Consider the following 72,089-nt stretch of genomic DNA (forward strand, 5'->3'; position numbering starts at 1 on the left):
AAATGTATATAAAAAACAGACAATTCTACATATATAATAAAGTGCAGATAGTGAGTGCAAAAAGGTGCCAAGAAAGAGAGATAGAACCGATATTAAATGGATGACTTCTAGGTAAGAAACTACTTGAGTTCGAAGTCACCGTTGAGGTCCTTGGGTACAAGGGTCCCCAAACGGTGAATCCATTTCATTTCTGCCCTAGAGAGCCTATCCTCTAAATCCCTATTTCACCATGAGGGTAATATCTGTTGTATTCCTACAAAAAATATTTCAAATGGCATTTATTTGAATTATGGATTCTTTTAAAGTGGGCAGAAACAGTATGAGTTTACAAACCCGTATGTATATTATATACGTGCACCGCCATTCTAACTTTCAAGCACCTAGAAGTTTTCCCCACATAGAATAGACCACAAGCATACTCCAAGATATATTTTATATTCTTGGAGTGGCAAGTGATAAATTCCTTGATCGGAAGGACCAGTTTATTTACAGTAAATTCAACCTGTTTACACTGTTTATCTTTAACTGTTTTGCACATTAGACAGTCTCCACATTTGTGAAAACCCTTGGTTCTGATACTCTGTCTAATTTCAGGTTCTATACTGCTTTTTACAAGATGGTCTTTCAATGCTGATGCCTTTCTATATACAAAAGATGGTTGATCTATTATATGTTGTGCCAGAATTGTATCCAGTTTGAGGATCTTCCAATTCTTTTTAATAATTCATTCTACAGTATGTCTCTGTAACATAAGATATATTGAGTAATGAAAGCCCATTGGGTCCTATCATTGTTAGCTGGATTCACTTTTCTGTTCTCTAATAAATTCTTCCTTTCCATCTGTTCAATTTGATTCCTAACTTTTGTGAGGATATTTGAAGGGTAACTCTTTGCCTCAATACGTTCAGTCAGATCATCTAGTTGTTCTTCACAGATACTAGGTTCTGTACAACTCCTTTTTATCCTAGAGAACTGACCAAAGGGAATCCCATCTAGCCAATGTTTACGATGTTGGCTAGTTCTTTCTATAAAGGTATTGCAATCGTTGGGTTTGTGATAAGTCATTGTATGAAGAGAACCTACTTTAACATAAATACTCAGGTCTAAAAAGCACCCCTTCTCTCTGCTTAGATTAAAAGTTAAATTAATGGACATAGTATTAGAATTTAGACCAGCACAAAAATCATCCAAAGATATTTCATCTCCTCTCCATATAAAAAAGTTGTCATCTATAAAATGAGGCCAGGACACCAGGTTCGCCACCAGAACACCACTGGTCCAGATTGTATGTTCCTCCCAGTAGGCCATAAATAAGTTTGCATAACTGGGGGAGAACCTGGTGCCCATTGCAGTTCCTACCATTTAAAGATAAAAGGAGCCATCATAATAAAAATAATTATTTAATAGAATAAACTTAATACTATCAATGATAAAGTGCTTCAGCGCCTCATTCATGTCACTTTTATCTAAAAAGTAAGCAACAGCAGTAACACCCTTATCTGAATCAATTATAGTGTAGAGTGTTTTAACATCTCCACTACAAAGAAAATTTTTCTCCTTCCAATTAATATCAATTAATTTACGTAACACATCCCCCGTACCTTTTAAATAGGCCCTCGTTGTCCGTACTAGTGGCTGCAAATAAGAATCTATTAGTGCAGACAAATTACTTGTAAGGCTATTGCAGCCCGATATTATGGGCCATCCAGGGAGATTTAAAGGGTCCTTATGCACTTTCGGGAGTATATAAATGGTAGGTATAGATGGGCTTTCAATATTTAAAAACTAATTCTTTCTTTGAAATAAGACCATCATTAAATGCTTTCATTGTTTGTTCCTTCAATGCTTTCTCAATTCTTACAGTGGGATCACCTTTTAGTATTTTGTATGTTTTATCCTCATTTATTAATTTATGGCTTTTTTTCATATATACTTCTTTATTCATTAAAACTACTCCCCTGGCCTTATCCGTTGACTTGATAATTAGGTTTTTATCCTCTTTAAGGGATTTTAGGGCATTAAATTCCTTTTTTGTTAAATTCAGATGCTTGTTCTTCTTAGTTTAATTTTTTTGTATAATTTTTTTCTGTTTCATCAGACACTAGTTTATTGAAGGAGTCAATGCAACTCTCCTTAGCATGTGAGGGATTAAATGTTGAGGGGGGTTTAAATCTTTTTGTTTAAGTAGTTAATTGTGCACATTCTCCCTCCTCTTTTTCCTTTATGAGAAAGAACCTTTTGACTGTTAACTTTCTCACATATTTATGGATATCCAAAAATACATCAAACTAATTGGGCTGGAAAAAAGGGGCATGTTTTAAACCATTTTTTAGAACACTATTTTCATCCTCAGTTAGGACACTATCACTAAGATTAAAAATCTTTACCTCCTGGTTCTCTTTCTCAACATCATTGGGGGAAACTTGACTTACTACATTCAGTGAGTTTTTCGGATTTTTATTTTTATTTGTATTTTGTCCACCCCTCTTCCCTCTCCGCGTTTTCTTGGAGATGGGAATTGGTGGGACTAATATCTGTTCCTTAGTGGAGTCTGCATGTTCCACTCGATTAGAGTGTCTAAAATGTGGCGATGAATTATAATCTCTCTGTGCTTTTGAAGGAAACCTAGAGGTTTTCCATATGTCCACTTGGAATCTATTTCTCTAAAATCTATGTTTAATTTGGTTACCTTGAGGATTGGAGAACTTGTTATGGCCTACATAGGTATGCTCTCTGTTGTTATTCCTCCTACAATTAGGAGTTTACCTACTCATATTATACTTAAAACCAGATTTAATTTTGCCTGTTTCAAAAATGTGGAGTATCTATTTCTCTGTTTGTAGGATCATTTATTGTATCCAAAAGTGGCGGTGGCGCTAAATCTCTTATAAACTTTTTCAGCTTTTTTTCTCTCAAAGACTTTGTGTTTTTAGTCATTTTAGATAGGACATCCTATTCAAGAGCTTTAAAATCTTCCAGCTCTCGGAAAGGATGCACCAAGGATTGAAGAACATTTATTTCATCATTAAGAATTTTTATATTGTGTGTTCTTTCCCTAATAATTAAGGAAATCAGGGATTCAGAACATGTATTGAGAACAGAATCCCAATTCTCTTTAAAAGTAGTATCAGAAGAGGTAAAAGATGAAGGTTTTATGATCTTAAGGCCCTTGGGGACAATTCCAGATGCCTGGTATTGCTCCAAAGTGGCCACCTCCCACCACAATTTGTTCTCCTTTATAATTGCATTTTCCAATTTCTTAAAAATACTATCTAAATAATCATCACAGAGATCTTTCTGATTAGTGACATTAAAAGTTCTTTTAGCTAGATCTTTGCAAGCTACACTGTAGGTGAACATATTTTTGTAGCATTTATTTTACAAATGGATGTGTGAATAGCAGTGATAGAAAGAAACAGAAAACCAGTGCACAATTGAAACAATGGTGTAGCCAAAATATGCATAGTATAGTGTACATGCAGAAACACTAAGACAATAGGCAAAGGAAAGAAATTAGGAAAACATATGGCGCTTGGAGGAAAAAATAGTACACCAGAGAATAATTTCATGCATAAACTCGAAAAACAATAATCACCCCCAAATATTTTCAAAGAAGGAGACTTGATTTTTCTTTTTTCACCGTATTTGTTTATAATCTAAAAGATTTAATGTGACCACCTCCACACAAGATGTGTTTAAGGTTGGACACAAAAAGATACAAAAAAATAGTGCAAATAATCCTTTTTAAAAGGGGATTTTTAATAAATCAATGCACTTACAAACAGACGTTATTATAACAGCATGTCTCATTAGTCCCATACGGCATACAGTTCAGCAACCAACAAGAGACCTCCAGATGAATGTTTAGATCTGGAAGATACAATGTGACTACCTCCACATGATATGTGTTTAAAGTTAGGCACATTAACAGAAAACAATAGTGCAATGAGCCTTTTAAAATACAAGATTTAATACATTGAAGCACTTACAACAAACGTGATTATACCAGCAAAAACAAGTATCCCACAAGGCATACAGCTCAGCAAAACATCAACCACCCTCAGGTCCTATCCAAGATGGAAAGTTAGACAGGTAAGTGATCCCCAAATCCGTATATGGGGGGCCACATCCAGGGAGTAGTTACCGCAAAACCGACAGGTCCTTGTGGAGCAGATACATGGAAGATGAACACTTAACGCATTTCTGACCTACGGTTCTTCGTCAGAAGTGTAAGTCCATCTTCCACTGGAGTCCTATTTATACCTCCTGGTATGAAAAACACCTGTGTGTATTGATGACGCTACCCAGCATTCATGCCGTCCTGCGCTTGCGCTGTTAATCTGGAAATCAGGCATGCATTCCACCACGAATGGAAGTACGTCACTTGCATTCCATTTCACCAGAAGGTACACTCCATGAACAGAGATCGGAATGTTAAAACACAGATTCATTAATGCAGCATTTTATATATAGATATCCAAAAGAAAGGTCCATAATGAAAGTCCATAAAATATGAAATTCAAAAACAACAATAAAGACATATTAAAATGTATATAAAAAAACAGACAATTCTACATATATAATAAAGTGCAGATAGTGAGTGCAAAAAGGTGCCAAAAAAGAGAGATAGAACCAATATTAAATGGATGACTTCTAGGTAAGAAAATACTTGAGTTCGAAGTCACCATTGAGGCCCTTGGGTACTTTATTATATATGTATAATTGTCTGTTTTTTATATACATTTTAATATGTCTTTATTGTTGTTTTTGTATTTCATATTTTATGGACTTTCTTAATGGACCTTTCTTTTGGATATCTATAAATAAAATGCTGCTTAAATAGATCTGTGTTTTAACATTCCGATCTCCGTTCATGGAGTGTACCTTCCGGTGAAATGGAATGCAAGTGACGTACTTCCATTCGAGGTTGGAACGCATCCCCGATATCTGGATTAACGGTGCATGCGCTGGACGGCATGAACGCCAGGCAGCGTCATCAATACACACACACAGGTGTTTTTCATACCAGGAGGTATAAATAGGACTCCAGCGGAAGATGGACTTACACTTCTGATGAAGGACTGTAGGTCAGAAACGCGTTGTGTGTTCATCTTCCATGTATCTGCTCCACAAGGACCTGGCGGTTTTGCGGTAACTACTCCCTGGATGTGGCCCCTTGTATCTGGATTGGGGGATCACTTACCTATCTAACTTTCCATTTTGGATAGGACCTGAGGGTGGTTGCTGTTTTGCCGAGCTGTATGCCTTGTGGGATACTTGTTTGTGCTGCAATAATCACGTTTGTTTGTAAGTGCTTTGATGTATTAAATCTTGTATTTTAAAAGGATCATTGCACTATTGTTTTCTGTTTATGTGCCTAACCTCAAACACATATCCTGTGGAGGTAGTCACATTTTATTTTCCAGATCTAAATCATTCATCTGTTCAAATCTTTCATCTGAAGGTCTCTTGTTGGTTGCTGAGTTGTATGCCGTATGGGGCTAATAAGACATGCTGTTATAATAATGTCTGTTTGTAAGTGCATTGATTTATTAAAAATCCCCTTTTAAAAAGGATTATTTGCACTATTTGTATCTTTTTGTGTCCAACCTTAAACACATCTTGTGTGGAGGTAGTCACATTCTACCTTTTAGATTATAAACAAGGACGGTGAAAAAAGAAAAATCAAGTCTCCCTCTTTGAAAATATTTGGGAGTGATTATTGTTTTTCGAGTTTATGCATGAAATTATTCTCTGGTGTACTAATTTTTTCCTCTGAGCGCCATATGTATGCGTAGTTTCTTTCCTTTGCACACAGGATTTCAATGTAACACAGTGCTGCACAGCTGCACTGAGTGAACACATACCTTGAAATGTATGTGTTCTCAATGAAAATCTGCTGTCCTGTCATCCGGCCGATCCAGTGGCGGTGGGACTGCGGCACATGTGTGGGTGCCTGCATAGGCGCCTCTGCAGTCTCCTTGCGGTCAAGCGGGCTCTGCTAAACAGGACCTGCTTGCCTCTATGTGTGGCCGTAGCCTTATCTCCCTTTTTTCTAAGTTTATTTTTTAATCTTGATATATATTTTTTTTTTGCTGGAACATTTTGCCTAGTGGTGTTACATTAGTATTTAATTATATTGCATAAACATCCATGTTTGTACTGGCAAAAACCTGCAGTCTTTAATTTCCTTTATGAAGCTTTATCTTATTTAAATGGACCATTTATTTATTTATTTTATTGGGGCTTATTGTAGTCACAGGTATATGGGCTGGTGATAGCAAATATTTCTTATCACACCAACAGACATTGTAGATGAATGAATGTCAAAGCTCCATAATAAGAAATCCAGAGGTAGGGAGCAGCATGTGCAAAATATTTGTGGCTGAAACGGTAGGAAGTAATCAGTTGGTAGGATAAGTTGCATTCATTTGTGGGTCAAAGAAGGCAGGTGGGGGTGTGAAGGTAGAGGAGGTCAGATATGTAAATAAGAGTGGAATTAGTGAGGGCTTTATAAGTGGAAAGCTTGAATTGGGTTTTGGAAGGGAAAGGTAGCCCATGTTGGACTTGTAGTAGAGGAAAGTCATACAGTATCTGGTGACTTTTAGCACTGAATATGGTTTGCTGCACAGCATACACAACTACAGTACATCTGCAAAATGGATTTTTTTGTAACTCTATATTTGCCCTAATTTGAGTATTGCAGACACTGTAGATAAAAAGTAACCTAGAAATTGTAGAATATTCTTAATCAGAAACAGTTTGCTTAAAAGGAGACTAGTAATAAACAATTGTGAGAAAAACACTGTTACATTAGATTTGTTTTCATCAGTTGTCTGCAGCATTAGCATTAAATCGCAGCTGCTGCTATTGTACACAAATTTCATAAACACAGGAATATGGAGTGGTAATAAAAATATGCACACTGTTATTTAATTTGTGCAATATACTGAAAGTAATTTATTAGTTTAGCCAATTAGACTAATTCACCAATGCGAATGTAGCTACATCAATAAAACCATTTCTTCTAATCAGATGTTTGAAGAATGTTGGTTCTAACAAAGTGGTTTCATGTTTGCAGTAAAAGATAAAATGGCAAGTCACTTGTAATGAGAAAAATAACAAATGTGATTATTTTATTATATGACTGAATAAAAAATAATACAACCAACACATATATATCAGACTGTGAGTTGAAGACATTGGCACAATTTTGGTAATTTAGCAGCAATAACTTAAAAGACAAAAACAACCTGGTTTTGCCTTTTAAATTGTTGCTTCTTTAAATCTTGCTAAATTAAGAAAATCATGCAGTTTCCTGTGGGATATGTACAAATTAACGGCGGACAGGATGCCGTCTGTCATGATCCTCACAGTGGGATCCCGTCTGCCAGAATGCAGGCAGCGGGGTGAGCACTAGAATGCCCCTGGCAGGTTTGCTGCACTCACAGCACTGCTGGCACAGTGTCTTGCTGTGATCGCCACAGGTTATATTCTCCCTTTATGGGTGTCATGGAAACCCACAGAGGGAGAATAGCCTGTGTCATCAGTATTCCGGCGGCGGCATTTCACTGCTTCCCTTTCCTGCAAATCACAGGGTAGTACATTTAGACCAATGTGTATTTTTGGCTAATAGTGGCATTCATAAATAAACAAATTTGATTGACTTCAACTTAGAATGTTGTTTTTTACGATATACAATGTAATATTTAATAGATATCACGTATCTCTTAATTTATTTGCTGCAATGACATTTAAGTAACCAATTTTTCTAATGTTGTGACCAGTCAGAGTGAAGCCTCTCTGTATTAGGTATAGGGTGACAGGTTGTCATTTGCCACAGGACTCTGTAAGAGCAGGACTGTTTCATCAAAACAGTTTTTTTCCCTGTGGATTTTTGTCATTTAATAAATTGTTGAACTAGGTTGAGAAACTTAATTTAAATGTATTGTATAAGTATTGAGTTTAATAGCAATAAACATCAGTATACATGTAGCAAAATACACTGAAAGGTAATAGTGATATACTATTAGAGTTTCCCCTTAAAATATAAAGAGTTAATAGAATATAATTGATTGTGATAACTGGTTAATAGTTAAGTAGAAAACAACACAAACTAAGATATGTTATGTAATAATAGATACCAATCTAATAAAAGTATGTCATCCAAGGGATATTAAGTCCTCTTTCTATATCAATAGTGTGATAAAAGAGCATGATTCCAAGAAAAAGTATAACACTTATGAGTGATATTAATAAACAGGCAGTTGAACTAATAACTTGAAATAATTTGGCAAGTGAGGGGGGGGGGGTGACAGACACAATAGGGAAGGCACATGAGGAAAGTCACATAATTGTAGATATAAAAAGTAATGGAATTATACCTAAACACCAGGAGCAACTAGAACTAGATAAAGTGGAATATCTAGTTTAGAGACCATCGTAGGAGGGTTGGGTTCTATAAGACATGAATATTTTCTAGATGACAGCTGTCATTATTGTTGGAGATTAACAGTATTGAACTAAGGACTTTATAAAGAGTTAAGAGACAGATGAGTATGACATCAACTAACGTTGTGGTATGTGATCATGTCTAAAGCAAGACCACACAATATAGTTCAGTGATAGTCTAAGTCAAGTATCTAAGTAGAAGCAAAACATATTTAATATAAATGGTCAAGACCTTTGCACATATTCTTGTTCCATCTAGGTTAGAGAACAAAGTAAAGAAATAGCTGTAGCTATGAGTTTTAGTGTTGTCAAATTAGAAAAATTAAGATATTGAGTAGATTGGTCCAACGTTGAGATGTAGACTCCCCATTTTCTCCTAAATTTGTTGATTGTTTCACCATCCTCATACATAAGTGTTCTCTTATCAAATAGCACCAATTGTATTAATCTAGATTTTAGTGTTCCTACATTTGCAACTGATCTACTAATCCAATGAATGAGTGTTAGTTTTTTTGCCAGTGTAAGAGTAATTGTCAAAAAAAGAATCATGGTAGACCTGTGAGGGCCTAAATTTTAATTATGGAAATTAGGACACAGACAGGCTAGGGGATCAGGAGGCAGATGTAAATTCAAGACAGAGTTGATATAATTTAACGCTTTATGCCAGAATTTCAGGACCTTAAAACAGTACAAAAAAGAATGTATTTTGCATCACGCATCTTACATTTGAGGCATTCCCCGAATTCAGTGGTGATCATATATTTTCATTGTGCAGGTGTTACAGAAAGTCTATGAAGAGTCTTGAAATGTACTTCCTGAAGATAGGCTGAGTGTAGTATTTTCATAGTAGAGGTTAAATGAGAATAGAGCATGAAGAAATGATGTATTGCAGGTATATCGGCTTGCCGAGAAAAAATAAGGGAGTTTTGTGGGAGAGGGTCAGTAGGCTAAAGTAGAAGGTTATAGAGGGATTTGGTCTTATGTTTATGAGATCCAAGTTTGTGTAAAAGGATTGAGAGTGAATCTGATGAACCGGGAATAGCCATAGCAGGAGGGATTGAGTTGACATAATGGCGTAGCTGTATGTACATATAAAAATGTTTATTAGAAAGGTTATAATCATCTCTAAGAGATGAGAAGGGGAGTATGTTCCCGCCAGAATCAAATATCTTTGTAGCCAGATTAAGACCAGCATGTCTCCATGTTTGAAACTTGCTATTGTGGATATAGGGATTACCCCAAATTGGGATGTATGGAGAGGAAGTATGGTTATGTTTTATTTTATTAATGCTAGTCCATGCTTCATAAGTGTGTCTAAATAATATGTGATCATAGATGTATGAAGGGATAAGTGTACTTGGAGAATGAAGCAGTGCAGATGGAGAAAATGGGTTAAAAATTGCATTTTCCAGAGTGCGGTCTGCGTATGTAGACTTTTCGAGTAGCCAGTTTGAGATGAATCTAAAGTGGACTGTGAGAAAATATAATGCAAAATCTGGGATACCGATACAATCATTTTACCTGATTCTATGTAATTTGGCAAGACTCCTTCTCGACTGCTTCCCACCCCATAAAAATACTGACTTTGCCTTATTAAGTTTAATCAGATCCAATTATTGTAAGGGACAAGGAAACATCTGGAGAAATTAAAGACTTTTGGAAAGATGATACTTTTTAAAATCGCCTCTCTTCACAGAAACGGTATCAGAAGTTTTTTACAACCATCTAGTTTAGAGTATACTTTGGTATTTTGGTAAGTAAATGAGGAAAGTTGGCCTTGCTTAGAGTAGAAGGAACAGCTGTGATTCTAACCCCTAAATATTTCATTTGAGACAATTGTAGAGCGAATTGTGAAAGTATCAGTGAGGCTTGTATTTTAGAAGCAAGGGGGTGAGTGGAAGGAATTTTGATTTATTTACGTTGACCTTGTAACCAGAGATAGGTCCAAAAGTGGAGATGATATCATTATAATATTGATAGAAAGTACAAGGTTAGAAACAAAAAGTAATAAGTCATCTGCGAAGAGTGCCAGTTTAAAATCCATATCTCCCAATGTGATACTTTGGTATTCTGGTGTAGACCAAAGAACTAGTGTTAGGGGTTCTATGGAGATAATGAACAATAAAGGTGAGAAGGGACATCCCTGATGGGTACCTCACAGGATAGGGAAGGGAGGGGAAAGGAGACCATTACATGATATTTAAGAAAGAGGATTAGTGTATATAGTGTGGAGGAAAGAGATACATTTGGGGGGGATCCAAATCATTTTGTGGTTTCAAATAAATGTGACCAGTGAACCAAATCAAATGCCTTTTCAGCATCAAGTGAGATAAGCACTTTTGTAATTGTTGAAGATTGTTTTGAATTTAAGGCTTGAGTTATCACCAAAACCTTTCTGATATATACTACCAATTGTCGTCCCATAATAAAGCCTGTTTGGTCTCGATGGATTATATGCGGGAGAAGCAGATTCAAAGAAGTGGCTAATATTTTTGTTAAAAGTTTGTAATCACAATTCAAGAGAGATATATTCCCACATGATTCTGGTTTAGAAAGGTCTCTCCCAGGTTTGGGTAGTACTTTAATAATGGGGGAGTTTAAGTATAGCGGCATTGATTCATTAACAAAAATATAATTAAATACAGAGTCCAAGATTACACTAATTTTATCTATAAATAATAGAATTCACCACTGAATCCATCAGTACCAGGGTCTTTGGCTTTCTTATAATGGCTTTCATAACTTCTTGTACAGTAATCGGGTTAGTTTATTGCGAGTGAAATTCAAAACATAGTTTAGGGTAACTGAGATCTGTCCACAAGTTATTCAGTGACAGGGGATAAAGGATAGAAGAAGTCTACATGGGGCAAGAAGAGTGATGTGGTGGTGAGGCGTATATATGTCAGCACAAAAATCATGTATTATTTGCGATATTTGAGCATCAGATGAGGTAAGGGAACCGTTCGGTAGTTTCAGGGGGTGTACTACCATTGAAGACCTGGTACTATTTAATATTGTAGATAACTTATTCATTTTATTTCTGAAGCAGTGAAATTTATAATTGGAGATACATTGGTAGTTATCTGCTTGTGACTGTAGTAACTCATTACAGTGGGCTTTGTCAGCTAGGTATTCATTTTTATTATGAGAGGTGGGGTCTTTATTATACTGGGAATAGGAATCAGTTACAGATATTTATAGGGTTACATATTTTTGCATAAGTTTGATTCAAATTTAAGTATTGCACCTCTAAGCAAAGTTTTTGCAGTAGACCAGTAAAGAGGAGGGTCAGTTGCCAAAAGGTGAGGAAGAGGTTAGATGCGCTGGAAAACCTCAAGTTCAATTATTAGACCTCCCCGAATGGATTTTCAATGTGAACCATACTAAGGCATGGTCCGAAAGGATATTGGGCTCTAACCCAGAATAGAGATGGATGTAAACAGCATATTAGATACCAAAGCATAATCAATTCAGGACTGAGTTTGATGTGCAGCTAATAAACAAGTGTATAATCTGTCAGTTGGATATAACGCTCTCCATTCATCTACTAATTGTAAAGTAGAACTAGTAAAAGGTAATCTCATCCTGTGCAGACTAGAGGTGGATTTACAAATGTTGAACTTATCTAGTAAAGGATGTGAAATGAGATTGAAATCACCACACAAAACTAATGAATAATTACTAAAAGGCAGCAACAAATTGATAATTTTGAGAAAAAATATTTCATGTATATATTCGGGGTGTGTATATTACATAAGGTATATGGAAAAGTGTGAATAGTCACTGTGGCTATTACATACAGTATCTGCCATCTAGATCAGATTGGGTATTTACAACCTCCGTATTTAAAGATTTAGAAGCTAAAATGACCACCCCTCTCGATTTTGAATTGTATGTGGCTAAAGCCATGACCTTCCCATTAAACATTTGTAGTTTATCCGTTTCCGATGACATAAGGTGTGTCTCTTGAAGACATACAATATTCAATTTTGTTTAGTCAGATATAGAAGAACCTTATGTCTTTAGCTTGGTAAGTGTAAGCCTCCAACATTAAAGGATCCAACTTTCTAATCAACCATTTATATAACACAAGAAAAGCACAAATGAGTTCCATGCATATATGAAAAGGCTGTGGCCTTTATGTGATAATGTAGGGGGAAAGAGGAAAAGGGAAGACTGGGGGGATCAGACCATGACAAGACAGAGAAAACAATATACAGAAGAAGGCCAATTAGTATGATCAACATACTAGCTATAAGTTTCAGAGCTGTATATGCTCTAACTTCTGGAAACATATAAATTAAGAGACTAATTAGTTGTGTCACTATAGTAACTGATATCCGAAGCATGGCGTGAGCTCCGTGACCCTTCTGTAATAAACTGGAAGGGACAGGATATCTTTACAGATGGGAGTCTGAGGTATAGATGTAGGTTAAAGGAACAACCGTGATATGAAGAAAGTGAGACATAGAGAGAACTAATGAGCTTAGGAGTAGAATATAAAATTTTAAACCCTTATTCAGTGTAAGGTATGGTAACATGAATAGCAGAGATATGTCATGAAACAAGTGTACCATAATATAAAATAGTGTGAACCTCTATATCTTGCAAGATTAGAGGTTATATAGGATTGTAAACTATGGAATTAGTGAATACAGCTAGCCATCAAATACAAGAGACATTAAGACAAAGCACTCAGAACAAATCTAATTAACAGGATCATATTAAAGCAGCAAAAATGCTGGAGTGAAGCATGAGAGTTCCAAAATCAAGTAGCTGCTGGAGGAGGATCGGAGATGTCAGGATCAATAGCAGACACCTCATCGTGCAGGAAAGCTTTGGCGTTGTCGGTGTTGATGAAATCATAATGGATATCATTATGGAATAGCCGTAGGCATGCTGGCTATATGAGAGCGAATTTCCATTTTTTGGCAACAAGACGTGAACATATGGGAAAAAACACCTTACGTGCCTTTGTCAGTTCAATGGAAAAATCTTGAAATAGGTGCATTCTCTTTCCTTCCCACAAAATGTCTTGTTGCTTATGGGAGAATGCCAATTTATGGAGATAATTCAGGCATTTAAATAACAATACTGGTTTCATTTGGACGTGGAGATGGAACTAAACGATGTACCCTTTCAATTACAAGGTCTTTGCTTTCCTCCTCTATCCCCAAGAGTTTAAGCAGAGTGACATTAACAAGAGCTTCCAATTCACAACCTTTGATTTTTTCTGATAAACCAACAAATTGGATGTTATTTTGTCTTGATCAATTTTCATTGTCATCGATTTTGTTCCACAATTGATCATTCTCTTTACGCAGCCTTGCAATGTCACATTGTGCATTTGATTAATCATGACAAACAGACCCTGTACATTTTTCAGTGTAAGATACTCTTACAGACAAATGCTGTATTTGTTGCATTATGTCTGCTACAGCTTGTGTTAATAATGGGGTCATCATTGCCTTTATTGCCTCCACTATGCCCCATAAGTAGCAGGGGAGTCAGGGTTGCGGCGTACCTGCAGGAGCCCAGTGGAATCCTGTTGCTGCTTTTTTAGAAGCTGGGGTGCTGGGAGCGGAGTCAGTGTCTGGTGCCATGTTGGAGTCAGCGCTGTGCTTTTCCTGCCTGGTCTGCTGCTGATTAGCCGTGGTCCCCGGTTCCAGGAACTTTTCCATTCAAGAGCCCAGAGAGTTTACTGTTCTCAGTCCTGCAGAGGTAGTGGTACGGGGATGGTGGGTCATGGATCAGAGCTACCAGCTCAAGCTACTACCATAATTCAAGTGGAAGCGTAAGTCCAACTTAATTTAAATTGTACATGTATGTGTTTTTTCACAGTACAGATGTGTCCACGATTACCTTTCTGAAAAAAGTGTCATGGCCTGCCATTTATGGCACTAGATAATCTTTCCTCCCAAGAAATACACAGCAGGCCATGTGTAAATCATCTGAAATATAGTGCAGTACCACTTTTCAGACAGCAGGTGGCATTTTCAGAAACTAAGTAAGCAGAAAGTCTGGGTGAAAGATTATAGAGAGGGTAATTCAGACCTGATCGTAGCAGCGATTTTGTTAGCAGATGGGCAAAACCATGTGCAGTGCAGGGGAGGCAGATATAACATGTGCAGAGAGAGTAAGATTTGGATGTGGTGTGTTCAAACTGCAATCTAAATTGCAGTGTAAAAATAAAGCAGCCAGTATTTACCCTGCACAGAAAAAAAATAACCCACCCATATCTAACTCTCTCTGCAGATGTTATATCTGCCTCCCTTGCATTGCACATGGTTTTGCCCATCTGCTTACAGAATTGCTGCTACAATCAGTATGTGCAGGGCAATTTATCCATCAGGCACACAGGAATATCAGCAGTGGCAGCTAATTGTGAAGTATTAATATATCTCCAAAACATCTTTCATACCAACTTCCATACAGGTACCTGGCTCTCTCATCCCAGCAGCCGGGCTACTCTGCAATACTCTATAGCATCAGAGAGCCCTGTGCAGAAATATAGGAAAGCAGAAGCTGGTGCCTCTTCTTTCATCTCTTTCCTTATCAGGGTTTGGTAAAGGCTCTCTATCATTCAATATTTGATGCTGATAGCAGATATTGAACAGCAGAAGAGTTGTTTCCTGTCAATACCTTGATATATATTTTTCTACCTCTTTAATACTCTGTGTTCAAATGCTGCCTCAAAAAAAATGTATTTTTCTCCCGTGCATTTTACAATTCAGAGTGGGCTGCTTTGATGCCGAGGCTATTTGGTTAACTGTATTTTTAGATACTAGAGCAATATATGACACTGCATTGGCTCAATAATTGACACTGCATTTGTATGATCAACAAATATGTCCTGTCATTGTCACACTGGGTGAAAGAAATTTAAGAATATAGGGCCTAATTCAGACCTGATCATAGATGTGCTAAATTAAGCACATTTATGATCAGCTTCTCTGACATGCGGGGGGATGCCCAGCACAGGGCAAGTCCACCCCGCATGTCAGGCCCTACCCCCCCGCACAAGTACAAAAGCATTGCCCAGCAGCAATGCTTTTGTAGTTGAAGAGTAACTCCCTACCAGCGCAGTTCCTGCACGCTGGCAGGGAGCTACACGTTGTATGCCAAGACCATTCTTCCAGCACGGTCCGGGCATGCCTGCATTGCCCGGATCGCACCCCTAAAATGGCAGCCAAATGCCCCTGGCCTGCCCCCTGCCACCCAGCGACTGCCTCGGCCTGTCAATCAGGCAAAGGCAATAGAAGGGCTGAGACGGCCGTCAGTTGTCTGGCATGCGGCGTCGGCACATGCACAGTTCAGACCTGATTGGCTATACAAACTCCACACAGAGATTTTACATGGATAGAGTTTCATAAAAAGCAATAATGAATAAACTCTGACGTTTAAATCAATGCTGCCTATATGTTTGCAAAAATATTTTCCCTTATGATTGATAATGTGCTGATGGAGAGTTCACTCAAACTCCACACAGAAATTTGATCTGGAAATTATGATTCTAATTAAAAGGCACTATTGATACTTGTTATTTTTTGCAATTGTTTGGTGGTTAAGGTGTGAGTATAGAGAGAATTTTTGGTATTTCAATACGGGATATATTTTGCTATGATACATTGGATTACCATATCATAAAGTTTGTGATTACAAATTTTGATTACTGTACCAAAAGTTTCTGATTACAATTTTTACATGTCGCCATGTCGCTTTGTGAGATGATCTATTTTAATTGTGAATATTAAAAGTTATATATTATTAAAAAATTTTGACAAGTGTGCCCCAGGATAAATTAAAGTCTCCTTTTGTCATTACCTCCAAAGATTTTTCATTTATACAGTTTATTGAACTATTTTTTTTCTGGGAGCACCACCAACCAAGTGCCAGGAGATTTTGAGCCTTTATTGCCTGTATGTTTTTTTTTTTAAATTTCTAACTAATCATAGTGTGAACCAAACACAGGTCCTGTGCGGTTTCAAAAACCTCCCTTTTTACCTTTCTAATTAATATGCACGTGACCTAAGCATTGTGTCTCAATAAAGAACACTACAAATACACTAAACTGAGGCTTTGAATTGCTTAAGGTTCACTGTTCATTTCAAATCCCAGCACCCCAGCCACCCCCCACCCAGGATACATGTTAACTCTAACCCCCAAGAAATCTACTTCAAAGGCCTCTCACACTGAGATTTTCACACCTACACAATTAAGAATTGGACTCTAAAGCTGGCCATACATCAGAACAACCTGCATACGATTCAGCACAAATCACTCTGTGTGTATGGACTATAGCGATAGTGATGCACGTCGCTGCACGTCGCTATCGCCCATCTAGATAGTTCAAGCATGCTTGAAAGATCTAGTCATCACCCGTGTTTTCTCTATTGAGAACACGGGCAGTGGCAGATCGCTCAGCACACATCGCTGGTGCAGCGCTGTGTGCTGAGCAATCTTGCTGAGCAATCTGAGTGATCTAGCATCGCTCAGATAGCTGACTGCAGTTGACCCATGTGTAGGCGCCATTGTTTAGCAGCAGAAAAGAAAAGTTTAATATATCCATTGGATTAAAGAGAAGCAATAGGTTATAGCAATACAGTAACTGAGACGATTTAGGCTCTGTTCATGAACCCATAATAATCTTTGGATTACACACTGAATTGGAAAACACAAAAACAAAAACTGCTTTCTCTCCCTCCTTCATCATAAAATGCTGTTCATACTTTAGTAGGTAGGGATGAGTGGGCTCGGATCTTCGAGAACCGAGCCTACCCGAACTTCCCAATTTGAGCCAGGATCCAAGTCCAGCTCAGGTTTTCATGCCAGACATGGATCCCGGAACAAGGCAAAACATCATCCCGCTGTTGGATTCTTGTGAGATCCACACTCCACTCTTTCCACACTTATTCCACACTTCTCAATACCATCATCACTTCAGCATTGGAGAGGGAGCAGGACAGACGTGTCTGTTGTCTGTCTGTGGTAGGGTGGTGGGAAGGGTGCTGGTTCTGGTGTTGGTGTTGTTGTCCTGTGCTGCCACAAATCACTCCAGTGCTTGGGCTGTGCTGCCATAATAAGTCACTGGGTGCTCTGTCTGCCATACAAGTGGGTGCTGCGACTGTCTGCCCCAAATCAGTCCAGTGCTGGGGCTGTGCTTCATAATAAGTCACTGGGTGCTATCTGCCATACAGTCCTGTGGGGTTGCAGCACCAGCACAATAGACGATTAGGTTCTACGTACTACTGGAAGTTGCAGCAGTGATAGGGGGGTGGGTATCTGTAGATTCCATGTGGATGGCATGGAAGACATCCCTTTAAAAATAGCAGCTGCCTTCTAGGACACAGATGCTAGAGGTATTACTAGACCATTACACAGCGCTACCCTGAATGAGCATGTAACCTCTATGGCAATGATCATATAAAACCCCTAAAAATGAGCATATGTAACCCCTGGCAATGAGCATGTAACCCCTGGCAACAAGCATGTTATCGCTTGGCCCCTACACACACAACGATGTGTGCTCATTTTCTAAGCAATCTAGACAAATCTAGTCAGATCACTTAGAAAATGACATAAAATCGCTTTGTGTGTAGGCCCCATTACTCCAGCAAGGATTTAGAGAATGACAACTTGATACCTATGGGACCAGGCCCACATGTCTTTTGTATATTAATGTGCAGGCAAGCAGGGCCGGATTAAGGTTTGCGAGGGGACATGGTACACTTATACGATATCATAATTTCCATATCAAATTTCTGTGTGGAGTTTCTATGAACTCTTTATCAGCCCATCATTAATCAAAATCTCCCATATATTAGCCCAGATCTGTGACTCTGTGACTCATTTCCTAATTCTGGGTGGAGTCACAATGCTGGGCATAGTCAGACTCATAGAGTCACAGATACCACAGACCCAAATATATCGGAGAAGATATATGGCTGGTATCTAGGTCTATTGGGTGTGTCAACCGCACAGGCCAAAGTATTATTGATGAAAAATGTGGCCAGTATCCTGTATTTTTATATATATTTAAATCATGCTTTGCAAGAATTTTTATATATATGAATCCAATAGATATTGGGGGTGCTACTAGAGAGTAAATACAATATACACAAGGAAAGGACAAAAAAGAACGGTACTAGACTCTCTTTTTGAGCACTCAAACTGGTCCCGTATATACTAGATTAAAGTCTATCCAACAGTAATAGTAAAACTTAACTTTAAATCAATTCAATAAAAAAACACATTAAAAATACTCAAAAATTGATTAAAAGGTGAAAATAATTATTACCATCACGAAAGCAATGGAGCTTTTTCAAACATCCATGGGTGGTATATGTTGGGTTAACAAATTATAAAAGTTTTAAAAGATACAATGGTTTCAGTATGCTTATAGAACTGCAAGTGTCAGCATACCCATGGCTGCCAGTTAAAGCTTGAATTTGAAGGCATATGTAGAACCATGAAAAATACAGATGTGTCCATGATTACCATTCTGAAAACAGTGCCACGGCAGTCAATTTGGCAGGACATAATTGTGTTGTTGTACTATGATGTTGTGTCATGACAGTTCATAGTTACACCACTGGGTGGTCAGTGCATCACATAACATAGCTTTCCACCTACATTTGTTGTAGAACAGATATTTTCCAAGTACAGAAAGAAGACAAATAAAGAATGTTTACTAGACACCAAGGAAGTCTAGTGGACTAATGCTTTGATATAGTAAACCAAGTACCCAGGTTCCTACCCCAAGAAAGTAGATTTCTTTTATAGAAATTTGAATTATTAAAAAAAAGTTTAATTAAAAAGCAGACATCATTTTAAAGTTAAACCAGAAGATGTGCGCTAATCGGGAAAATAAAATATGAAATGGTACTTCCCTTACACAACCTCTGTCGTGGGATTTACCGTATTATTCCAATAACATGGATCCATATGTGAAAAAGAAAATTAAAATATATAGTGTAGTATGTTGAAAATACAATTTTTAATACAATACACTAACAATCAACAATAAAATCATTGTACATCAGTTTGCTGCAAGCAAAGGTGGTAGATGGGAAATTACCAGAGGATGGAAATAATTGAGGCTTTAAATAGTGCCTTTAAGTTCTGGTTGGCTAAAAAACATCAGATATCTTGAAATCAAGTGAAGGTGGAGGTTTACCAGATTTATATGAAGTGATTGCGTTTGAGATGTTACCCAGGGGAGATATCGGCTCCGGAACCTAATTCTCCACAATCCTCCGTTCGTCTGGTAAATCTTCCTTCAGCAGTGGATAGTCTCTCATACAGTGCCGACGCATTTCGGGATCTCTCCCTTCATCAAGGCTGCATGACAGACTGTGAACAGAATGAGCTATTTATGCTCTGCATGAGAAACACATCCGGGTCAAAAGGTCACGTCATAATAAAAATGAATTACATCGTATAATCTATGAATAATATCCATAAAACATAGCTATAACTGGGTGATAAATCTCCAAGGACTGATGTATAAAATCTATCTTTAGAAACAGTTAAAAAAACATAATAATAAAGTACCCGGAAGTAGATTTTTAACTGTTTTTTTAATTATTACTTTATTACTACTTCCGGGTACTTTATTATTATGTTTTTTTAACTGTCTGTCATGCAGCCTTGATGAAGGGAGAGATCCCGAAACGCGTCGGCACTGTATGACAGACTAACCACTGCTGAAGGAAGATTTACCAGACGAACGGAGGATTGTGGAGAATTAGGTTCCGGAGCCGATATCTCCCCTGGGTAACATCTCAAACGCAATCACTTCATATAAATCTGGTAAACCTCCACCTTCACTTGATTTCAAGATATCTGATGTTTTTTAGCCAACCAGAACTTAAAGGCACTATTTAAAGCCTCAATTATTTCCATCCTCTGGTAATTTCCCATCTACCACCTTTGCTTGCAGCAAACTGATGTACAATGATTTTATTGTTGATTGTTAGTGTATTGTATTAAAAATTGTATTTTGAACATACTACACTATATATTTTAATTTTCTTTTTCACATATGGATCCATGTTATTGGAATAATACGGTAAATCCCACGACAGAGGTTGTGTAAGGGAAGTACCATTTCATATTTTATTTTCCCGATTAGCGCACATCTTCTGGTTTAACTCTATTGTATACGCTTCCATTTGGGTATTGGGGATACCTCCTTGACCAGTCGATTTGCAGCTTGCATCGGTTGGCGCCACGACTCTTCTCTATTTCATACTATCATTTTAAAGTTAACAAGTATGGTATATTAGAATTTTTTTTCTAGACTAATATTTATAATATAGACATTTTATAAAACTAGAACTGATGTAATATAAATTCAGATATCAGTATATATGAACCATTGATTACTTATCCTGTTACCAGAGTGCATAACCTAAACATATTAAAAATGTATAGGCCCATTTGTAAAATTTTCCAGGACAAAGAAGGCTTGTGAAAAGGTGTTAAGCTGGCCATACATCAGAATGACATTGGTCCCGAATGCATGACTGCGACCGATTGTGTGCACATCATGAGGTGCATTGTCTACCATATGACCTGCATATGATCTGATTGTATGCAGGTCGTTCTGATGTATGGCCAGCTTTAGAGTCCAATTTCTAATTGTGTAGGTGTGAAAATCTCAGTGTGATTTATTAATTGTAACACTAGTTTGGTCATCTACCTATTGGAGTGCCCATGCAAATTGAAGTATGTAGGCAAGACAAAAAGACCTCTGAAACTTAGGATCCAAGAACATGTTCGGAACATCAAGGTCAAAGTAATAACACATGCAGTCTCCAAACATTTCTTATCATACCACCAATCATATCCAGAGGAATTGACCTTTAAAGGCATCAAAATGGTTAGACTGGGACTGAGAGGTGGTGATCTATCGAACCTGCTGTCAAAACGTGAGATGTATTGGATCTATGAACTAAACACGATGCACCCTGATGGCTTCAACGAGAGCTATGATAGCCCCATTTCTCTAACATAACTAAGGTGCCATAGTAACTTTATTCTCCTCAGCCTATCCACTCTATTATGCATAGCGATAGTTCATTTTAAAATTCACACGACATAAAAATGATATATAACTTTGATCTGTTCATAAAGACATATTAAATAGTCTCGGTCCACTATATATGACTGCTCTTATTACTACAACCACACTACACTAGACATGCCCAATCTCGTCCGATCTTGAAAGCAAAGCAGTGTTGGACCGGGCCAGTACCAGGATGGGGGACCACCCAGGAAGACTGGGAGTTGTGGAATATTGATGGGTGTATGTATATATGATCTCAATGTACATATTGGATATAGGGGGTAATTCCGAGTTGATCGCAGCAGCAAAGTTGGTAGCAGTTGGGCAATACCATTTGCACTGCAGGTGTGGCAGATATAACATTTGCAGAGAGAGTTAGATTTGGGTGGGGTGTGTTCAAACTGAAATCTAAATTGCAGTGTAAAAATAAAGCAGCCTTAATTTACCCTGCACAGAAACAAAATAACCCACCCAAATCTAAATCTCTCTGAAAATGTTATATCTGCTACACCTGCAGTGCACATGGGGGGTAATTCCAAGTTGATCGCAGCAGGAATTTTTTTAGCAGTTGGGCAAAACCATGTGCACTGCAGGGGAGGCAGATATAACATGTGCAGAGAGAGTTAGATTTGGGTGGGTTATTTTGTTTCTGTGCAGGCTAAATACTGGTTGCTTTATTTTAACACTGCAATTTAGATTGCAGATTTAACTCACCACACCCAAATCTAACTCTCTCTGCACATGTTATATCTGCCTCCCCTGCAGTGCACATGGTTTTGCCCAACTGCTAAAAAATGTCCTGCTGCGATCAACTTGGAATTACCCCCATGGTTTTACCCAACTGCTAACAAATTTGATGCTGCGATCATCTCTGAATTACCCCCATAATTCATATAAAAAAGACCTAAAGGGATATATGTAAATTGGTCAGATAATTTTGATCACCTTCTGGATGATATTATTAGTCTATTTCTATAGTCTCATATATTTAATATTATATTATATCATTATAAAGATATATAAAGCTTTATTTTTCATAAACAGCTATATATCAGAGATTTATTATAAATACTGCACCTATAGCGAACCCTAAGATGATTCTTTATTACTCTTTCATTTTTATATGCTCTCTGGAGCAAATACAGAATAAAATCTCTGGAGTCTGGACCATAAGAAAATGGTGGATGGAAATTCACATAGTAAAAAATGCTATAATGAAGACAGTCTTCAACAAAATTGCTGCTGCATCTTTTACTAAAGAAATCGAGCAAAGTATTGCCAGAGGTGCACGACCAGAAGTGTGCGTGCGGTCCACCAGGCTAAAACACGAAAGTGAACACATCCATCCAGCAGACGTGCCCAATTCAGCCCCACAGGACACCGGAAGTGGGGCGGTAATTTCGTTTCTGGCACTAACACAGGAAGTCCCAGACCTTTAGATTATATATATACATTTACAAGCTTTATAAATAGAATATTTATATTGTTATAATATATACTATATAAACGCTGTTATGGCTTGACCTGCACTTATGCCTATTACTAAAATAATTAGTTGTGATATCATAACCCCTAGCTTCACCTCTGTACAGGAAGTGATGTCATTCCCTGTTTCCTTAATTGAACAGGGTATAAAAATCAGCCTAGTCCCAGCTCCTCTCTACCCTTTGATAAAGTCCGTTGGACAAGACGTGTTGGGGATCCTGATTACACTTCACCTCTAAAGATAAGCACTTTATTTGATTATTTTATGAGCTCTGTTTACAGCTTATGAAATTTGCATTTTGATTTAATTTTTTAAGTAGACTTTTTTAAATAGTAATTTTTTAAAATTTGTTTGGTTTTATCTTCTACCCGTTTTGACAATTTGAATATTGCTGTCTCTTATCTTAATAAGTATTTGTTATTCTTTTTACATACTATTATAGTTGGTTTATGTATTTCATGACACCGGAGATCACCCGCAATACCTTATCTGTGTTTATTATATATCAATTCCTGCAGACGACTCATCCACAACTTGCTTAAACTTAGGGTTGGAGCAGACAACCCATTATACTTAAGTGGGGTGGTGTCAATTGGGTCCATTGTGTTAACTGGTATACTGGACATACTGTATCTATGGCGCTGAGAAAAATATTTTTATAAATTATATATATATATATATATATATATATATATATATAATACTAGTAGAGGTCCGGCACTCACATAACCATAGGGTAACTTGATCCGGTGCCAGCATAAGCCTTGTAGCTATGTAGATTCCAGAAGATGCGGCACTCGTGATACAGGCAACAGTACAACAATGGCAAATCATCGTTTCAGTTTATTCAACTGTTTTCAAGATATAGCAGAATCATATAAACCACTCACCTAAATACCCATCACCATTACCATGTGTCCAAACAGCTGGAGCTGTTTCTCGATCCGTCCGCTGGGGATGACGTCATGACGCATCCAGCACCTCCTCTCGACGTCATCCGTCGCACACCACGTGACCCCCACCGCATCTGTTACCAAGCAACCAATATCACAAAGACGAATATCATTGCTACTTCCTGTATCATATAAGCACACTATTACAGCGCTAATTATCATATGTAGAGGCTCCATATTAATTACTTCAAAATGTACAATTATGACCCCACAGAGACGGGAGTAGATACTCAATAAACAATACTCTATTTCTATAACTATAGTCCAGCACTAGAGAATTAAATACAAATATTTAAATAAATACAACGATGCATTGCTTACATTAGAAGCCCAGATTAAAGAAAGCATGTCAATGAAACAGATTCATTTAACCCATTTAAACTTTGGCCTTTAATTAATACGGATCCTGAGATTGGTCTAACTGACTCCCAATTGATGCCATGTTACTCAAGGGGGAGGAACCTACGTGACATTTTGGTGAAAAACAATTTTGTCACACCCAGTGATAAGAGTCAGTTTTTGACTGTTAAGAAGCCAGGATGCTTTTGCTGTGGTTGTGTAACATGTGGCTTTATGATCTCTGGTGATACCTTTAATCATCCACAGACGGGTAAGCACATTAAAACAAAACATCATTTGACTTGCAATAGCTGCTTTGTAATTTATCAATTAATATGCCCCTGTGCATTATCCTATGTTGGAAAAACACAAACAAAATTTAAAGAAAGGATGGCAAATCACCGCCATGCTATTAGAGCTGCATTGGTCAAAGGGACTAGCGAACAGCCTGTAGCGAGACATTTCGCTGAGAAAAAAAATCTGCTAACTACCTTAAGATACAGAATGATCGATTTTGTCCCCCTTAATAGTCGTGGTGGAGACCGTAGTAAAAAGCTATTACAAAGGGAAGCCTATAGTATCTCTAAACTTGATGTAATAGCCCCAAAAGGGTTAAATGAATCTGTTTCATTCACTTGCTTTCTTTAATCTGGGCTACTAATGTAAGCAATGCATCGATGTATTCATTTAAATATTTGTATTTCATTCTCTAGTGCTGGACTATAGTTATAGACATAGAGTATTGTTTATTGAGTATCTACTCCCGTCTCTGTGGGGTAATAATTGTGCATTTTGAAGTAATTAATATGGAGCCTCTACATATGATAATTAGCGCTGTAATAGTGTGCTTATATGATACAGGAAGTAGCAATGATATTCGTCTTTGTGATATTGGTTGCTTGGTAACAGATGCGGTGGGGGTCACGTGGTGTGCGACGGATGACGTCGAGAAGAGGCGCTAGATGCGTCATGACGTCATCCCTAGCGGACGGATCGAGAAACAGCTCCAGCTGTTTGGACACATGGTGATGGTGATGGGTATTTAGGTGAATGGTTTATATGATTCTGCTATATCTTGAAAACAGTTGAATAAACTGAAACGTTGATTTGCCGTTGTTGTACGGTTGCCTGTATCACGAGTGCCGCATCTACTGGAATCTACATAGCTACAAGGCTTATGCTGGCACCAGATTAAGTTACCCTATGGTTATGTGAGTGCCGGACCTCTACTAGTGTTGTGTTCTGGGATTAAGTTTGCCTTCCGTGCTGAGGGACCTTGATCTCTGTCAGGGCACCTGACCCCCTCCTCTCTTTTGACGAGTGGTATTATGTGACTATTATACCTTTACCATCAAGGGATTTTTTCAAGATTGACTGTCTATTTTTAATATACACTTTTTGCTGGGAGTATTTAAGCACTTATTGCACTTTTCAAACCGACTGCACCTTTGTATGCTACATGCACCTTACTGCAAAATGTTGCACAGCTTCCATTTAAACATGTCTTTTAATTGAGCATTGGTAATATTCTGATCTTTATTATGGCGGAATTACCTGAGGAGAATTCTGATTTGCTATTTGATCCTGTGAATTACCCTGTGGGAGAGGCTTTCTCTTATTCCAAGACTGAGGCTGATGATATTGTATACAAAGAGGCATTGGATGATGAAATAGAGTCTGGGTCCACTGAAGTTATTTTTCGAGACTGGTTGCGTCTTAAGAAAAAAGAGGTTGATTTTAAATTGCATGGCATTTCACTTAGTGATTATTACAAGTCTAAAAAATCCCTCGTGGATTTCCTGTACGTAATTGTCCTACAATTGGACGATTAGATCCCTCATTTTGTAAGAAGTGGATTGCCATACTTAATAAATGTTCTTACGACCTGATATTGTTGGTAATTGAGCAGACTAAAAAAGAACTGTCTAATCTATCAGAGAAAATTACCAGTTTTGAGAAGATCTCATTACCTACTCTAGAGGCTGATACTGAAACTAATTGGACTGAGAAATTATCTGTGCAATTAAGTGCTTATAAAAAAGACCTTATCAAATTTAAGAATGAGAAATTACGTAAAGTTGAATTAGACTATGAGAAACATCAGGTGTACCGTTGGATTTCAGGGGGTCAGACTGAGTATGGGCGACGTAAGCCTTTTTTCAGACGTAATTATCCCAGAACACAAATAGACACTGATTCCTCATTGGAAAACTCTAGTGAAGGTGAATGTCCTAGATATACAGACAGACGAAAACAATCCGGCCCTTTAGCCGTGACAACCCGGAACAGGGGACATACTATACACGACGGCACACTAGAAGAGGGAGGCAGAACCAGAGGGGCAAGACGTGGAAGGCCCCCCCCCCTCCCACGAAGGAAATAATCTATAATTTGTCATTTTACAAACTGTCTGCTAGTGAAATCAGTGTTTTGCAGAAAGGTCTATCATTTAATCCTTCTAATCCTCATGGTGAATTCCGATGGCAAATCGAGAAATATAAGCTTAATCGCTTATTGAAATTGAAGGAATATTTTCATAAAAACCAGCACTCTCCTAGTGAGAATACCATATCTATACCACCTCAGTTGACTCAGCACTGTGAAAAATCCAGTTCTGACCCTATTTCTAATAACGCCTCTATTGAAACTTTTATTCGGACACTAGACTATCAGGTCAAAAGAGATGTACAAATTGATAAAGAACTATGTCCACAACCGAATTTGACCTCACTTGAGAGACATGCACTTAGCACTTTATCAAACAATGCTTCTTTGGTTATTCGCCCCGCCAACAAGGGCGGTGCAATTGTTTTACAAGATTCTATTGATTATGCTAACGAAATTTATCGTCAATTATTTGATACAACTGTCTATAAGGTATTAAAGGGAGATCCGACGATTCCCTTTAGGAAACAATTGATTGAGATTCTTACTCATGCTATGGATATATCTTTGATTGATGAAAGGATGATGTCAATATTGGTACCATCACACCCTATCACTCCAATTCTATACACGCTCCCTAAAATACATAAAGGGATAACCCCCCCCCCCTCCTGGGAGACCAATTATCTCTGCACGGGGTTCTCTGTTCCAAACAACATCTGTGTGGCTTGTTTCTGTTTTACAACCTCTTGTTCAGAGACATAAACATTTTCTGTTGGATAGCACTATGCTGCTTAATAAACTTACGGCCCTACCTGATTTACCTGATGAATTATGGTTAACTACTGCTGACATATCAAGTTTATACATGGACATTCCCCATAATGAAGGTATCTGTGCAGTGGGTGAGTTTTAAAGGGTGATGGTACCATGAGACAGGACCACATTGAAATTATATTGTTAGCAATGGAGTTGATACTTAAAAGTAATTACTTTATGTTTGATAACAAGTATTATTTACAGCTGACTGGCTGCGCTATGGGGTCTTCTGTGGCCCCGGCGTATGCCAATACATTCATGCTTATGGTTGAAGATTTGTTGTTTTCAGTGATCCAGAAATTATCTCTTATAAATAATTTTATACTCGTTTCATTGATGATTTACTGATTTTGTGGAATGGGCCACAAGATATGTTTATAAAATTGATTGAAGGGCATAACTTATCCACTAGTCCAGTTAAATTTACGTGGACAATGAGCCAAGACACTATTGACTATTTAGATGTACGGATTTTGAAGGAGAATAATGTGTTAACAACTACATTATTCACCAAACCAACAGATAGAAATTCATTACTTGAATACAATAGTTGCCATCCGCGGAGCTTAAAGATGGGGTTACCTTACTCACAAATGCTCCGTGTGCATAGACTCAATAGTGATCTTGAGAGGACTACCATCCAACTTGATATTATGATTGAGAAGTTTGCATCAAGAGGATATCATAGACAACTTTTGTTGGATACTAAAAGGCGGGTATTAGCTATTAACAGAGCCGATTTATTGAAACGTAAAGTAAAAGATGAAGGTAGTAAACATCGGATCCCTTGGGTATCCCAATTTACTACTATGTTATCTAATATACAGAAGAGTTCCAAAAAACTTTGGCCTTTAATTAATACGGATCCTAAGATTGGTCTAACTAACACCCAATTGATGCCATGTCACTCAAGGGGGAGGAACCTACGTGACATTTTGGTGAAAAACAATTTTGTCACACCCAGTGATAAGAGTCAGTTTTTGACTGTTAAGAAGCCAGGATGCTTTCGCTGTGGTTGTGTAACATGTGGCTTTATGATCTCTGGTGATACCTTTAATCATCCACAGACGGGTAATCCCATTAAAATAAAACATCATTTGACTTGCAATAGCTGCTTTGTAATTTATCAATTAATATGCCCCTGTGCATTATCCTATGTTGGAAAAACACAAACAAAATTTAAAGAAAGGATGGCAAATCACCGCCATGCTATCAGAGCTCCATTGGTCAAAGGGACTAGCGAACAGCCTGTAGCAAGACATTTCGCTGAGAAAAAACATCCGCTAACTACCTTAAGATACAGAATGATCGATTTTGTCCCCCTTAATAGTCGTGGTGGAGACCGTAATAAAAAGCTATTACAAAGGGAAGCCTATTGGATCTCTAAACTTGATGTAATAGCCCCAAAAGGGTTAAATGAATCTGTTTCATTCACTTGCTTTCTATAATCTGGGCTACTAATGTAAGCAATGCATCGATGTATTAATTTAAATATTTGTATTTCATTCTCTAGTGCTGGACTATAGTTATAGAAATAGAGTATTGTTTATTGAGTATCTACTCCCGTGTCTGTGGAGTAATAATTGTGCATTTTGAAGTAATTAATATGGAGCCTCTACATATGATAATTAGCGCTGTAATAGTGTGCTTATATGATACAGGAAGCAGGGCCGTTTCTTGGGGCAGGCGAGCAGTGCAACCGCACTGGGCGCCCGCCGCGGCACTAACTGTTGCTCCCTGCTTCCCCCTCCTATTTCTCCCCGAGTAAACCTGCTCGGGGGGCGGAGTTTCACGGAATGACGCGGTTGCGTCGTTACGTCACGACGCAACCACGTCACTCTGCGAAACTCCCCCCCGAGCGGAGTACAGAGGGGGATCCAAGTTAGGAAGAGGGAAAGGCCGGCGCGAGGAGCGACTGGTGAGGCGGGCTGAAGAGCGGTAATCGCCTCTGTAAGTATAGTCTCTCTCAATATGTAAAATGGGGACACCTGCCGTAATGTGTGAAATGTGGACTCTTGCCTGCCATAGTGTGGGGATTTAATGTATCAAGGGCATTGCAGTGTGTGGTATAATATGGTGCAGAGGGCATTACTGTGTGGGGCTTAATATGGTAGAATTTTTTTTTCCTGTGGTGGTCGTGATCTGTTGGAGCAGGGTCAAAAACTGTATTGTGAGGTAGTCTTTTCAGACGAGGCCATGCCCATTTAAATGAGGCCACACCCATTTAGATGAGGCCACGCCCACTTGTCGGGTGCATGCACAAGTTTTTTTTTAATCTAGGTGTGTGGGGGGGGGGCACATTTTTTTAATGTCATGGGAGGGCGCATTTTTAAATCTCGCACTGGGAGCCAAATTGGCTAGAAACAGCCCTGACAGGAAGTAGCAATGATATTCGTCTTTGTGATATTGGTTGCTTGGTAACAGATGCGGTGGGGGTCACGTGGTGTGCGACGGATGACATCGAGAGGAGGCGCTGGATGCATCATGACATCATCCCTAGCGGACGGATCGAGAAACAGCTCCAGCTGTTTGGACACGTGGTGATGGTGATGGGTATTTAGGTGAGTGGTTTAAATGATTCTGCTATATCTTGAAAACAGTTGAATAAACTGAAACGTTGATTTGCCGTTGCTGTACTGTTGCCTGTATCACGAGTGCCGCATCTTCTGGAATCTATATATATATATATATATATATATATAAAATGTTAATTTTTTTTCTTTCCTATCATTATATTTTTCATACATATATTTTTTCTGTATATTTTTTACCTAATATTATGGTATGAAAGCTTATCTATTATCTACTATACAAAGACTATATCCAGATATTAATTCAGTGTCGGGAAATATAACCAATCTGATGATGTCAGCACCCAGTCTCAATACAATACAGTGGGATGGTCTGTCAATGATACAGAGTAAAAAGAATTATGGGCGGAAGTTAAATAAAGCCCATAGTGCAGCACCTGGCTGAAGTAATTTGACTCTAGTAATGTGATGCCGAATGGTCCAGAAGTGATGAAGCCCTAATGAGCAGAAGTGATGCGGCGCTTTGTGCCTGGCAGAAGCATCCTGGCCTGAGTAACGCGATGCCTGGTGGTCTGGAATTGACGTGGCTCAAAGGGGAGGAAGTGATGTGACGCTACCTGGTGAAAGTGACTCAGCAACACCGTTGTTTTGATACTTGGAGAATCCAGGTGAAAGTGACATCAAATGTGGGCAGAAGTGATGCAGATTTTGGGCAAATATAACTCGGCCACCGGGAGCAGGATACAGGAAGCGGAAGTGCTGTGACCATTAACTCCCATGATGCCAGTGGATATGCCTAAGTATATAAAGGTAATCTGGAGAGAGGGTCAGAACATCTCCAACTACCTAATAAAGCCTCTTAGCAGGAGAAACGTGTTGAGGTAGCAAGTGCTGCGGGCCAGGTTTACTCCTCACAAGGTAACCCCACCCGTCCTTTGCCAGCAAAACCTATTGCTATTCACTCGTATACCTAAAGGGAGAAGTCTCCATATTTTCAGAACCTATCCACACAGGATTCTTATTAGGACATACTACTTGGGACTAACTTACCAACTGTATATTCATTCATCCATTGAAGGACATTCGTCATCTTTAGAAAATATTTTTATTTTAGTTTTTTTTCTTTCTTTCTTTCTCTCTTTTCCTCCCTTCTTTTTTCCCACCCCCTTTTTCCCCCCACGTGTGTATACCGGTATTAGCCATATATAGCAATTTTAGAACCTTATTGAGAATGTAATTATCCCTTATTACTGCTATTTTAATTGTACAAATATTATCTATGATAAACACCAGTTTATTTGAATATATTTATTGTCCGTCCATTCTAAATACTGTAAATTGTGCGCTGGGACCCCACATCCATTGCAGGCTTGAGATAGGGCTCCGACGAGTGGATAACAGCTGGGGAGGATGCGATCATAGGAAGATGTGAGCGAGGAGGTTAAATGTAATTCTTACTCATGAAACTATAGAATACTCAGAGGCTCGTCTATGTTCAAATAACATACTTTATATATTTGATGGTGGGAAACAATATATTGCAATGGATGAACAGATTCTACAATAGGTTAAGTATTGAAATGAGAGAGTCTTGTGAACTAGAACTGCTAAAGACAATGCTGAAATGATACTTGAACTGGAACTGCAAAATTCTAAATGCAATAATGAGAGAGCCCTGGAAACTGGAACCTTGACAACTGTGGCTTGAAGATAACGACTGTGAAAACTGGATACTTGGGAAATGTGGCTGAAAGACTTAGACTGTGAAAACTGGATACTTGAAAAACATGGTAGAATGATTTAGACTGTGGAAACTGGATACTGGAGAACTGTGGCTGTGAAGACTGGGAACTTAGTAACTGTGATCTGAATACAATAGCTGTGAAGACTGGGAACTTGATTACTGCTGCTTGAAGACAATAAATATGAATACTGTGAGCTTGAAATGCATCAGCTTGAATAAATGAAATAAGAAATCCTGAAATACTGTGACTTGAAGAAATGAGGTAAGAAATCCTTAAATACTGCGGCTTGAAGAAATGAGGTAAGAAATCCTGAAATACTGCGGCTTAAATAGATGAGATTAGAAATCCTGTAATTCTGTGATTTGAATAAATTAGATTAAAAATCCTGGAATGCTGTGATTTGAAGAAATAAGAATGGAAATCCTGAAATGCTGGATTAGGTGAACCTTGAAAACATGGACTGCTAAAGAGTGAAACAACAAGTGGAACATGGATACTCGAACTGCTGAAAGCTGAAGATGAAACTGGAGATGCTTGAAAACATGAACTGCTGATGACTGAATCTAGGTAAATGTATAGAGAACCAATGAAACCTCCAGTGACATAGGACTCCTGTGGAACCATGCCTGTTGGGTGGATGATGCACAGTGAGTGGCACTGGACCCATGCTCTGGCTTAGATTGCAGCAGAGAGATCAGTGAGGCACTGAAGAAATTAATTAGGAATCTTCAGTGTTTAGCGACCAGGGTGGGGAACAGGATCACCTGCAAGAGCACAGAGCTAAGAGGTTTGTCTATGACTTGTCTATGATTAGCAATATAAAGCACTGGCAGTGTGACCATGGTCTAAACCCCTTTGGATGAATGTGTATGTTTTTGGTTTCCATCATGGCGGTTCCCAGGAATGCAGACACGCAAGGAAGCACTTGCCCGTGCTCATTGTCCCCACTCCCCGAGTTCCAGAACTGCCCATTACAGACACCTTAGTCTCCCTCCCTCTACTTCTGCCAGGAGTGAATACCGGCTGCTGTAGCACCACCAACACCCACACAGGCAGTCCCAGAGATCCTGTGCTGATGGTAAATCCCCAGACCCTGACAATTTGGGGCAGTCTGGAATCTGTAGAGGAAGAAGAATGTGTTGACATACAGTACATGAGTACAACTGGCGCTGATATGGATTGATGATACACACCAACGTAGTCAATGAGCAACCAAGTACTTAACCAGTGGAGTGTTTTTTCAGCAGTAATATAGTATTTACAGCTGTCCTCACAGTTATGCATACACAGATTATTAGCATTGAGCATAGCTGAAGCAGAGCATACAGGTCATCAGATGGTTACTGTATGTGGGTAGTGGTGCAGTATACAAGCAGTATTAGTGCTTTTAGCAGGACAGATCAGTGCTAATAACAGGGTCACTCTGGAGCTAAGTGAAACACATCCATAAACCATTATACTGTAACACAGCTACAAAATAATAATAATAATAATAATAAACTCTGCAATTTAACATCCAGTAAAATTGAAGTTTTTAGCATCAGTTTTGACCAAAAATATGGGCCTATAAATGGAGCCACCCTCATTGAGCGTGGCTGCATTGCAGGCACTCCACTGAGCGTATAGAGATGCTCCCATTCACTTTAAATGGGCGCGTGCACATCTACGATGCATGCGTGTCCCATTCATTCCCGGAGGTGCACCTTGCTGGGCGCAACTAGTCGCAGACTGAGCCACAATTAGCGTGGCCAGGTGACTTCATCCAGATGGGTCCCTAACATTAATAAGGTTCAAGTCCAGAGCTCAGGTTCCCATGGACCAGCACAACCTAACCACCCCATGGCATCACGCTAGTGAGAAGTAGCAGTTTAAGTGTTAAAAAGTGTTCTAATAATAAGAGGTTGCAGCTAAGTGCTAGAAGTGTTATATAGGTGAGAAGTAGTAATAATGGTGTTAAAGTGTCAAATTAGTAAAAAGCAGTTTAGCTGTCAAATAATGTCAAATTAAGTGTTACATTTATGATGCCCTGAAGGAGCCCAGCCACACCAACCCAGGGGGACCCATGCCCTGAACCCATTCATAATTTTGACATATTATATCAATGTATCCAGGAAATCAATTCATAGTGCCTATTCCAATACGTAATATGTAGAATTAAGTTGTGCAGTCCAGCACCCCCCCCCCCCATATATTCTATTTTGTGCACATGTGTGTACACTTGACGGTGGAGATGCTTTCAGATTGAACTACTGTAGCATCCCTCTCCTCTGCCCTTCAGTTTTTTTTTAATTATTATAGGGTCCTTGCATTTGTAGTCTAGATATTGGAACAGGTACTATGAATGGTAAGTACTGGATTCAAGTAAGTACTGGATACATTTATATATGTCAGTACTAGGAATGGGTTCAGGGCATGGGGCCCTTTGGGTTGGTGTGGCCAGGCTGCTTTGGGGCATCATAATTGTAACACTTAATCGAACATTTTTAGCACCTAAACTGCTTTTTACTAATGTAACACTTTTTAACACTCTAATTTCTACTTTTCCCCTATGTAACACTTCTAGCACTTAGCTGCTACTGCTTATTAATGAAGCAACTTTTAAAACTTAAAATGCTACTTCTGTGATGTGTGTAGTGTGATGTCTTGGGATGGTTGGGTTCTGCTTGCCCGGGGGACCTGTGCTCTGGACTTTAACCTTAGGAATGTTAGAGACCCACCTGATGAAGTCACCTGTCTGTGGTAGGTGGGACCATAGTTTTGGCCAAAAATGAATAATAATAATAATAATAATAATAATAATAATAATAATTTTATTTATATAGCACTCTTTCTCCAACAGGACTCAAGGTGCTTTAAAGACATCAAAACCAATGCACATAATACATAAGATTTAAGTAATATAGCAATAGATAAGCCACACAGACATAAACAAGAAAACATAGAGCACATAATAAGCACAATGCAAGGTTAGTGCAGGTATTTTGGGTAATATCTTCTATGGGTTGTATATTTCTCCCACACAAGGTACCAGGTGAGGCAGACATATTGGGTGCACTGCATAGGATTACCCTGGGTGGAATAGGTTATCCCTAGAAGAGATGACACAAAATTGGGTGATTGCAGCATCCTAATACTATGAGTAGTGTTCCAATGAACTGTCATGTCCATGTATTGTTTATTTTATCTATGAATGTACCAGAGGAAAAAGTCACGTTGGGTGCATTACAAAGGTTGCACTGTGGGAAGTGAACCATAGAAGAACCCAAGGCATGTATGGGGAAACTGACACTTGTGTAGTTGTATGATCACTGGCATATTTATAATGGCTGCAGTGTGTGTGGTATACTCAGGCCCCCAGGGCCAGGGGGGTCCATAGAGCACTCCCTGCACCCATTACTTTTAATTATTACCCTCCAGAGTGCCACAGCACAGCAGCAGGGCTGCAGAAATCACTAGGAAAATGGCACAATGCCATTTTCCTGGTCTTTCACTCATGTGCAGTAGGAAAATCACTGGGAAAATGGCTGCCACACCGTTTTCATGGAGATTTGCACATGCACTCTAGACTCTGGGACAGCACAAGGGTCTCCTAGGGACCTTAGTGCCCAGAGCTCTACAACACTGCAGCTAGAGAGGAGGGGGCCCAGGTGGAATCTGCACATGGGCCTCCTTCTCTCTAGTTATGCCCCTGAGTATGATATACCATCCCGGAAAGATCCATGTGAAGTACATCCTGCCCATGTAGGAACAATCTGCAGCAACCATCTAGGGTGCAGTGGATAGGTTGCTGCTGGCAGGGTGTGCAATCAGTGTAGTTACACATTACAGGAATATTACACAGTGGGGTAGAAGTATGCTGTATGGAAATGAAAAAAAACATGGTAAAAGCATATTTTCAGGTAACCAGTGATTAAAGTATATATGAATGTGCTGGTCTCATGGGAGCAGCATGGGTGGGTGAAACTAAATTTTACTGGATATCAAATTGCAGAGTTTATTATAATTGTTCCGATTGCCAGTGTGCTTAGTGTTTAGAGCAGAGGTTCCCAAACTGTTTGCCGTGGCTCCCTGGGGTGCCTCGGGACACTTGCAGGGGTGCCCTGGGTTGGTGGTCCAGGACCAATTCAAATTATTCATGGTCAATATAATAGGCAAAACCAGTGCTGGTGGCTAGCAAATCTTGTCCTTCACCACACAACTGACCCTAAGGATGACATATAAATGCAATCTACTTAATGTAATATTTCTTTCTAAATTTCTCAATAAGAAATTTTTGGCCTACGGGTGCCGTGAAAAAAATTCTGATATTGTAGGGTGCCGTGATTCAAAAAAGTTTGGAAACCACTGGTTTAGAGTATGTTCCTGCATTTTCTCTTTTCCCTGTGTGGCACTACAGGTCTCAGCGTGGTAGCAGAATTGCTAGCATGGTAGTTACAATTAGGGTGTGTAGTTCAGTTCCCCCCATACTAACCACAACTACCCCATCAGGCAGCACCTACCCTAAGGAATGCCCTCCCATGTACAATAAGACTCTCCTCTAGCCTCCAAACTTTCAAGCATACCCTGAAAAATCACCTCTTCAGGCAAGCCTATCAAATTCCTAAACCACCCACATAACCTTCAGAAGCATTCATATCTAACTACATCCTATCAGAACTGTCTTTGCAATCTGGTGGGACAGCTATGCTATAGATAGCACCTATCCTTGTGTATCCTTCCTATCTACCTATAGATTGTAAGCTTGTGAGCAGAGCCTTCCTACCTCTATGTCTTTCTTTAAATTACCCACCTTGTCTTATCACTGTTGTATCCAATTGTAAAGCACAACAGAATATGCTGCACTATATAAGAAACTGTATATAAATAATAAATATATATCACTAAGGGGATAATTCAGACATGATCTTAGATGTGCTAAATTTAGCACATCTACGATCAGTTTCTCTGACATGCGGGGGGGGGACCCAGCACGGGACTAGTCCGCCCCGTATGTCAGGACCTACCCCCCCTCCTGCATAGGTATAAAAACATCTCATGGCAGCAATGCTTTTGTATCTGACAAGTAGTTCCCTGCCAGCGCAGCTCATGCATGCTGAGAGGTGGCTAACCGCTGCATCTCAAGTCGTAGCGGCTGCGTGTGACCTCATGCAGCCGCCATGACCCACCCACCCAATGGTCCATTGGCATGCCCCCTCCAACCCTGCGACCGCCTCTGCCTGTCAATCAGGCAGAGGCAATCGGACAAGTGAGATGCTTTTACATCTCACTGGCTGCACATGCGCAATGCGCCCACCGTGCGTGCACACTGCATATAGTATTTCAGACTGCTATCGCTGCAGCTGCAGCGATGCAATCTGAATTACCCTCTAAGTTTGGTCGAGACATGGTACCAGCAGTATGGCAGTTTATAACCACTTTCTTTAATGGAGATTGTAATAAAACAATGTGTCCACTGTTTTGAATATGTCAGACCTGTCTTCCTGATCATGCTTTTCTCACAAGTCAGTTTCCCATTTAGTTTGGATAAGGTCCCTCTCAGCACCAGCTGTGGGAAGTAGAACATTGCAGAAAACATATATGAGACCCTAGGAGGATTGGCCAGCAAGGCAATCTCAGAGACTGGTCTGCATTGCAGTGGACCAGTGAATGGAAGAGATGTTTAATCTTCTGGTACTTGTGGGACTGCTCCCTGATAAACACAAGTTTGCAGCCATGTCTGAGTACTGTGATAAAATCCTAGCTTTCTTAATGGTATTCAGAAGTACTGTACAAAAGTCTGTCTTAATCACATTGCAATAGGATGGGCAATTTATCGTGCTCTCCTTTGTCAGTGATACTTTTATGGGGAAATCTAGCATTTTCTTCAAGTCTCTCTCCTCATGTCCTTAGTTTTGTTTATTAATTTATTTTGTGCGTGGTTGTGTGTGTGTGATTTGTTTTATTTATAGCTTATATTTAAGTCTTAACAATAGCCATACAGACTGCATACAATATCCTCTTGTAATAGGCTAAAATGTAATAAGACCAAACCATGTCTACAGTATGTCCAACCTAAAATTGTAGAAGAATTCAAATCAATTTATTTACCCTTATAAAACATTTGTGATTCAATACAATATCAACTATAACTCACTTCAACAATTGACCAATATTTACAATCTAGCAAATTTCTTGACATTTCTAACTAGCTTTCCCTAAAGCAGACATCATTATAAAACCAGCTTTAGTCTAGGTAGATTTAGAGTTTATTATTATATTAATAAGATATATATTCACTCACTCAACTTTTTGACATTTTTAGCTCTTTATTATCAAAGGACATTCATCACCTGGTGAGGACTTATGCAAATTTCATAGAAATGTGTAAATCATACAATGATTCTAACATTTGTAAGTGTTATCACCAGACTTTCATCTGAATATAAACCTAAAACTACAGAATTTGGATTAATTCTGACATCCTGATTGAGAAACATCTTAATTTCATTAATAAACCCAGACCAGACTAAATGTATTCCAGGTCACCAGTTTTAGATAACACCAGGCATATAGAAAATGCAATTAATCATGACCTCTCGAATTATGGATTTATAGGCTTAAAATATATTTAATAAATTTAAACCAATATTGTCTATGAAGTCAAGTTTATAAAGTTTGTTCATAAATCCCATACAAGATCTCTAATGATATTTGCCAGGTTTATACACTTTCTCCTTTTATTTTGGCCCTTGTCATAGAGCCTCTCAGCAATAATCAGCACTGAATTTCTGTAATCCTGGTTGTTTCTATTGCACACATGATAGAACTAATGTTTCTATTGCACACAAGACAGAATTTAATTATTATGCCCTCTCACCTACCATATCTCTTCTCTGTACAAAATCTTTTGTGAATTTCAGAACTAGAGTGTTATATCAAGGTGTAGAAATAATAATGATACAATTTAAATATTGTATGTAACATTATTTTTATCTAGACTTTTAATGGTATCCGGTATATAGACATACACTAAAAAGGTCTACAGTCAAAAGGTTGACCACTAATAGTAGACATGCATTAGGTCGACAGGGTCAGAAGGTCAACATTGTCAAAAGATCGACATGTAAAGGGTAGACAGTTCAAAAGGTCGACAGTGTCAAAAGATTGACAAAACAATGGTTAACATACATATAGTCGACACAAGTTTTCTTATTTTGTTTTCATTTTTTTCAACTTTTTCATACTTTAGCATTCACACGGACTATGACTTGGAATAGTAACCTTGTCAAAAGCCATGCAAGGGGACATTGGTACACTCATAGGGCTTGCTTGTGGCAGAAAATGTCACAACTGAGGGCCTGAGCTGACGGGAGGCAGCCTCAGTTGTAGGGGCTGAGATGTACCGGAACCTGGGAGGTTGTATCAGACCCCTGGACATGTAAGTAACATGAATAATAACTGCCCGAAGGCGTGACCACGACAACTTGGATAAAAGTCAATGATGTTTATTATGACAACTCCGCAACACAGCAGCAGTAAAAGAAAACGTAAAAGTCAGCAAAGAATAAATACAGTTCCTGGGTACTACAGGATGGCAGGAGCCACAGGGCACTGGTAGTGTGAGATAGTTCTTATGATCTTCTAGATGGAAAGTCCTTACCAGGCCCGACTGTAGCAATGGAGATAACCCAGGATTGTGCCAGCTGGTGTTTCAGGAAAAGCTGGGTTGCTGAAGATAAAACAGCTGCTGTGGATACTGGCTGGAACCAGACTGTTGTTAGCACGGAGTGGATACTGGCTGGAACCAGTTAAATAATAAATGAACTTGGGAGCGATGAAATATGAACTGAAATGTAGAACTTGAGAGCGGAGAAATAATAATACCGGTGGAGAGTGGTAAAGTGTAGAAAGGACACCGGCCCTTTAAGGGAAGCTGTACTCTGCTGGAAGCTGAGCTGGAAGCAGGTAATGTTGTAGCTGGAAACAGATGAATCCACAATGGATTGGAGAGTCAGGCTACACCGCAGGTGGAATGCTGGTGCGGGTCTCTATGGTGAAAGTCTTGAGACAGGAGCTGGAACCTGGAAGACAATCACAGGAGAGAGACAAACAGGAACTAGGTTTGACAACCAAAGCACTGACGCCTTCCTTGCTCAGGCACAGTGTATTTATACCTGCAGCAAGGAAGGGATTGGCTAGGCAATTATGCAGATTATCAATACTGAGAACAGATTGGTGGAAATGATCAGCTGACAGAATCCAAGATGGCTGCGCCCATGCAGACACTTGGAGGGAAGTTTGGTTTGTAATCCATGTGGTAATGAAAACAGTAATGGCGGCGCCGGCCACCGGAGACAGGAGGCGCCAGGCTGACAGATGCACATCCAACCACGCGGACACAGCGGAGGCCGCGGCTGACGTAATCGCCACTCAGACACTCTGCATGCAGAAGTTCAGGGACGGCGGCGGAGGCCGCGGGAGACGCCATGCCAGGTGTAATATGGCGTTTACTGTGACAGCGTCCCAGAGTGACAGGAGAGGATACAGGAATGTACACATCAGGATAACAGATGGGATCCGGTCCTGGAGCGCTGAGCCAGCCTTAGGAGGCATCTGATGGGTAAGAAATGGCGTCCAGATACCCGGATCGTGACAGCACCCCCCCTTTAGGAGTGGCCCCAGGACACTTCTTTGGCTTTTGAGGAAACTTGGAATGGAATCTCCGGACCAAGGCAGGAGCATGGACATCAGAAGCATTGGTCCATGAACGTTCCTCAGGACCATAACCCTTCCAGTCAATAAGATATTGTAGTTGACCGTAACGGTGACGTGAGTCCAGGATCTTGGCCACTTCATACTCAACGCCTCGTTGAGTTTGGACTTTCGGAGTTGGAGGAAGTGAGGAATGAAACCGATTCAAGATCAGCGGTTTCAACAGGGAAACATGGAATGTCCTGGGTATTTTTAAGAAGGGAGGCAACTGGAGTCTGTAAGCAACAGGATTGATGACTTGTTCAATCTTGAAAGGACCGATATAGCGAGGTGCAAACTTCATACTGGGAACTCTTAACCTCAAATTCTTCGTGGATAACCATACCCGATCACCCACCTTGAGAGCAGGAACTGCTCGACGCTTCTTATCCGCAAACTTCTTGTACCTGAACGATGCCTTGAGCAGAGCTGATCGTACGCTCTTCCAGATATTGGCAAACTGATGCAAGGTGATATCCACTGCGGGAACAGAAGTTGCTGGAAGCGGTTGGAACTCAGGGACTTTAGGGTGGAATCCAAAGTTAGTGAAGAATGGTGTTGAAGCAGATGAAGAATGATACTGGTTGTTATGACAGAACTCGGCCCAGGGAAGTAATTGAACCCAGTCATCTTGAGAGGAGGACACATAGATGCGGAGGAAGGCATCCAAGTCCTGATTCACCCTCTCGGTTTGACCATTGGTCTGAGGATGGTAAGCCGTGGAAAACTTTAGCTTGACTTGGAGGACTTGACATAAACTTCGCCAGAATTTGGCTGTGAATTGAACTCCTCGATCTGAGATAATTTCTTCAGGAAGACCGTGGAGTCGGAAGATCTCTTGTATGAATACTTGAGCCAACTTGGAAGCTGACGGAAGACCGGTGAGAGGAATGAAGTGTGCCATCTTGGTGAACCGGTCAACTACCACCCAGATGGTATTGAACTTGTTGCACATGGGTAAGTCTGTAATGAAATCCATCGACAAGTGGGTCCATGGTCGACGGGGAACGGATAGTGGAACCAGTTGCCCCGCAGGCGACTGGCGGGATACTTTATGTTGGGCACACTTTGGGCAAGATGCAATAAACTCCAAGACGTCCTTTTTCAGAGTTGGCCACCAATAGGACCTAGAGATAAACTCCAGGGTTTTTTGGATACCTGTATGTCCGGCAAAACGGGAAGCATGGGCCCAATGCATGAGCTTCTTCCTTAGCATCGGCTTCACAAAACTTTTCCCTGATGGGGGCGTAGAGTCCATCCCTACCGTGGAGAATGCCAACGGATTTATAATAGGATGCTTGTCTGAAGACTCTGACTCATTTTCTTGCTCCCATGAGCGGGAAAGGGCATCGGCCTTGCGATTCTGAGAGCCCGGACAGAACTGGAGTTTAAAGTCGAACCTGGAAAAGAAAAGTGCCCATCTGGCCTGACGAGGGTTGAGACATTGTGCGCCCTTCAGGTATAAAAGGTTCTTGTGGTCTGTAAGTATGGTGATTGAATGAGAAGCTCCCTCCAACAGATACCTCCACTCTTCTAGAGCGAGCTTGATGGCTAGCAACTCCTGGTCGCCAATGGCATAGTTGCGCTCAGCTGGGGAGAACTTCCGGGAGAAGAAACTGCAAGGGTGTAAATGGCCATCTTTAGCCCTCTGAGATAACACCGCTCCTACTCCAACGGAGGAGGCATCCACCTCTAAGATGAAAGGAGAGTCGATGTCAGGCTGTTTCAGAACAGGCGCAGAGATGAACCTTTGTTTTAAAAGATGAAATGCTTGCATGGCTTCTTCAGACCACTTGGACGGGTTAGCACCCTTCTTAGTGAAAGCAGTAATAGGCGCCACAATGGTGGAAAAGTCTCGTATAAACTTTCGGTAATAGTTGGCGAACCCTAAGAACCTCTGGACCCCTTTGAGGGTTAAGGGTACCGGCCAATTTTGGATTGCTTGTAGTTTCTCAGGATCCATCTCTAGTCCGGAACCGGACACAATGTACCCTAGAAACGGAATGGACTTGACTTCAAAGACGCATTTTTCTAATTTGCAATAGAGATGATTGACACGGAGACGGGACAGAACCTCTTTAACCCAAAAACGATGTTCCTCAAAATCGTTGGCAAAAATGAGGATATCGTCTAGATAGACCACGACATGACGGTATAGAATGTCTCTGAAGATCTCATTGACAAAATGCTGGAAGACAGCTGGAGCATTGCTCAATCCGAAGGGCATGACGAGGTACTCATAATGTCCGTCACGGGTGTTAAAGGCGGTCTTCCACTCGTCACCCTCACGGATCCGGATGAGATTGTATGCACCTCGCAAGTCCAGCTTTGTAAAGATGGTAGCTCCGCTAACTCTGTCAAAGAGCTCAGTAATCAGGGGTAAAGGATAACGGTTCTTGATGGTAATGTCGTTCAAACCTCTGTAGTCGATGCACGGCCGCAGACCACCATCTTTCTTTTTTACAAAAAAGAAGCCTGCGCCGGCTGGAGAAGAAGAAGGTCGAATGAACCCCTTTGCTAGGTTCTCTTTAATATATTCCTCCATAGAATGCGTCTCAGGCAGAGACAACGGATAAGTTCGGCCTCGAGGTGGAACCTTCCCTGGAACGAGATCAATCGGACAGTCCCATTCTCTATGAGGAGGAAGGATATCAGCAGAAGCTTTACTGAACACATCCGTGAAATCTTGATATGGAGGAGGTGGAACATCAGACGACCTGGGGGAGGAAGAACAGACAGGCAATAATGGTGTGAGACGGAGCTGCACAATAGAGACAGAGAAACTCGGAGAGACGTCTTCGGCGCTCAGCAGGAGTTAAACGGGAACGGCCAAGTTGCATGGGCTCATCTTTAGATGGTGACAGTTGACGAGGAGGAGGAGCAGAAGATTTTGGAGCAGATGATCTTCCACGCTCAGTTGCTCTCTCTCTGAAACGTAAATCCACTTTCGTGCAGAGTGAGATTAGCTCATCTAACTTAGAAGGTAAGTCTCTGGTAGCTAACTCATCTTTAATACGCTCAGATAAGCCATGCCAGAATGCAGCATACAGGGCCTCGTCGTTCCATGCCAGTTCGGATGCCAGGATCTGGAACTGTATCAGATATTGTCCTACAGTACGTGACCCCTGGCGTAAACGGAGAATCTCGGATGAAGCTGAGGTTACCCGGCCTGGCTCGTCGAAGATGCGCCTGAATGTTGACACGAAGGCAGTGTAGGAAGATAGCAGGGTGTCGGACCTCTCCCATAACGGTGATGCCCAATCAAGGGCTGAGCCACTGAGAAGAGAAATAATGTAGGCAATTTTTGTACGGTCACTGGGAAAATTGCCAGGTTGTAGCTCAAACTGAATCTCACACTGGTTGAGAAATCCCCTGCAGAATCTTGGAGATCCGTCAAATTTTGCTGGCGTTGGAAGATGAAGACGTGGAGCAGAAATGGGTAAGGTGGGTGGGGTTATAGCTGGAGTCACTGTGGTTGACGCACCAGACGCGCCTGATCCACGGAGAGTTGTCTGAATCCCATCCAGCCGAGTAGAGAGATCCTGGAGACAGCGGATGATGTGGCCCTGTGCAGCCTCCTGATGTTCTAGTCGGGCTGCCAGTTCTTGCATCGGCCTGGCCGCTTGATCCTGGTCTCCGGCTGGATTCATTAGGTCAGTGCTTACTGTCACAACTGAGGGCCTGAGCTGACGGGAGGCAGCCTCAGTTGTAGGGGCTGAGATGTACCGGAACCTGGGAGGTTGTATCAGACCCCTGGACATGTAAGTAACATGAATAATAACTGCCCGAAGGCGTGACCACGACAACTTGGATAAAAGTCAATGATGTTTATTATGACAACTCCGCAACACAGCAGCAGTAAAAGAAAACGTAAAAGTCAGCAAAGAATAAATACAGTTCCTGGGTACTACAGGATGGCAGGAGCCACAGGGCACTGGTAGTGTGAGATAGTTCTTATGATCTTCTAGATGGAAAGTCCTTACCAGGCCCGACTGTAGCAATGGAGATAACCCAGGATTGTGCCAGCTGGTGTTCCAGGAAAAGCAGGGTTGCTGAAGATAAAACAGCTGCTGTGGATACTGGCTGGAACCAGACTGTTGTTAGCACGGAGTGGATACTGGCTGGAACCAGTTAAATAATAAATGAACTTGGGAGCGATGAAATATGAACTGAAATGTAGAACTTGAGAGCGGAGAAATAATAATACCGGTGGAGAGTGGTAAAGTGTAGAAAGGACACCGGCCCTTTAAGGGAAGCTGTACTCTGCTGGAAGCTGAGCTGGAAGCAGGTAATGTTGTAGCTGGAAACAGATGAATCCACAATGGATTGGAGAGTCAGGCTACACCGCAGGTGGAATGCTGGTGCGGGTCTCTATGGTGGAAGTCTTGAGACAGGAGCTGGAACCTGGAAGACAATCACAGGAGAGAGACAAACAGGAACTAGGTTTGACAACCAAAGCACTGACGCCTTCCTTGCTCAGGCACAGTGTATTTATACCTGCAGCAAGGAAGGGATTGGCTAGGCAATTATGCAGATTATCAATACTGAGAACAGATTGGTGGAAATGATCAGCTGACAGAATCCAAGATGGCTGCGCCCATGCAGACACTTGGAGGGAAGTTTGGTTTGTAATCCATGTGGTAATGAAAACAGTAATGGCGGCGCCGGCCACCGGAGACAGGAGGCGCCAGGCTGACAGATGCACATCCAACCACGCGGACACAGCGGAGGCCGCGGCTGACGTAATCGCCACTCAGACACTCTGCATGCAGAAGTTCAGGGACGGCGGCGGAGGCCGCGGGAGACGCCATGCCAGGTGTAATATGGCGTTTACTGTGACAGCGTCCCAGAGTGACAGGAGAGGATACAGGAATGTACACATCAGGATAACAGATGGGATCCGGTCCTGGAGCGCTGAGCCAGCCTTAGGAGGCATCTGATGGGTAAGAAATGGCGTCCAGATACCCGGATCGTGACAGAAAAGTGATAAAACAGCCAAAAAAAATAAAAAAGTGTCTACCTTTTTTGTGTTGACCATTTCCATGTTGACCTTTTGACCATGTCGACCTTTTCTACTGTCTATCTATTCTATGTTCGTCTTTTGATCCTGTCGCCCTAATGCATGTCTACCATTAGTGGTAGGCCAATTGACTGTAGACCTTTTTAGTGTAGATCTAATAATCCACAACCATTTTTAATAGCTAAACATCATTGGTCAGATGGATTCCATCAATCCCTCCATGTTTGAAAACATCAAAGCATATTTTTAAGAATGAAACAAACTCTTTAAATCATGACTCAGAAGGTTTGTCTTTTTGCCATATTTTTTTTTCAGACCCTGCCTGTAATTATCCAATACATAGAATTATTTTATCTTCAAAACATGATATCTGGCTTTGTCTAAGTAAGCAGTATACTTGTTGTGCATGGGATTACAATACTAAACAATGTCAAATACTTCTGCTACTCAATCAAAAAATCCCCTGTGAAAGAATCAACAGTTTACAATAAGCATAGCTCTCAGAACTTTTTCTGTGTCAGTTCAAAGTAAAATTAATTTCCTACAGTATAGATCCTAGCATTGTTAGGGTACTTGCCTAACTTCACTGAACTTCAATCAAGATTACCCCATTTTAGTAGGCACATGCACATCTGTAATTGTGGTGCCCTTCTCATTCCAACTTACAGTCTAACATTTACCCTTCAAGTATTTATCCCTTCTGAGAAACTTGTAACTTTCATTTGAAAATGATGGTGATGTTCAAGTCTGATAAAAGGGTTGGGACAATGGTGGTCATTCAGAGTTGTTCGCTCGCTGCCGATGTTCGCAGTGCAGCGTTTAAGTGACAAAATGGCAAAAATGCGCATGCGCATGGTACGCAGCGCGCATGTGCTAAATACTTTCACACAAAACTTTGTAGATTCACACAAGCTCGAGCAACGTTTTCTCATTGCTCGAGTGATCGTAGTGTGATTGACAGGAAGTGGGTGTTTCTGGGTGGAAACTGGCCATTTTCAGGGAGTGTGCTAAAAAACGCAGGTGTGCCAGGTAAAAACGCAGGAGTGGCTGGAGAAACGGGGAAGTGGCTGGCTGAATGCAGGGCGTGTTTGTGACGTCAAACCAGGAACTAAACGGACTGAGGTGATCGCAGTCTAGGAGTAGGTCTGGAGCTACTCAGAAACTGCAGGGAATTATTTAGTAGCAGTTCTGCTAATCTTTTGTTCGCTATTCTGCTAAGATACACTCCCAGAGGGCGGCAGCCTAGCATTTGCAATGCTGCTAAAAGCAGCTAGCGAGCGAACAACTCGGAATGAGGGCCAATATCTTTTGAATTATTTGATATGCTTGTGTAACAAATGTGCATAATACTGTATATGCTTAATGTAATATATACTATCCACTACATTTTATACTGAATGTATAAATGTAAATACACCTTCAAGATTATGCTCACATTGTAACTATGGACAAAACAATTTGATTTATTTGATAGATGTCAGTCAATTTTCAAATTAACTGAAAAAAAATATTTTGGCATTCTCTAGAATCATTTTACAACAGTCCAGAGGACTTTTTCATCATTCTGGTCAACCATTGATTGCCTCACCCACATGAACTAGAACGACCTAAGCTCTGTCCTAACTGGCTGACATTAAACCCATGTTTTCCTGTGGTGATCAGTTCTGTGCTTCCCTATGGTGCTCTGTTTGAATTGTCTGACTTCAACTTCACTCTGTAGCCTGCCAGCAGCATTTTGAGCTGTTTTCAAAAAGGTTTCTGATAGGTCATTCACTAATTGCAGACATGTATGTAGCTGTTACACTGTAGATGACACTCTAGGATTATACTTAACCACTTTGAGTATTCCATGCTGTGTTCTTACAGCCTTTTTTAGTACAGCCACTATGACCGGCATCAGTGCTAAATTTACTCCATTTACATACAATTGGGGATATGTATTAGAGAGAAATAAAGTGGAGAGAAAAAAGCACCAACAAATCAGCTCCTGTCATTTTTCAAACACAGCCTGTAAAACAACAATTGGGAGCTGATTAGTTGTTACTCTATCTCTATCTAAAATTTGATACATATGCCCCAATATGTCTGTCTGTTAACAGATGAACATCAAGGTTTTAAGAGACACTTTAAAACCTTTACAGTAATTAACATATCTTAATATTAAATCTTCTGAGATCTAATTTATTTGATGCATGATTCAATCAGGCAGCACTTCAAAATTCCTGAGAGGGTTTTATAAGACAGGGAAACTCTAACCAACATCTCCAAGTTTCACCTTTTATTACTAATTTATACAAAAATCAGATAATTATAAAGAGTTCACATACTTTTACTTGCCACTATATATACTTGCAGATGCCCCCACACTTTATGGTAACAGTGAGATTGACTTCTGTAGCAGGTAGGCACATTCTTGGGAGTCATTATCATCTTGTCATTTGTGATCATTAATGCTGTACTTTAGTGGTCCATGATGATATGATGATGTATGTCCTACAATAGAACTATTATATAAAAATATGTATTAATACATATACTGTATAATATGTCATGCACACCCTAATCCTTTAAAGGCTTGGAGTCTCACTTTTAAAGTTCACTGTATTTGCAGCTCTCCTTCCCAGTGGTAATTATTCTGCAGTAAAAAACAAAAAGATGGACACAAAGTATTGACATATGTTCAACTCACTGAAATCATGCATTACATAAAAAATATAGCATATGCAACAGTGTCACCAGTAATACAAACTGTTCTTTAATAGTCTGTAGCAACACTCCAAACTTCCTTGTCAAGTTAAAGTATCGCTATGGTATTAGTCACTGAAAATCGACCATCAGTGGGCAAATCCAGCAACTGTAAATAATCCTATTGGTTGGAGACCACCCAAGCACCAGTAAATGCAATCAAAGTTAATGTCCAAATTTTGTAATATTTCAAAGCCAGATAGTTATCAACAAGCACAGTCAAGGTTATTTATTACACTGGAAACTAAGACATCTATCACTAATGGGATGCAGTTAGGTTGCCGGCAGTTGGAATCCTGGTGGTCAGGATACCGAAGCCGGAATCCCAACCACTGACGTCACCAGCCAGAATCCCGGATAACAGAAGCTATTCCAACTCGTGAGTGTCCACAAAACCCATAGAGTGGAAATAGAACCTGTGGCGAGTGTAGCAAGCCACCGAGCCCGCAATGAAGAGAGCATAACAAGCCCTTAAGGGACTCTCTGCGCTCACCACATTGCTGGCATACTGGTGGCCTGGATGCTGTTGTCAGTATATGGATGACTGGCATCCTGGCTGCCGGTATATCATATTAAACCCATACTGTTTTTGATGGATTTCATGTGTTCCAAGGTGATATGCAGCCAGTGGAAAAAAAGCAGCTATATCTCTGAAAATGCTGTTTCTGGAGGTTTTGCCGCATACTGTATATGCATCAAGTCCTGGATTGTGATATTGCACTGCCCTTTATGAGAGGGTTCCAACAGGATCCTTCCCAGCACCCTCTGTCAACGCATGCACACATAGGACTCTAGGTAGTGGGGTAACTAGAAATTTTTCTCCCACAAGCCAAAACATTTTCTGGTGCCCCCCCCCATAATTGCCACTAGCAAAGTGATTAATATGCACACGCCTAAAAGGGGGCATGGCCTTGCTGAAATGGGTGTGGCTTTGCATAAAGGGGCATGGCATTAGAGGAAAAAACTACCTTATACCCCAGTTTTGCAACCTGCACTCCCAGACGTTGGCCACCACAGGAAAAAAATAATCCTGATTCATGCCCTTTACATTATTTGTCATTTTTCCTCCTTAAAGTAATGCCCAGTATATATTATGCCACATACTGCAATGGCCCTTAGACATTATGCCACACACAATAATGCCCATTACACAATATGCCACACACCATAATGACCGACACATTATGCCACACACCGTAATGCCTGTGACACATTATGCCACGCAACACAATTCCTGTTATACATTATGCTACACACTGCAATGCCCCTGAGACATTATACCACATACCACAATGCCCTTGATATAGTATACCACGCACCATAATGCCTGTGACACAATATGACAAACACAGCAATGTCCAATACATATTAAGCTCTACAGTAAGGCTTCTTATTACTTTTAAATTACCTGCTCATTGCCAGGGGTTTCATACTCTTTGTTCCATGCACGGTGCCAGGGGTTTTCATGTTCAGGGTGTCATGCTTATTGCCAGGGGTATCATGTGCTGGGTGTCAAGCTCATTGCCAGGGGGTAATATTACTGGGTGTCATGCTTGTTGCTAGGGGGTAATGCTTGTTGCCAGGGATTTCATGAGCTGGGTGTTGTGCTTGTTACCAGGGGGTAATGCTTGTGTTGCTAGGGCTGTGCTCCCAGTGCCACATATGTCCCCAGTGCCAGATATTACCCCACAATGCCAGATAAAAATATACCCCCATAGTGCCAGTGCCCCATATGCCCCCAGTGACACATATGCCCCCACAGTACCAGATACACATATGCCCGCAGTGCCCCATATGCCCCCCAGTGCCAGCTATACATTTGCCTCCAGTACCAAATATGCCCCCCAAGTGTCAGGTACACACCCACCACCTGCTGCTGTGTGGGAAGGAGGGTACAGTCTGTGAGTCTGGGAAGGAGCAAGATGGCACAGCGCATGCCTCTCCTGTGTCCATCCTGTGTCTCCAGCAGCGTGTCTGTCAAATGAAGTGCTGGTTCATGAGCCAATCAGAGCTCGTGGACTGACAGCTGAGGCTCCTGATTGACTGCAGGTCCGCGAGCTCTGATTGGCTCACAAACCGGCACTTCATTTGACAGACACGCCGCTGCCAGAGACCCAGGAGGGACACAGGAGAGGTATGCACTGAGCCCTCCAGCTCCTTCCTGGGCTCACAGCGGCAATCAGTGGTGTTGCCCCCGCAGCCCTGCGCCTCCAAGCCTCTACAGTGGCTGCGGGGGGGTGGGAGTTACGCCACTGACTCTGGGTCCTAAACAGTGGCATGCGGTGAGGTCGATAGCTGGTGAGGCACTGCAGCCATAATGTCTGTCGAGTCCCACCAAAGATGCCTACTGCTGCTGAGCCAATGCCCGCTACTGCCGCTGCTAATGGCCGCCACCCCATTGTGGGTGGGTACTGTGTCTAGGGGGCCAGTGGGCATGGTGGTGAATGTGTGTCCCTGGGGCTGGGGGAAGGGGGGGTACTCTAAGTGACAGGAGTAGGGTGGATTACGAGTATGTTCCAGAAGCAGGTGTGTTAGTTAGGATGGGTACTGTACTGTAAGGCATGGAGCACAAGCTCCATACATTCCGCCACTGCTGGGGGCAGAGTGGGTGTAATAGTGGGAAGCAGGGGCAGGATGGGAGCTGTAGAAGTGCAGGGCAGGGTATAGGATAGGAGTAGTCATGGTGGAGAGCAGGGGGCAGGCTAAAAGTAGTAGTAGTGAGGATCAGTGGGTGCAGACTAGGAGTAATAGTTGTTGGGAGCAGGGGGCAGCAGTGGGGGCAGACTGGGAGTAGTAGTGGTGGGCAGCATGGAAGTAGGTGTGGTGGAGAGCAGGGGCAGGCTGGAAGTAGTAGTGGGGAGCAGGGGCCAGACAGAATATTAGTAGTAGTAGGGAGCAGGGGGTAGGATGGAAGAAGTAGTGGAAATTCGGGGATAGGATTGCAGTAACAGTAGTGCAGAGTAGTGGGGCAGGCAGGGAGTAATAGAAGGGGGGGCAGGATGGGAGTAGTGGTAGGAAGAACTGGGCAGGATGGCAGTGGAAGGGACTCGGCGAGCATAAGTTATAAGTTGAACAATGATTTCACCTTCTCTTTGTAGCTCCTGGGTCCCAGCCATTGTTGCTTCATCCATGCTGAGAGCATGCTCACACAGGACAGACGGACACTCGGACAGCCACAGTTGAAGCGATGGGTTCCGCTCCTCCGCTTGCTCACACCCGTCTCTTCCCTGCGTAGTCCTGGGGATCTCAGATTTGGGGGTGAACACAGCCTGCGATCGGGTTGGGAAGGAAGGGGAGGGGGGAGGGTGGCTCCGCATCTCCGCACTAGCTGTACATCTTCAGGGCCAGATGTACAAAGTCTTGAAAAGTGATTAAATGGACAGAGACAAACTACCAACAAATCAGCTCCTAACTCTCATTTTTTAAACACATCCTGTAACATGGCAGTTAGGGGCTGATTGCCTGATACTTTACCACTCTCCACTTTATCACTGTTCATGACTTAGTACATCTGGCCCTAAATGCCTACATGCCTGGCTGCAGCAGTGCCTGCCTCATCACTGGGGCCGGCCAATGTCTGTAGTTAAGGCTGCACTGGCTGCAGCCCACAGACATTTTCCTGAGCGGTGCTGTAACTAGACAGTTTAGCGCTGTGTGCAAGAAACAGCATCGCCCCCATATACAAAACTAGGCCACTGCACCAAAGATATAGGCACATGGCTTCATGGGGAAGGGGCATGGCCACAAAATAATACCAATTCATAGTACGCTATACAGAAGTCTCCAGTATTCAAATTACACTGCACAGTAGCGCCACTTACACACATTACACCAGGTAGAGCCCCTGTCACACATTACTCTAGGTAGAGTCACATTTTACACATTACGTCAGACAACGTCCCCCTTTTTACACATTATGGCAGCAGTCTCTTTTTACACATTACGGCAGCAGTCTCTTTTTACACATTACGGTGGCAGAGTCCCCCTTTTTACACCTTACGGCAGACGCAGTCCCCATTTTTACACATTACAGTGGCAGAGTCCCCTTTTTACAAATTACGGCAGACAGCGTCCCCTTTTTACACATTATGGCAGACAGAGTCCCCTTTTTACACATTACGGCATACAGCGCCCCCTTTTTACACATTACGGCAGACAGCATCCCCCTTTTTACACATTACGGCAGACAGATTCCCTTTTTTACACATTACGGCAGACAGCATCCCCCTTTTTACACATTACGGCAGACAGATTCCCTTTTTTACACATTACGGCAGACAGCGCCCCTTTTGACACATTACGGCAGACAGCGTGCCCTTTTTATACATTACGGCAGATAGTGACCCTTTTTTACACATTACGGCAGACAGTCCCCCTTATTACACATTACGGCAGACAGCGTCCCCTTTTTACACATTACGGCAGACAGCGTCCCCTTTTTACACATTATGGCAGACAGCGTCCACTTTTTACACATTACGGCAGACAGAGTCCCCTTTTTTACACATTACGGTGGCAGAGTCCCCGTTTTTACACATTACGGCAGGCACAGTCCCCCTTTTTACACATGACGGCAGGCACAGTCCCCCTCTTTACACAGTACAGCAGGTGAGTCCCCTTTTTACTCATGTTTATGCATTATGGCAGGCAACCTAGTTTAGGGGGTTTCACATGCGTGCAGGTATGTAGCCAGCTCACTTACCGGCTCCTGTCTCTGCTCCTTCCACTCATCTCTTCCCCCATCCTCGGTGGTCTCCTCACCTGTCCCCGCTCCTGGCCAACGTCCAACGAATCCTCTTGACAGCTTCTCCATCCTCATCCCTGTGGGAGACAGCTGGGGCTGGCCGAGTCCTAGTAGAGACACTGCATGGTGGGCGCAGGCTTCTGTGCTGCTGTTTCTGTAAATAAAATGTGGGTGCGCTCAGCAGCAGAGTGGCTGAGCGCACACCACATAAGGGGCAGCGCTACAGCGGAAGTCTCCGGTGAAAGAGAGCGGCCGTGACAGTCAGCGGCGGGCGGCCCCGGGAGGGTCAGGGCCGCTGCTGCAGCCCTGCTCTTCCTGATGCGGCATTAGATGTAATGCCGCCGCCACCACCGCCGCCGCTGCTGTACTCATGACAGGGGGGACACTTTGACCACCGCAAGTGTAAGCTAACACTTGCGGTAGCCGGCAACCGTTCTGGCATCCTGCCAGGAGAATCCGCCGAGCACCTGATGAGCAGAAGGGCAGTCCAGCACTGCCCAATCACATCTGCTCTAGTCACAGGGGTGTGCTTTCATATGAGCTGAAAGCACACCCCTGTCTAAGAGGCACTTCTAGTAAGTGCCGCTTCATCTGCATTTTTCAATAGGCTATTACTGCCCAATGCCTTGCCCCGCCCCCCGCATCCGGCCCTTTCACAGTGACAGCGGGAAGCACCAAAAGCGGTGCCTCCAAAACACGTTTTATACTGTTTATCTCACAATAAAAATGGTTAAAATAATATAAATGCTAAAGCAGATACTTATGACACAGTAGCTGTGTCATAAGTATCTTCTTGTTTGTATTATTTTAATTATTAATGGCAGGGGAGGCACTGCCTCCCCTGACTCCTCTGACTGCACGTCCCTGGTCCTAATCCCAAAAGTCCTATCATTGCAAAAAGACAGCTCTTACTGCAAAATCTGTCCTCTATGATTTTGTTCATGCATATGGCATTAGTAAATGAATATATGCATGCAGAGTGGTGGGATGCATCACAAGCAAAATGCAATGCTTGCTGCATCCAGCCCCCAGTCACACCACCCTTTTTTTAATTTTGTGTCCATGCTTCAGCTATTACCATTAGTACTGTACCTAAACTTGCACCATCTCCATGCTGGGTGCATGAGAGCTGTCTTACTCAATTATTCTAACTATGTCTAAGAGCCTGATATGGAGATAGACTCACCAGCATCACATGTTACCACTACTGATGTCCATCATGGTTTGAGCCATCAATGATATTGTATTGTTGGTTTTCTGCATCTATAGTGCTATCGATGGAAAGCATCAATGGTTAATCGTTTAATGGTTATCACAAATCATGAATGTATGGAAGGCTAGGCAGTAGCAAAGCATATATGGTTGAAAAAAGTGTAACATGGCTGTACGTGAGATCAATTTGATCATCCCACATATTCCTTATATGCACTCATGACCTACTCACCCAATGGGATTCACAGTTGTGTATTAACTAAAGTGAGGTGTTTTAGAAGTGGGGATGTTGCCCATAGCAACCAATCAGATTCTAGTTATCATTAATCTAGAACCTTCTAGAGGATAATGGCTAGATTCTGATTGATTGCTATGTGCAACATCTCCACTTCTAAAAACTTGTGCTTTAGTAAACATACCCCTTAACGTGAATTTGAGAGGGATTCACCCCATTACATCAATGCATTCAGCATCAATTACTTAAATGCTGCAATAGAAAGATAAGAAGGAATGATGGTAACAGAGGATTTATAATAAGTGAGTACGTTATGATGGAAGGTTCTATACATACTGTATGCTTTCTTTTCCTTTTTGGAAAAAAATCATCTGTATTCCTATGCAAGTAAATAATGATTTACATAGTTTAGCAAATGTGATGATATCTCCATATCACTTAAATACTGTGATCTATAAAACTGCAAGGGTCATACACCTATTGATCCTAATCACTCCAACAAGCTTTTAGCATAATACTTAGTGGCTGTTGATTTCATTGTAAATTAGAAAAGGAGTTTTGCAAGCTGCATTTAAGTATCAATTGAAATGAAAGAGGGTCAGTATGTGATACTATTTGTACAAAATTGTGTAGCAAATTTACCAATGACTAATGCTATATTAATTTCATGTAGTGAGAAGTATTGCATTACATGAAATAATGAGCACTGACCTTTAGTTTGATAACTGTAATAAAACATAACATTTAGTTTTGATTGATATTTAAATTATCTTTAATGATGAATGAGAGGCATTTAAAATATGTAGTGTGTGTTCTGTGTAGATAAATGTATTGTATAATCAAAATGAAATTCAGGCCCTTTTCAGTCACTTGCACGCGTAAAGTTAGATACACTCTATGCCATTATTTTTTGTGTTATGACAATCGTGCGATTACTCATTGTAAGGCCTGATATTGGCAGAACACACTAAGGGGCAGATGTACAGTACTAAGCCTTGAAAAGTGATAAAGTGGAGAGCAATAAACTATCAACCAATCAGCTTCTAATTGTCGTTTTTCAAACACAGCCTGTAACAAAGCAGTTAGGAACTGACTGGCTGGTACTTTATCTCTCTCCAATTTATCACTGTACTAGGCTTAGTACAACTTACCCTAAATGTTATATATATATATATATATATATAAAACCAATTTTCTGTCACAGCAAACTGAATTTGCATATGTCATTGCATATGGAAGATTAAGTGATTAAGTTATGGGGATAAACTGAGAAAATATGGCCATACGGGGCCTGATTCAGATGTGGTTGGAGTAAGCATCACTGCTGCTTTCTTGGAATGACAATGACTGCTTTCTTGGAATGGCAATGCAGAAGGAGGATCTGTTATTAATAGACACCTCCTGCATGCATTAGTGAGTTGTGTTGCGTCATAGGGTGCAGCATTAGATCACCTGTGTAACCATCAACTATTTGTGACCTAGAGGTTCATGCTAAACAGCCATCACAGTTCCTACAAAGAAGACAGGAAATATCTGTCTTCTGATGGATATTCTGGACTTGGCTTTCCGAATATGGTGGTGACATGCCTCAGTATTGGGAAACAAAGGACATCACTGCCCTCCCCCCACCCCCAAATGGCTGCAGGCTGTCAATCAACTGACGTCTGCCGCCACAGTGTATCCAAAGATGTAAGACCCATACTGTACATGAACAGTACGGTCCAGAGCATAAGCAAAGTACTGAACATTGGCTTTTAATGACATGAGACTCAGAGTCAACCAGATCTGACTAGTGCTATTATCAAAAATGCACAATGGGGGTTATTCTGAGTTGGTCGCAGCAGGAACTTTGTTAGCAGTTGGTCAAAACCATGTGCACTGCAGGGGGGCCATATATAACATGTGCAGAGAGAGTTAGATTTGGGTGTGGTGAGTTCAATCTGCAACCTAGACTGCAGTGTAAAAATAAAGCAGCCAGTATTTACCCTGCACAGAAACAAAATAACCCACCCAAATCTAACTCTCTCTGCACATGTTATATCTGCCCCCCTGCAGTGCACATGGTTTTGCCCAACTGCTAAAAAATTTCCTGCTGCGATCAAATTGGAATTACCCCCAATATTGAGACTGGTTGGCCAATATCTTCAGTTAAGTAAGACCAATTTGATAACTGAGGGAGAGCATTTTATTGTTTTGTTGCCAACACAGCCAAATGTTCATGCCAACACACTAAATCAGTCCAATAATTGTATAATTTGTACCTAGCTTAAGTTGAATCTGTTTTCTGTCTCATTTAGTTATATTTTTAATCTGCACAAGTGTGTCTTTCTTTGTCTCAGATATAACTTGTGACTCTCTGAGACTAGGAGGTTGAGAGTTGGGCTTGGATAGGCAAATAATTGAGCACAATGTGAGCATAAATGTGACTGTGGTGGGCATATAGTCACAACAAAGTATGGTAGGACATGTTATGGGACTGTAGGCTTCTATTAAGACAAACATGGCTGCCAAAAAGTCTCAAATGCAGCCAGGGCTGCCACAATAAAATGTGGGGCCTGGGGCTGGCAAATAGGCAGGGCCCCACTGCCCACCCATCATGATTCCCATGGAGGGAGGGATGAAGCAAGAGCAGGAGTGAAAGAATAAAGAGACAGAGTAAAGGTACAAGGTAAAGAAAAACAGAAGGAATAGGTGGGAGAGAGAGGGAGGAAGAATAAAGGGAGATTCTATTTCACTCTATTACTTGTAGGAGCCACGCTGGGCCCCCTTCTCAGTCTGGGCCAAGGACTTCAGTACTGGCAGTCCTCCCTGCCTGATGGCAGCCCTGAATGCCGCCTCCTCAAGGAGTCTGAATTACTGCACCTCAGACCCTGGTTTAAGTGTAAAGTTGATAGTGATGACTGCACAGTTCTAATGATGATTGTGTCCATTTGGTCATAAATATAAAAACACACACCGGGGGTGAATCAGATCTGATTGTAGATGTGCTAAATTTAGCACATCTACGATCAGTTACTCAGACATGTGGGGGGATGCCCAGCACAGGGCTAGTCCACTTCACAAGTAAGGCTATGTCCTCCTTCCCCTGCATGGGTGCAAAAGCATCACATGTGGTGATGCTTTTGCACCCACTAAGTAGCTCCCTACCTGCGCAGCCCAGCTGTGCTGGCAGCAGCTACCTGCCACATCAGCAGCAGCTGTGTGTGATGTCACGCAGTTGCCGCAGCATGCCCCTGCAACCCGCACCCGCATTGGTTCGGACACCCCTGCGTTGTCAAGACCACGCCCCACCAACAGCGTTCTAATGCTGCTGGCTTGCCCCTTCCCGCCCTGCGACCACCTCTGTCTGTCATTCAGGAAGAGGCAATCACAGCCCTGAGATGCTTTTAGCATCTCACTGGGCCTCCCGGGGTGTGCATGTGCAGTGCGCTCTTAAGCGCACTCCCCAAAGGGCTTCAGACTGTGATTGCTGCTGCATTCATGCACAATTGGATAAGGAAAAGCCTGCACATATAATGTGTAATAAGTACTGAAAAAATAAAAACAAATAATGCCTATGAATCGCAGGTGCAAATAGTTGCATGCCAGTGAATGTGCACACTTGTTGCAACCACAAAAAAAACCTGGTTAAATGATTGCCCCTTTAAAACAGTGGGCAGATCCACCAGGAAATTGCTTACTTCTGACTGAATAAGGCTCTTATTGTACTGCTGTTTATATTGCTATATCCTCCATTAACAATAAAATGATGATGATGATGATGATGATGACAAATAATAATAAAGCATTTTCTATTTAATATTTTTAAGCAAACTAAATTGGATAGTATTGCAAAATTAATTTTATACAGCTTTGTGGTTTACAATACAGTATTTGTACATGCTCACGGGGGTAGGGAGGGCGGTTCCAATGGAGTGCAAGCTCCAGGCACTGTAAACTTCAGAGGGTGCAAGGCAGCAGCGGCACTGCAGGGACTGTTACCCATGCTGCACATCCTTTGTAGCCTTAAACGGCCCAGCCAGCACGGCTTTTCTCAGATGCAGCCTGGGATGGCAGCAGCAGTGAGACAGAGCAGCATGCACAGCAGGGTTCTAACTGGCATCTGCTACCTGCTTAGCTCCAGTCACCCAAGTGGCTGCACAGGAGGAGGCTCCTGCTCCATAAGAGAGGCAGATGATGGTATGAGATCATAATTAAACTGGAACTGAGGATGGTGATATGACTGGGGCATGAGTATGGTGATGGGGCAGGGGATGGTGATGGAGAAGGGGGCAGAGTATGTGATGGGGCAGGGGACATAGGATGGTGATAGGGCAGGGGGCTGTTGATGGGGCAGGGGGCTGAGGACGGTGATTGTGCAAGGGGCTGAGAGTGGTGATGGGGCTGTGAGTGAGCATGGTATTGAGGGACTGAGGATGGTGTTGAGGGACTGAGGATGGTGTTGAGGAACTGAAGATGATGTTGAGGGACTGACTGTGGATGGTGTTGAGGGGCTCAGGAAGATGATGAGATGCTGAGGTGACAAGGATTCAGAATAGTTATGAGGTGCTAAGGTCTCCGGGGAAAGGAGGGTGTGGGACCAAGTTTCAACCCACAGGCCTGGACTCTCTGTAGGCTTGTCTCCTGCAATTAGCTCTGCTGATATCTGTGACAGCCTAGCAGGTGAGTTCAGTCATCTGTAGGGGGCTGGGGGGAATTAATGTTTGTCTTATTTTTTTCTGGCTATGGGGCAATGTGTGTTATTATTTTTTCCTGTGGGTGCAATCATTGAATCTAGGTGTCTCATATTTTGTGTAGGTCAATGTGTGTGTTTTTCTTCCCTGTGTATGCCAATGTGCGTGATTTTTTTTTCCTGTAGGGGACATTGTGTGTGTTTTTTCCCCTGTTGAGGATATTTTGTTTTTTTCACCTGTGGGGGTTAATGCTTTTTTCCCATGTTGGGAACTATGTGTTTGTGTATATATGGGGGAAGGGGAGGGCGCCGTGATGTGAGCTTGCTCCGGGTACCATTGCTCCACACTACGCCACTGCAAGCTCATCTAAACAGTTTTATGATTCTGTCACATCATGGCAGATTTATTTTTACATGAGCTTATGCAATTATGCACTTCTGCCCTGTTTGCTTTTGACTCCACAGAACTTTAATGACTAGCAGTTATTAATATTTTATATTTTAATTTAAATTTCCTTGTGCGCTAAATAGTAATAAGATCACATTTTGAGTACCTTTAACAAATAAATTTGTCATTTATTATTAATATTTTAAGCTATATTATAGGTGTTCAGCCATTTTAAGCTATATTATAGGTGTTCAGCCCTCAGTAGCATCTCAAAAAACAAAATTATTTATAATTTTTGTGATGCATAAGTTACATCATATATAATGTGTTACAAGTCCAAATGTTCAAGATGTAACTAATGGGCAGATTGTCTTAAATTTATTGTAACATATTTCATAACAAGAAATTGTGCTGACACAATTTTTCAATGTTTGTACCATGACATTCTAAATCAATTTCATTAATTATTGCTAACCAACTTAATTTATTTATTTATTTATTCTTTTTAATCAAAAGGTGCATTTTTAAGAAATACTAGTAGCCTTTTTTCTTCATCTAAAGAAATGTAACCAAAATGGCTAACAAAGTGTTTTTTAATAGAAATTTCAAAAAAGTGAATGAAAAGCATACAGTATGTATTTTTTTAATTTTTAATACTGTGGGAACAAAAAAAAGCCCAAATTATGTGACTTTAGTGGTTTTTATCAACTTTTGAGAAACAAAAACAGATCCAAAGACAAAGCCAAAACACCGGAGGGTGGTTGTGATAAAACCAAATCCATATCCAAAACACTAAGGCAGGCATGTCCAAACTGTGGCCCTCCAGCTGTTGAGAAACTACACATCCCAGCATGCCCTGACACAGCTTTAGCATTCTCTAACAGCAAAAATGTGTCAGGGCGTGCTGGGATATGTAGTTTCACAACAGCTGGAGAGCCACAGTTTGGACATGCCTGCACTAAGGAGATTTAAAACCAAAACCAAAACATAGGGTTGGAGCACATCTTCTTCATGTACAGATTCAGATACTCACTGGCACACAGATATACAAGTTTCACATATCATATTAATTAGCACAGTCTATTGATGCATGCTGTCTGAACTGCATTATGCATAAGAGGCATTTTTGGCAAAATAAATGCCCAACGCTAGCAGGGTATCACAAGACCTGGCGCACCAAGAGGGGCTCTTTGTCACAACTGCAGTAATGATGTTGGAGGATACATCTATATCTCAGCAATTAATGTCTGTAGGAGTCCAACTTGATGATGAGGAGGTTAATGTGGCGATGCTACATAATGTAAAATCTGAATTTGATTTTCCTAGCATAAGCTTTATAAAGTAATACAGCCATGCTATCCAGAGAGATTGTTAGGACAGAACTGCTGAAGCTCCAAGAACATGTACCAATTGAATTAAATGCTGAGAATACCGCATTACACGCTAAAGATGTAAAACCCAGAAAGGTCAAGTATAAGTGGTGAAAAATGTAAATGCTACACAGAAAAATAGAGTAATCACAAAAAATAGTAAGCTGTTGCAGGTATATTGTCTCTGAAGCCACAAGGCATTTCAAGAATGTTTTAGTACAATAATCCCATGTTATCCTATAACAGTCAAAACAATAGGAGACAAAGTACTTGTAGCCACAAAAGTTTGAACAAACACAGCTCACCTGTGGGCAGGAGGTGAAACCAAAGTCAAAAAAATCCAAGATGTGTTATATGTTCTAGATATGTGGACACACCTCATTGCCTTAAGTATCCTAGAGTAGAAGATATTCCAGCACAGAAGTCTAGTTTATAAAAGAAAAAGTGTGGTGTGCAGAACAAAAGAAGGTCTGTGATAGCAACAGGAACCTGATGCTGACAACTATATGTCCTTGACATAAAGGAGTGTTACTGTATGCCGATGATGAATTCACAATCTTTGGAACTCTTGCACAGATGGCCAAGATCAAGAAAATTCTTGATGGGTTGGTGACAGGGAAAAAATAGTAAATTGAGTGGAGGCACTCCAGAAATTGAGGAATACAGATGTGTGCTTGGTTTGATGGAAGTTATATCAATAAATGGATACAGATACTACTGAACATTCATCAATGTCTTCACTAGAATGACATGTTTATTTCATTAGAGCAATGACTGAAGTAATGAGTAAGATTGAAGACTTCAAGAGATCAGTAGAAACTCAAACTAGTCACAAGTTGAAGGTTTTGAGGTTGGACAATGAAGGAGAATATCAAAACAAAGATGTTGAAACTTTCCTAAAGAAGCATCACACTGAACATCAACCGACCATTGCATGCTCACCAGAACAGAATGGTGTGAGTGTACAAACTGCACTATAATGCAGAGAGATTGATCTATGTTAAAGGATGCCAGCCAAAATAAGTGCTTTTGGACATAACAATATACTCTGCAGTATATCTGAAGAATCATGCTCTCACAGTTGATGTGAAAGATAAAACACCATTAGAGGCATGGCCTGAAAGAAAGCTAATCATGAACTTTCTCAAAATCATTGGTTGCATTATACAGTATACAGTATGTGCATATCCCCAAGGAGTAAAGACACAAGTTTAATAACAAATTAGTGAAATGTGTAATGCTTTGATACTGTCAAGAGATCAAAGGGTACAGGCTCTGGAACTCTATGAAGAAAAAGCTTATTAAGTCAAGCAGAGGTGTCACTCACCTTCAACACACCCGGTGTGGCACCAGCTTCAAAAGGGGCATGGCATAGTGGGTGGGAGCATGGCTTCCTGGGAGGGCATGGCTAAGCATTCCAATCCCAATTTTTATAGCTCTGCAGGTCCATGAGATGAGGGCTTTACCCGGACACTGACATGTCTGGAGTGCCGACTTCTAACATCTTGTGAAAGGACATTGGGGTCTATTCATGAAGTAGTGAAAATGGAGAAGTTGCCCATGGCAACCAATCAGCACTGAAGTAACATTTATAATTTGCATACTATAAAATTGTATGGAGCAGCTAATTTGTTGCCATAGGCAACGTCTACGATGGCTCACTTCTCAACTCTTTTCACTGCTTCATGAATAGAACCTCTAATGTGTCAGTAAAGGACATTATGGGGATAGCACAGGAGAGTACTGCATTGCCACTCCATGTTCCACTTCATCTCAACTACCTGTTATTGCTATGGTGAGCACGGCTGTGTATCTGCATGTCTTAATAAGCCAGAAACTCTGGTTAAGTCTCATATGCTGATTCCACATGTGTCTCCTGTTATCCAACTTGTGTATTTCAACAAATAGTAAACACATATCAAACATTTAAGATAGATAAAGATTAAAAACCTTGTTTGAAAGATGGTACCCTCCACTTTTAAATGATGTGGCCAACTTTTTCTGGTGACCACAAGTGATAACCACACAATACTGTATTACCCTTTGCTAATGTTTCTGTATATGGGATGGCACTACATACCCAGTGACACCCTTAATTACATTTTGAAATGTGGGTTCACCTGATATGAATGAGTGGAGATCCTTCTTTTAAATGATGTGGCCCCCTCAGCAATTGCCTTGTGATCACCTATAATCATCAGACAATGTCAAATTGCTGTGGAAAAAAATACTGTCTATTTCCATAGATGGTGGAAAGGCACATTGTGCCCTATTTACCCCATACTGATCCACACACATGTGTGGGTACCTTTGGTTGAAAGACAGAAAAGTCCTCTGTCAAGAGATGTGTTCACTTAGTACTTATTGTCTGGTGATAAGACAATGAGTTCAACAGTATCAAAAAGGGAAAAATTTCTCACACGTGGCATATCTAAAGTCTAGATCTCCCTCATAATTTTATCGTACAGGTTTTGGATACCTGCGCTCACCCTCTATTTGGTGTTTGTATGTGAGAAATGATGTATCTCTATGATCTGTAAATACCTTTATAAGTCACAATGCTTAGTATAACAGATGGTACAATAATTCACATATAATTGATGATATTGTGATTACACATAAATGCCCTTATTTGCAAATAGTAACATGCATATTGTGTGAACATCCGATGTATAGGGAAATTAAACACAAGATGAAATAAATTATGGTATTGCCGCTTGATGAATATCCTAAAAAAAAAAAAGTCTTGTGAGAAAAGGAGTATCTTTGTTCCAGATATATAGGAGTCAGTCTTTATCTGAAGGGATTTCCTTTCCCCTCAGTGTGAGTCTAAACAGTGTGCCCAGAGGCGGTTCTTTTGTCAATAATTGATCGTAGGTAAAGGTCGTGTTCTGAGAGGCCGGCGTCTCGGCCTGCCAGGTGCAACTTACCCTCACAATGTGATGTTTAGTTCTCTTTGTTCACTCTGTGGTGAGTGATGATGTGGCCACTTGCGCTGCTTCCGCTGTATCCGTCCCCGGTGGTGCTCCTCAGCAGACAGGGCTGGAAGCCTTCCTGGCTCTGCTGCTAGGCTGCCGGGTCCCGCCGGAAGCCGCACTGAACAACCGGAAGTTGCGTTGCCGCAACGCTCCGCTTCTTCCTATGTCCTGTGCGGTCTCAACGGCCGCTCCACTCGCCGGCCGGCGAGGAGTCTTGTGGATGTAGTTTGCGGTAATGTGCTGGCAAGCTTGAGGTGTCTGCATGGATCTGTTTCCAACGCGTTTCGGCCACAACTGGCCTTCTTCAAGGAGTGCTGTACCATGGGGTTCTTTTATTGGTCTTTCTGACCAATCGGATGCGGTGAGTGTGGTTCCAAATGGGTGATTGATGTTGTGGTGGGTGTGGTTCCAAATGGGTGATTGATGTTTCCATGGAAATGCTTCACTTAGTGCATCTGTTCATTTCAAACAGTAGTGTGCCAGACTTTTTTACTTTTATGGTATGGTGTTTGACGACAACGTGTATGTCCCATATATAGATAGTGGTTTCTTGGTCATATGTATCAACATACATGAATAGTAGTTCTACGGTTAAGTAGAGATATCATTTTCTACAAACATATCACATTTGCAATGATTACAGGAGCTTTCCCAGTTTAAAAATAGTAGGTCTTGCTGGGTTACAATATTATACAGTACTTACACATAGGCCAGTATTAACTAAGAATCCGAGTTTGTCCGATTTGTGTTTTTTTTTCTAAGTCCCAATCCGGGAATTCACTAAGCACAAATCTCGGCAGTGTTTGGACTATTCGTAATGGTTTGAATGACAATGTTCACAAATACGAATAAATAGACCATCGGTCAAACGCGGCTGTTATTACATAGAATACGGGAATTCACTATTCATTCGTATTTGGGTGTTAGTCTCTGAGTGCTCAAATGCAGTCGTATTTTTTGGCGATTCGTTAAAAAAAGCGGCAAAAAAATAGACCTGCTTTTTTCAGTCGTGTATACATGTGTTGCAAATAAAAAATCACTCACACCTGAATTAGGATGCCTAAAAAAGGATGTTAGGCCCATTTCAATACACCTACACTCAGAAATGGCAGCAGGACTTATGGCCAGTGATCTTTTGTGTGCTGTGGGATTCCTCAGACTCAGACATCAGCCTGTAAGTAACCAGGGCCAAGAAACTGAACATGGTCAGCAGGTTGTACAGGTTCCGCGGAGGCTGCGCAGGCCTCGTTTTTTTAGGGGGCGTTTAAACTTGAACGCATTTTCCGATGATAAGGTCATACAGATGTTCCATCTAAATCGTAACGACATTTTCCGTCTGTATGACCTTGTCAAACTGGGCCTAGACCCTGAGACAGCACGCTCTCGATCTGTCTCAGGCCTGCACAAATTCCTGACTGTGTTGCACTTTCTGGCTACTGGCAGCTTTCAAGCTGTGTCTGGGGATGTCATAGGAATCTCACAGTCCTCATTTTCCAGAATCTTAACACAGGTGATGTATGCCTAACTACCTCTTCTGTTTTGTGTTTGTTTTAATTTCTCGGTGGCCAGTTCTGTCCTAAAATCTCATGTTTATTGTTCTTTAAAATATACACACAGGTGTTGGCTGTTTTGCAGCACCACATCGAGGCCTCAATCTGCTTCCCTACCCAGGAGTCTCAGTGGCATGCCGTCAGGGTAGATTTCTATGAACTGTCTGGCATTCCCAATGTGCTTGGAGCCATAGATTGCACACACATTCAGCTGAGACCACCTAGGGGCAGGCAGCACATATATACAAACCTCCATTTCGAACACTCCACAAATGTGCAGGTGGTTTGTGATGCAAATCTCAAAATAATGACTGTTGTTGCTGGTTACCCTGGGGGCTGCCATGACTCCTTCATCCTCAGTCAGTCATCCCTCTTTGATAAGTTTGAGGACGGACAAATGCCAGATGGATGGCTGCTGGGTATGTAATTTGATATGTGTAGGCCTGCGTATACTTTGTCCAAATACAGGTGCAGATGTATTAACCTGTAGAAGGCATAACGAAGTGAGAAACCAGTGATCTGTGCAAGGTGATAAAGGCACCAGCCAATAAGCTCCAATATGTAAATGAACATTTAGGAACAGATTGTCTGCTGCCTTTATTACCTTGCACATATCACTGGTTTTTTACTTCCTTATGCCTTCTACAGGTTAATACATCTGCCCCACAGTGTGTTACTTATGTGTTGCTGTATCTTAACATGAATCACGTTACTATATCTGTCTTTTAGGTGATGGAGGATATGTCTGTTTCTCTTGGCTTCTAACTCCATTGTCCCGACCTGATACCCCTGCTGAACACAATTACAATCATGCACATAAGTCCACGCGGAATGTGATAGAAAGATGTTCTGGTGTGCTGAAATCTAGGTTTCGGTGTCTGGATAAGTCTGGTGGCCTTTTGTTGTATAGTCCCTACAAGGTGACTCAAATTGTGTTCTGCTGCTGCTATCTTCATAACATGTGTTTGCAACAACATCTGCCACATGTTGAGGAGGAGGAGGAGGAAGAAAGCAGCCAGCAAGCAGAGGAATTAGAGACATCTGGTGATACTTGGAGTACAGATGTAGGGAGGCAGGTTAGGCAAGAGATCATCAATCGCTATTTCTAAGGTAAGTTTGGTTTGCTTATTTCATTTGTTGTGTAATCATAAATAGATGTTTTGCCTTTTTTTTCTCAAAACCATTACTCAGAATGTGATTGTCTCCTTGACACATACAAACATACCCTCGCTTTATGAAAAACAAATGTTGCATGTGTATTGTGTGTATTTTTATTCTCAAAACAACAGATTATGAGTGGCATGCATTAAGTCTGGATAAGTGATCGCAAACTTGCAGTGCTAATTTCTTACAAGCCCACATAATCCATTTAGTATTTCACTTTATCATTGTGTGTAACGTCCTAATGCACAGGTTCACAAACTCGGCCCTTAGGAACACACACAGTGTATGTTTTTCTCGTAACCCAGTAGAAGCACAGGTGTATGAATTACTCACAGACATATGTTAAAAGGTTCACAGGTGGAGCTAATTATGTCACTTGTGATTCTGTGAGTAGACCTGCAAAACATGCACTGTGTGGGTTCCTGAGGGCCGAGTTTGAGATCATGTGTTCCCAAAAAACACTCCTCAACAAATAATATGTTAGCCTTGAGGAATACATGTGTCCCTATGTGTGATGCACCATCATATTTAAGACACACAAACTTGCTGTAATCTGGAATAATTTATTTCCTAATGTTTGATGCTGTAAACTTGATGATGTGTAAGTAAATACACAGTTTGCCACACATATACATTATTATACACAATCTTTGATTTTTGTTGTAAAAGTACATATTTGTTTGTTTCAGCATCATGTGTAAAAACATTCTTACTAATTTTTAACACACACAAACATGTCCCAACAATACTGACATTCATTTTTACAATGTTTTTAAAACAAAACAAAGCCAACATATTGCAAGCTTTTTACGCAACTCAATTGTGTTCTTCTTGTAATGTTGTATAGAGAAGAAAGCTAAAATATGTATCAATAACATTGTAATTTGGATTGTCTGCAGGAAAAGAGAATGATTGGAATCTAGAAAGAGTAACGATTAGAAAAAAATCAAGTGGTCAGTTTACTTCCTGCTAAAGACATTCTGCCTGGCTGGCAATTATTGTGTCTGCAGGAAAAGAGAATGATTGGAATCTAGAAAGAGTAATGATTAGAAAAAAAATCAAGTGGTCAGTTTACTTCCTGCTAACATGTATGTGTGGCTTCATCAACATTTCCCTCCTCCAATACCAAAAAAAATGGTAAAGAATAAATGTGCGTACAAATTTTATGTTTTTGTTTGTACCTCTTATAATTAATGATGTTGAAAAAAGTGTCAAGGAGCTAAGTGTTATATATTTTTTGCCAAAAATACACTTACTAACTATTTTGAGTTACTTATCACAAATGTCTAACTTGTATTTTTTTCACATTTTTTTGATGGCTGCTTGTCCGGCCCTTTGCCTTTAGCACTGTCATGTTGTCGTGCTCTGGTGGAGCGTCTTGGTGGTGATGAGACTGGCGTGATATTTGGAGTAGTCGTACCAGAACTGCTGCTTGTTTGCTGTTGGTGCATGCATCTGAGTGTTTCATTCAGGTGAGGGTGGCATTGAGTTCATGTGTAGCAGCATTTTGATTGTCTACTATTCGGAATAAACTTTCATTAATCTTTTGATTGTTTTGAAAAATGCTCATATAACTTTGCTGTTGTCTGTGCTGTTCTTCCATTATGCGCTGAAAGTTGCCCATGACCTGTGTAATGTCTGTACGCATGAATTCCATGGTATTGCCTATTCTGGTTGTTTGTTCATTTTGTCTACTCAGATTTCTTGATATTCTTCTGAGGTGAGATGGTAGGCTTGCAAACATTTGTGTCTGCTTACGCAGGCAATCTTCTTTAGTGGCCTGCTGTCTAGCCCAAATGGACCAAAACACCTGATCAGGGCCTTGTGTTCCTGGTGTTGTTGGGCTGTGTTGTGGTGGTGGTGTGCTTTGCTGTGGTGGTGTACTCACAGGTGCTGGGAGGCTCATTCCTTGCATTAATGGCTGCATTTCTAAGATGTTTGTCTCCTCCATGTCACTGTGTTGCTGTTGTTGCGGAGGGATGCTGTTCCCAGGACTAGAAGCTGAAATGTTAAACAAATCTCCGTTAGCTATCCATATGTTTGAGAAATGTAAACAAATCACTACACATGGAACACATGTCATTCACTGTTGCTTTCAACTATTCTGTCTAGCAACATCATCACTCATAGCTTAAATACATACATATGCCTGTTTGTGGCAAATGTGTCTGGTGACTTAATTGTTAAAGCAAACACTTTAGTTTTATTGTAGCTCACACATACTCCACCATAAAAACACATTGGAATACATAATGTGTAGGTATATAAGGTATATAGCTTTGTTCAAACAAACATAGTAATGTTTTTATATGTATTTTGCAATGTTACCTCAAACACACATGTGAATTTTGGAAAAACAACCTTACTTTTTGCAATAAAACCAACATGTTTTTTGTTGCAGCATCTTACACACAATGCCATACTGTATGGCTCAAGTGGACATACATATCTTCACTGGATGTGGACAAGGCCATTTAGCTTGGATTCCATTTCAGCTTTTACTTACTGCGGTAAGTATTTAATTTTTTTATGTGCTTTGACTTAATGCGGTTAGGAAATATTTTGATTATGTTCTGAAATTTTTCACATTTATTTCAGTTTGATACTCACAATCAAGATGAGGGGAGTGTGGATGACATCTTGGAGGTGTGTCCAAAATTTGGAGTGGGGGGACAGAACATACGGACGATAATCTTCGTGGCAGGGTAGCCTGCTGTGTTTGTGCCGGGACATACGACCTTGCTTTCTTTTCGGCCACAGGCTTTTTGTGGTGATGTCTTTCAGAAGTGCCACTTCTGCTGCTCCATACTTCTTTTGATGGACCTTTTAATGAAAGTGCAATTTTGTTATGGCCATTCCTTTACAAGCATACCCTATACTACAATGGACACTTTTCCTGCTTCCGCAGCGTCATCATCATCAGATGTGATAGGAGTTACTGGCCGACGAGTAGTACTGCTCTTTTCTAACACTGTATAAAATAAAAATTACAAATTTTATCATGCTATTGTGTATACATCCACCCATTATGCTTATAAACATTTTTTTTTTTTAGAAATGCTTAGTTTTTATTTATAAAAAACATAAGGACCGGAAATACAAAAATAAAAATCAAAAAACTAAAAACATTGACCAAAACACATATGCACTATGGCAACATCAACACAGGAAAACATGTACAGGACACTGACATAGGCCACAAGTTAAAGAAAAAAAAAACACACACATCTTCATTTTGTATTGAAAGGATAAATATTACAGATGCAATATATAAATTGCTCTGTGATGTGGCACTCCAAAGACACATTACCACTATATGATCCAAAACAAAATGTAGCAATTTTAAAAAAAATTACACTACAGTGTGGTGTCACGGTACAAATACAAGCAAAAAAAAAACAAAAAAATAGTGTTATTTTAATTAAAAAAATAACATTATCTAATAATGACATTACACATGTAAGTGGTTTCCAAACCATTTTCCAGTACTCCAGCCTCTAACATGACAACCACTGTTTTTTAAACATTGCACCTGGATCACTTAAATATAAAACATAGTCACAATTTATAAAAAAAAAACGGACAAAACGAAAATATTATTGCAGGACAATTCAGAGACACACCAAGTCCAAACTACACATGCAAAATATCTGTCAGAAAAACACATGACATACAATAAAGTAAGATGTTACATTGGCTTTTGTATAAAACATTAACCAAAACAATGTATTTGCTGACACACACTTGAAGATGGGAGTAATATGCAACGTCACATGACACACATTTTAAAAAGTAAAAAATAAATCATAGAATGTAAATGCAAATACACATGCTCGCCATTCTTCCTGGGCCTATCTGAATCCCGGACATGGGTTGCAGAGACAACTTCTGGAGGTATTACACTCCGCATGGGCTCCTCATACTCCAGATATCTTGCAATATAGGGCTGCCCACCACCAGTTTTCCGAGCCTCCTTGGCCTCCTTGGCCATTTTGGACTTGACACGTCGCTTTATGTCATAGTACCGTTTGCAGCACGTGTCCTCCGTCCGCTTGACCACCCCCTCACTATTGACAGCAGCAACAACTTTCGCCCACAACACCGTCTTCCTCCGTGTTGGCACCTTGGCGGACTCAGGGCCAAATAGCTGCCTCTGATACTTCATCAGCTCACGCACCAATGCCACATTTTCAGCAAAACTAAACTGTACATTCCGCCCAGTCTTAGTAGTGGTGCGTGGCTGCGGAGCACTCTGACTGTCACTATCACTTGAGGCTGCTGCAGCAACCTCACCCACCTCCTCCACCTCACTAACCTCACTAACACTCACCTCCTCCACCTGACCAACCTCCTCCCCCTCACTCACACCCTCCACCTCACCCACCTCTGAGTCACACATAATTGTGTGTCTAAACAGTTAGCACAGGAAAAAAAAAGACAAACAACACACTCCTCCACTACCACTACACAACTCACACACACACACCCGCACACACACACACACACACACACACACACACACACACACACACACACACACAAACACTGACAAGGGACTATAAAGAAAAATAACTTGGACTAAAAATGAGACAAAACCACAAAATACAAGACAACAAGAATGACAAGACGACTTTCAAACACAATACCACACTCAGAAATCGCTACCAACACTCCTCACCAAACCACAAATTCACCTACCTCCACAGCACAACCTCCCTCCTCCTCACCACTAACTAAACCCACGAGGTGCGGACGGTTTGGGGCGTATTTATATGGTTGCGCACAGACACTCCTACCATCTGAAACACAACCAATCACGAACGGTGATGAAAATCGAAAATGAAAGTGAAAATGCGGCCGCGGGAAAAAAAAACCCTGCCGCGTTTAACTTTGGAAAAAAAACAGCAAATACAACAAAAACACGTACGCAAACGACAATGACGGCCGTAAATTTGCCCAAAAAAAACGACTGCCATCGACATCGGAAAACACTACAACCATAAAGTTGACTGCTTCGTAACATTGCGTATATGGATTCAAAAAGTTGCATGAAAATGCACCCGATACAAAACGAGTTTAAACACTACACAAACCGACTCAAACACGAATATTAGTAAATATTGCCCATAGTGTTTAAATGTACTTTTCTTTTCAAGAAAAACTACACATAGAATTCTGCTGGTTGCAATTTTATAACAATCAATTAATAACAAACCAAGAATCACAAAGTATTTATTTGTGATTAGTCTATAAAAAAAATGCTAATCACCATGTTTGCTTTTGATTCACTTTCTTGAATTATCAATTAAAAAACAGTTCCTGTATTAGATCATTTTCGTTACATTTTATTTGATGTATTATATTGAGAAAAAATACTAATCGCATGTTGGAAAATGAAAACAAGGTATCATTTGTTTGGGTACTCTTTACAAAATCATTGATATTGAAATATGTGGAATGTTAATCTCATAAAATGGCCTCAGCACAAGGGTAAGAAATTCCT

General features: G+C 40.8%; 1 pseudogene; it reads left to right on the plus strand.

Moving 5' to 3' along the window:
* The first annotated feature begins 21,631 nt into the window (after positions 1-21,631).
* On the plus strand, positions 21,632-21,750 carry LOC134946166 (5S ribosomal RNA; annotated as a pseudogene).
* The last annotated feature ends 50,339 nt before the right edge of the window (positions 21,751-72,089 follow it).

This window comes from Pseudophryne corroboree, chromosome 7 (assembly GCF_028390025.1).
Source record: "Pseudophryne corroboree isolate aPseCor3 chromosome 7, aPseCor3.hap2, whole genome shotgun sequence".
Classification (NCBI taxonomy): Eukaryota; Metazoa; Chordata; class Amphibia; order Anura; family Myobatrachidae; genus Pseudophryne; species Pseudophryne corroboree.